This window comes from Lepisosteus platostomus, chromosome 5 (assembly GCF_059453375.1).
Source record: "Lepisosteus platostomus isolate fLepPlt1 chromosome 5, fLepPlt1.hap1, whole genome shotgun sequence".
Taxonomy (NCBI): Eukaryota; Metazoa; Chordata; class Actinopteri; order Semionotiformes; family Lepisosteidae; genus Lepisosteus; species Lepisosteus platostomus.
Genome location: NC_142615.1, coordinates 13289072 through 13361160, shown reverse-complemented (window position 1 = coordinate 13361160; position 72089 = coordinate 13289072). Strand labels below are relative to the sequence as shown.

The 72089-nt window shown below is 42.7% G+C and overlaps 2 protein-coding genes and 3 non-coding genes across 8 annotated transcripts; all 5 read right to left on the bottom strand.

The window, feature by feature from the left end:
* Window positions 1-9015: 9015 nt before the first annotated feature.
* Window positions 9016-9097, bottom strand: trnal-aag (transfer RNA leucine (anticodon AAG)). The gene has a single exon. It is a non-coding gene; the product is annotated as a tRNA-Leu (tRNA).
* A 19547-nt stretch (window positions 9098-28644) lies between these two features.
* LOC148663743 (uncharacterized) lies at window positions 28645-33400 on the bottom strand. Of its 2 annotated transcripts, none has more exons than XM_088631433.1 (7): window positions 33105-33400; window positions 32026-32093; window positions 31613-31699; window positions 31311-31373; window positions 30583-30699; window positions 29311-29679; window positions 28645-28865 (listed from the first exon to the last, which is right to left on the bottom strand). In XM_088631433.1, the coding sequence occupies exons 2-7, from the start codon at window positions 32065-32067 to the stop codon at window positions 28680-28682; spliced, it is 864 nt and encodes a 287-aa protein (XP_088487559.1). In that variant the 5' UTR covers window positions 32068-32093; window positions 33105-33400; the 3' UTR covers window positions 28645-28679. The 2 variants fall into 2 exon arrangements, with proteins under 2 accessions (XP_088487559.1, XP_088487560.1); XM_088631434.1 differs by having other exon boundaries at window positions 30607-30699; window positions 33105-33399.
* A 3989-nt stretch (window positions 33401-37389) lies between these two features.
* On the bottom strand, window positions 37390-57600 carry LOC148663742 (GTPase IMAP family member 8-like). 3 transcript variants are annotated; one of them, XM_088631410.1, is made up of 4 exons: window positions 57322-57600; window positions 50964-51074; window positions 48691-49683; window positions 37390-39986 (listed from the first exon to the last, which is right to left on the bottom strand). In XM_088631410.1, exons 2-4 carry the CDS (start codon window positions 50992-50994, stop codon window positions 38710-38712), a joined length of 2301 nt encoding a protein of 766 aa, XP_088487536.1. In that variant the 5' UTR covers window positions 50995-51074; window positions 57322-57600; the 3' UTR covers window positions 37390-38709. The 3 variants fall into 3 exon arrangements, with proteins under 3 accessions (XP_088487536.1, XP_088487538.1, XP_088487537.1); XM_088631412.1 differs by lacking the exon at window positions 57322-57600 and adding an exon at window positions 51783-57310; XM_088631411.1 differs by lacking the exon at window positions 57322-57600 and adding an exon at window positions 54808-57310.
* Window positions 57601-61963: 4363 nt separating this feature from the next.
* Window positions 61964-62036, bottom strand: trnav-uac (transfer RNA valine (anticodon UAC)). The gene has a single exon. It is a non-coding gene; the product is annotated as a tRNA-Val (tRNA).
* A 109-nt stretch (window positions 62037-62145) lies between these two features.
* trnal-uaa (transfer RNA leucine (anticodon UAA)) lies at window positions 62146-62218 on the bottom strand. The gene has a single exon. It is a non-coding gene; the product is annotated as a tRNA-Leu (tRNA).
* Between the last annotated feature and the right edge of the window lie 9871 nt (window positions 62219-72089).

Sequence of the window (72089 nt, the reverse complement as noted above, 5' to 3'; positions counted from 1 at the left end):
TATTGCGGATTTTGGTTACGTAATATTATTTTCTAGATTTCACGTTGTGAATATGATGGGATGTCTGATGGGATGTTTCTAAAAATCCATCCTCTGTAAAACGTCTTCTCTAGTTGTCCTGCATATGTATTCGCTAATGAAGCTGTGTGTTCTGAGCCTGGATCTCTACATTTCTGTATGAACCAGCTTAGAGGGCTAAAGACAGCTTGTGTTTAAATTGAGTGTAAGGCAATTTATGCTTCTAAAGTCATGGTCAGCATTTATTTTTGTACTGTGCTGTAAACTTGTTCTGTGCCAAGTCACATTATTTTATAGCGTTTTTATAGCGTTATCAAATCTGGTGGCGCTGTGTGTACTGTAGTTACCTGTAGTTTCCTGACTCCCATGTCACATGGTCTGTGATTGAAACCTGTAAAACCGGTTTAATTCATCACAGCCAGCACTCTTCAGGTGTGAGGGTCTTCTGCTCAGAATGAAACGCTAAAATGTTTGTGTATATTCTGATGGTAGTGGGGGCAGGGTGTGTGGGAACAGGTTTGGTTGAAATTGCATTGGAGATCTATGTTCTTCACACCTGAAACATTTTCTCTGAAAGTATTTTCTTCGCAGTTTAACCGATCTTGTTACAGCATGTTACAGTTTACTATTATTAACCATATTAATTTTAAGTGCTGAATGTAAAATCTTGTAAAAATATATTTTCATTGTTCAAATATACATTAAGTCTGACTATCATATAATAAGTTAAATACAAAACTAAAGAAAAAATAGGGTTAAATATAATTCAAAATATTTTGCTAACAATGTTAACTGTTTATGAATAATAAAATGTATTAACTAAGGAGTAGGATGGCAAAGCTGTTAGTATGTTTTTTGTTTTGTTTCTTTTTCATAAATACAACAGTAGTACCTGATGTCTCAGTGGCTTTCAAAATTAAATTATGCATGCAAACCTGTGAACTAGAAAGATAACTAAGATATCCATCCATTATATTCCATAATATCCATGAAATATATGGCGCTGAAATATGTGTGACGCAGTGGTGGCCTGACACGGAGAGGTGCCCTGGCAGCTGTATGATGCAGTGGTGGCCTGGCACGGTGAGGTGCGCTTGCAGCTATGACACGCAGTGGTGGCCTGGCACGGTGAGGTGCGCTGGCAGCTGTGTGATGCAGTGGTGGTCGGGTATGTAGAGGTGCACTGGCAGCTGTGTGTTGTGACGCAGTGGTGGCCTGGTACGGTGAGGTGCGCTGGCAGCTGTGTGGTGTGACGCTGTGGTGGCCTGGCACGGTGAGGTGCGCTTGCAGCTGTGTGATGCAGTGGTGGCCGGGCACGGTGAGTTGTGCTGGCAGCTGTGTGGTTTGATGCAGCTGGTGGCATGGCACGGTGAGGTGCGCTGGCATCTGTGTGATGCAGTGGTGGCCTGGCACGGTGAGGTGCGCTGGCAGCTGTGTGATGGAGTGGTGGTCGGGTATGTAGAGGTGCACTGGCAGCTGTGTGGTGTGACGCTGTGGTGGCCTGGCACGGTGAGGTGCGCTGGCAGCTCACCGTGCCAGACCACCACTGCATCATACAGCTGCCAGGGCACCTCACCGTGTCAGGCCACCACTGCGTAACACCACATAGCTGCCAGCGCACCTCACCATGCCAGGCCATCACTGAGTCAGAGATTAAATAAAACCTCACTCGCACCAAACAAATTTATATTTCTAAATATCACATGATCGAATTTAAGTCATTTTAATAACAATGAATAGTCACCTAGGCGTTACAATATAAACATTTATATTGATTTAAATAACGTTTTGATTTAAATCGCAAATGCGGGTTTAAATATATGTGTTTTTTGATTCACAATCAGACAAATGCAACATAAATTGATATCTTTGTCTTCTAAGTATCTTAATAAACTTTCAGCATAGCTTTCTCCCCGTTTAGATTTATTTTGGGATCAAACGTGGAAAGATTAGATTGTAATCGTTTTTATTTTTTAAATACATTTTAGAAAAGTGTAATCTATACTAAAAAGCTGTACACCACCTGCTATAAAGATACATATTGTAATACTTTCGGGTTCGGATAGGACAGACACAAGAACTCAGACTTGCGGAGTTAAAGCAAGTTAAAGCCTTGATTTTATATATCACCTTTAAAAGTGGCATCTCAAAGCAAAGTAAATACCCAACACTGATTGTACCCATCTGTCATGCTAATAAAGCAGCTTGAATTGAACTGAGAGGGGGGGGGTATATTTGCTTTGTGTATAAAGTACATTGTGAATGTTTTCACAGCCTTCACTTTGTCGTTTTTATGCCATTTTTTGACCACGCACGAATATTCCTATGTCCGTATCTTCGCAAGGGAATCAGTGTGAATTTTAATACTAATTAAATGACCGCGGGCACTTTCCACCCCCTCTACATTCTCAGAGTAGAACAGACTAACCTTCTAATGAAAGACAGTCCACCCCCCACGGACAGGAAAAGTGCCCACAGGCACTTAAACTTAATATAGTCAGTAACAGTAAACAGTAACATGGTCAGAAGGAGCACGTACAAACGTTTCCGAAATAACCACATGTAAGACTCTGATGCTTAAAATGTTTAGGGAGAAAGTGGAATACTGGTGTGTATTTTTTCTTTAAACTACCAATACCAGCCATATACAGTCTGTAACGTAGGGATTTCTATATGTCTTTATTTAGTGGTTACATTAGTGACAAAGGTTAAGCTTTTAGCTTCAGTAACGTGTACATATCTCCCCTTTTTATAAAACGACTTGGTTGAAAACTGTTCCAGAGCCACTGTTGTTTCATCAGTGAAAAGTACATTATGAAATGCCTCTCCCTGTTCAATCCACTGGAAAAAAGAAAAGGAGCATAAAGCTTCTGATGGTCATAAACGATATTCATTTAGGTGCAGCATCAGAGGTTTGTTTTTAACTGCACTGCATTGGAGAGAGTACCATAGTGTGTTTTTTTTTTACTCCCCGGCGGAAACTGGCTTCCAGAAGAATCAGTATGGCTCAGAGATTAAATAAAACTTCACAGACATTAACGAAGAGCATAACGCGTGTACTGTATACACTGCAAGTACAACCCCCCTCTCTGCAGGAGTGCTGGCTGTGACGAATTGAACCGGTTTCATGGGTATTTTCAAAGTAGGAGGCGAGATTTCCAGCGAAAGACACCTCCCCGCCCTCAAAAACCCAGTAAGTACAGTACTTACTAGTTAAAGGCTAGGCTCCCGACTACGGCGAAAGGAACCCTTCTTTCATTAGAAGACAATGAACATATTTTAGCCCTGAATTAATTAATAGCAAACAAGGTTTACATAAAAGACATTTTTCCAAGAAAGTTTAGCCTTTGTCACTAATGAAACCACTAAATAAAGACATAAATATAAAAATCTTAAGATTTTTAAAATACATGACTTTGCTAAAATTTATTTGAAAATAAAAACAATTACAACCGCCAGGGGAGAGAGAGAACAGGGGAGGGATGTTGGTTTTGCATAAGGGGCGGGGCTATGGAAATTAGGTCTGTTTGGGAATGTGTAGTTACATGTTCTGGCTGTTTGTGAATTATCGTTGTTGAGTATGGAGTGTTGAGGTATTGATTTTGTGTAATGCTTTATGTTGAAAATTGAGGTGGATTTTGTTTATGATAAACAGGATAAACTGGGATGGGAGTAAGGTTTGGTTTTGCATAAGGGGCGGGATTATGATAATTGGAGAACTTTGCGAGAGTAAAATGGTTTGATTATTTGATTTTGTATTGTGGTTGTTATCTATGTTTTTGGTTGGTATTATGTTTATATGGTTGTTTTTGTTGGTTGGTTGTTATTATGGTTATTAATAATACGATCTATAGTTGAAATCTGAGCCTAAATAAAAAGAAAAAGCAAGTGATTAGGTTTATGAGCAATCTAATTACTTATTCGTTTATTATTAATTTGCTGGACAGAGCGGTGAACATTATTATGCATAAGACAAAGATAACGATCCTGATCAGTTTAGAAATCTGTGTACGCTGTAAGGTTTTTACTTCTTAAACTTTTAAAATACACGTTTTGAATAGAAAGAAATCCTCTTCCTGGTACAGTATGTATAGCAAACCAGCACGTCTTTTTTTCTCCAATCAGATGGGTGTCAGATGGTGTCAGCCAATCACCATTCTGAAGCCCTACCATAATCTCTGGTATGGGGAGACCCCAGAATTCTGTCCCATAGTTTAGACAGATGATAGATACTTTTATTGATCCCGTGAGTGAAATAAAGTAAATCATTTTCATTTTAGGAAATTATTAAACGCTCGGTTAAAAGCAAAGGAGATTGTCTGTTATAGTGGACATAAAAACAAGAGTTCGCTGGCATTATATCCTGGAAGACACAGACCGGCGCCAGACCGGTAAATGCTTGATGAACTAGGGATTGGACAGTTTCCAAGTACTTGTACAATCGATGGAAATGTTCAAATAAATGTGCAAAAGAAATAAACAAAATAATCATTTATTTCTTTATCATATTGGGTAGCTAATGTCCTCTCTTTGCTAGTTAGTGGCTGTGTTTCTGCGTTGGGTAGCAACGGGTGACTGTTCTCAGGCGGAAGATGTAAACAGCTCAATGTTCGTGTTAAATATTTTTTTTAAATTCAATTAAACGGGCACAGTTAAGACATTAAATATACATATACATACTATATACAGTACAGTTTGCATACGGTAATATGTTTATGTTACGCGATTAAAAAATAAATAAATAAAAATGAAAAGTCCAGCACCAGCTGGATTCAAACACACAACCTGCCAGTTGGTAGTCACGCACCTAGACCAGTAGGCTACAAGACAGCTCACATGAACAGGCAGGCGAAACAGCCCTACACAGCCCTGCCGCAGTACACGGATATAATCATAACATTATTAAATTCTTGAGATACGCGATCCCATATTATATTCCCTTTTAATCAAATTCTAAAAATATGCTTGTTGACTCCGGTATCACGTTAGTTAAAGACTTCGAAGCTTACAATGTTTAGAGAGAAATGGAATACTGGTGTATATTTTTTTCTTTAAAGTACCAAGACCAGCTATATACTGTATGTTTATGTTCCAAAATTAATATCGTTTATGGCCTTCACACGCATTACAGTATGCTCCTATTCTTTTTATGCTCAGCTACTAAGATTTCCCTTCAGTGGTAAAATTCAATATCTACAACGGGCACAGTAAAGACGTTTACAGTAAGTCTTTCTACGACAGACCAACGGACCACGAGTGCCCCTGTCGGTCAACCAATCACGTACCGCGGTATTTTGCGTCATCGCGCGTCACGATGCACGACGCCGTAGCCAATTACCTCTGGTACGTGTCTGTACCGCGCACTTTGAATGGCTGCATCTGTACATCAGACAATGAAAGTTTGAGACCACTTTATTATTACAGGTTCTAGCAAACCTGAAAGCTAAGGCATTTCAGGTCACTTTTTTAATTAAAAAATTAAGCTTTTTTAATTGTGTATGAAATTCACTCCCATGGGCTCTGAAAGGGGAAATATACTGTTGGGATCCTTGCAAGTGAGGTGTCTCTTCTTGTGGTGAAGCACAGTCATACCTGACTTGTTCGGAATGACCCAAGACAGACTTTATCCAGAAGTGACGGCACCACTCCAAGTAGAATGAAAGAGAAACACAGCACGACATGGGGAGTCAAGAGGCTCCCACAATTCACCTTTCCTCACATTACTGATTTCTTCACTAACATTTTGACCGTTTTACAATCACAATGACCGTTTCACATTAAATAAGTTTTTAAACCATCAATATTTAAGAAAAAAAATAGTACTTTTTTTTCCAATTATTGAAAAAAAAACATTAAATGCCTTGATTGCATAAAGTTTCACAGACAGAAGCAGCACGCCAGCACAACCAACATTAAAATGGAGGGCACACTACGATTTGCATTGACTCAAAAGTGATCTCGGCAGACGTTATTCCCTGCATAACGCAAAAGGTGGCAAACCGCATTTGGTTTGAGTGGACGCAAGAAAGTTTTTCTTTTCTGCCTTGATGTCAAGCTGACAAAGTATCTTTAAACACTTTGCTTAGTTTCTCGAGAGACTGCCAAAAAGCAGCTCCCTCCCTTTTGAAGTCAGTTGGAAGGGGTCTCAACAGAAGCACCTAACAAGGTGAAATTCAAACCCAAGCCCCTGAAGGGGCTGGAGCCTTAATCCAGCATTTTTCACTGTTTAGCCACAGTTACCACTGTACTGTGTCTCTTTGTCACATTACTTGCTTAGAGAAAGCCAGGTGGCTTTCGCTCTTCTGGTCCGACTTAGTAGCATTACGACTGTGTAACGAACTGCACCTGCTTTTTTTGAGATGCTGCCATTCTCGTAGTGAGATCTCGACTTCTTTAACACCTCTGGATATAGTTCTTCTATGAAACAGGCTTCACACCTCTGCGTACAGCGCCCTTGATGTCATTTTATTTTTACAGCAGCCGCATCCGGAAAGTTGTGTCTTTTACGTTTTATTTGAACAACAAAACTACATACAATACAAACAAGAGCACATATAACGTATCAAGAAAATCGTCAGGGGCACATGCTATAATACAATTACACTTTATGAAAAACGATTACACAAGGTAAATAAAGATAAGATCCGCACAGCTTGTTCTTACATTTCGAATGAGTCCGTAAATACCCCTTTACGTCTATTTTGAACTGTTCAAACGGACTCTTCCCAGACCATTTCACTTTATACCACTTTCCTAAACGAGGATGCATCTCCTGTTTTAGAACTATTTTGGGTGGTATGGTTTATACAACACACCACAGTATTCTAATGGTGGACTGCAGATCTGTGCTATAGTTCAGTCGAATTCGAAGGATCCAGCAATCGTCCTGGATTGGACTGGGATTCTGAAATGTCTCTTGCAAAAGTATTCGGGTTTGCTTGAACCTTTGATAAAAAAAGTGATCTGATCTGAAACTACCCAGCTTACAGTCTCTGAGGTAGTTGTCACTAAAGTCGGACGTGATGTGGCACACATGTGCCGTGTGCCTTTACTTTTGTAAAAAACTGGTATCGGGAAAAGTTTCTTAATATTTCTTTTGATTAGCATGCAAGAAAATGTGATCATTACCTATGGAATTTCCCGCCAGCGTGGAGCTTGAAATCACAACCTTGAGACTCAGTGTTCAAGAGTCACAGAAGAGGTCAGCCTGGTCTTCAGTTTGCCAACGATAAGCTCCGGCAGTGCTCCTCTGTAAAGCAGATTGTTCGGATCGGTTATGTGGGACGGCACTTCGATACTAAGATCGTTTGCAGCACACGCATGGTTTCCCCCTTCACACAAAAAACATAGACGAAGGAAGCTCTCTTGTCTTGGGCTGCTGACTCCCGGATTTAAAGCGCTCTGGGTGCCAGCTAAGTCTCTAACAAGCACACTATAAAGACAGGAATGACACTTTGCTCACCTCACGCATGGAATGGCGAGGCTACTTGTTCCAATATTATCTAGTCTCACCTCATATGGTGCCGATTCCTGGTTTTCATTTAAGAAAGAGCACTGCAAACACCGTAAACAGTGCAAAACGTGTGATGAAAGAAGTTTTTTCCCCCCTTTGTCTAAAGCAGAACACAGCGGAGTAATGCCGATGGTTGTGAGATCAAGATTTCAGTGGAGCACTGTCGTCTACGTCTTTAGCTACATGAGTTGGACATCCTCTTGTACACGGAAAGCAGATTGAGATCCTCTGACATGAAAAGTGCCAGATAAAAGCCATTTCTCATCCTTTCTCTTAGTGGTGGAGCTATCGCATGTAAATGAGGCAACTTGCAAGGCGAGCAGGCTCGGTGCACACCGAACGCAGATGTCTCAGAGCAGTTGAGACGTGTCCAAGTGGCTGTCAAAGGACAGCACTTTGCCGGCGCCTTGGCTTAGTTGGCTAAAGCGCCTGTCTGGTAAACAGGAGTTCCTGGGTCCGATTCCCAGCGGTGACTTTCTTCCTGTCTTACTGTACAGAATTTATCCTCACGGGCAAATCCCATGCCTTTTAATTCAGGTGAATGCAAGTGTCCGTTTCCTTTCTGGAACAACTTGTTTTGAAATAAATCTATACAGCTTGCGAAAGATGAAACACAAATCTTGCTTATCAGTGAAGAAGAGGTACTCCCAGCAGGCCAGCTAATACCAGCAAAGTTTTTTTTTTCACCCTAACCCAGAGAATGGAGAAAAGCGAGGCGCCTGTGGCTCTGCAGTGTAATCAGTTCGCGAGTTCGGCGGTTAGCTGAAAGAGTGGTAAATGGAGCTCGCCCCAGCCCGTCCTTATTCTTTTAAAGAGGATAAAAAATTAACTTCGCCGCCATTACTACCAGCTTTAAAAGACTGCCATGGGCACGGAAAAAAACACACTACAGAGGACTTTTCTGGAACCGAAGCAGAGATTCCTTTACGAACCAACTGATAAAGCTCAGCCAGTGACTACTGTTAACAGAATGTGAAAGCACGATCAACTTTGTAACTGCAACCACAGGAAAAACAGCAAGAAGCAGGCTCCATTCCCCATTTAAATCTGTCGTGCGAGGCATGCTTTTTGCACGCATGAAGTAAATCCCACGATTGCTTTTGAACTTGGACAAAGTACTTCCAAAGGAGCGCTATGCGCAAAGATTTAACAAGCTCAACCCCCGCCGACGATTTGGTGTGAAGAAGCAGAACATTCAAGTTTCACAGACAGAAGCAGCACGCCAGCACAGCCAAAATTAAAACGCCGGGCACACTACGATTTGCATTGACACAAAAGTGATCTGGGCAGACGTCGTTCCCTGCATAACGCAAAAAGTGGCAAAGCGCTTTTGGGTTGAGAGGACGCAAAAAGGTTTTTGTTTTGTGCCTTGATGTCAAGCTGAGAAAGTATCTTTAAACACTTTGCTTAGTTTCTCGAGAGACTGCCAAAAAGCAGATCCCTTCGTCTGAAGCCAGCTGAAAGGGGGTCTCGACAGAAGCACCTGGCAGCGGTGGGATTTGAACACACGCCCCCGAAGAGACTAGAGCCTTAATCCAGCGCCTTAGACCGCTCGGCCACGCTACCCGCTGTGCACTGTCTCTTTGTCTCATTACTTGCCCGGAGGAAGCCGGGTGGGTTTTGCTCTTGTCGCCTGAATTAGTGGCGTTATGACCGTGGAACCGACTGCACCTGCTTTTTCTGAGATGCTTCCCCTCTCATGGCGAGATCTCGACTTCTTTTACACCTCTGGATAAAGATCTTCTGTGGAGCAGGTTTCAGACCTCTGCGTACAGCACCCTTGATGTCATTTTATTTTTACAGCAGCCGCATCCGGAAAGTTGTGTCTTTTACGTTTTATTTGAACAACAAAACTACATACAATACAAACAAGAGCACATATAACGTATCAAGAAAATCGTCAGGGGCACATGCTATAATACAATGACACTTTATGAAAAACGATTACACAAAGGTATTCGGGTTTGCTTGAACCTTTAAAAAAAAGTGATCTGAAACTACCCAGCTTACAATCTCTGAGGTAGTTGTCACTAAACTCGGACGTGATGTGCCACACATGTGCCATGTGCCTTTACTTTTGTAAAAAACTGGTATCGGGAAAATTAAAGTCGAAACCCAAAACAGTAACATATTTAAGAGTAAATGCCTCCTAATAGCTAGCAAGCGCTCCTAGTTAGTAAAGTTGTTTGTGTCCCAGCCTGTCACGCGGGAAACCGGGGTTTGATTACCGACGGGGAGACAGCTAGTTTTTTTATGATCAGATTCCAGTCTTTAATGCTGTGTGTGAGAGTTTACGTAACTTTCCTTTTCTCACATTTTCTGACGACTATTCCGAAGGAGCGCCCTATCAACTCCTAATACTTTTCAAAAATCTGCCTGCATGTTTGATTAGTTTTGTTTTACTTAGAAAAAGTTCAATATTGATCATAACTAAATAAAATTATGATCAGAAACAAAAACAAAATGTTGAAGATGCAACTCGATCTTGAATCAGAGCTGGGTGACATGGGCTTCTGTTCTGATATGGTTGTACGAGAAACAGGAGGAATCTCTTCTCTCCTATGGAACATGAGCTGAATCAGGAATATCAACGCATGACCTACATCGTAAAACTAAAATAAAAACTAACATTAAGTTATCAGAGACATCCATTTATATACAAACAAGAGACAGACAAAGCAATAATTCTACATTAACTTGTCCTGCACTGATCAGACTAATTGAAATGGTCTGATTCAGAGCCTGTGCAGCTCGTGGTAATACAACAACGACAGTATTGAACCCTCAGCACCATACTGACTACTGAGCACAAGTTCAGCTGCTCTCCAGCTTTGTTACGCACGTTTTTTTATTGCAAATGGAGCTGATCTCCAGACAGTACAGTGTTAGTCAGCAGCCTCTACTAGTAATACATCGCCCCTGTCCAAAATCTCTAGGTAAAAAAAACACATTTTATACATTTGTCTGTTTAAAGATATAATCTCTTTAAAAAAGACAAAGGGTTTGTGTGTCAATTGTTTCGAATTAATTTCGAACGCAAAGAAAAGTAGTTTTCTTCCAAGAAATCACACATTTGTCGCATCCTCCATACTATACTTCTCTCTTGTAGTAGTAAAGCATTTTGATTTAAACTGAACAATATATTAAATGTTTCATCTATACACTTACGATTAACATAGGCAGCCTTGAACGGATTGCGGAAATCAAATATACAGATGGATTCAGAGTGTGCTTTCCAACTTTTGTGTAACATTTTCCTTTGATAGGTCGGAGTTGTTTTTAAAATCTGGATTAAATAAAAAGGAGTGACGTCAGTGTAAAACAGCTTTCCTTCATGGGGAACAACGGTTGTGTTCCATATTTCTAATGATTTTGGTTTCAAGATAGCAATTTAGTATGAAACATAAAAGCCAGCTGGATAAATCTGTTACACGTCATTTACAATGGTCTTTCAACTAATAGCCCGTGCAGGGATCAAACCCCAACTGTTGGTATGAGTTGCGTAAGGCTCTGCAACATGCAGATTAGAAACTAACCTCCGCTTCTTCATTATATACACAGTGAGCTATATATGCGGGCTTACTGCCCCCTACGGGCTCTGTATTTGATTGCGGTACAAGACCGGCCATGGAGAAATGAAGTGAAGAGGGTGTGTTCATTAAAAGGCTCATAGCGTCCCAGGGAGGTCTCAAACCACCACCCTTTTGGTTAACAACCGAGCCACAAAGACTCATGTACAGCTTAACACTTCTCGGTCTCAGTGAAAGTGATACACTCCATCTTAAAGGAAAATCGCCAACAGTGGCCGATATCTATTGGAGTTTTTTTCATTCTATACTGCAAAGAGATGGACATATAAGGTCAGCAGGCTTGGGGAATTGGACCTTATGGTGAAGGCTGCGGGCTCAGCATCAGCAGAACCTGATCAGTATCGGTTGACTCCGATATACTTTGACAACTTAACTTCTGGATTTAGAGACATTTACCTTAGTGTCGGTATACTAAGATGTTTTGGTAACGAGGAAGGAGGGACAAAGCAAATTCGCAGAATGTGTGCTATTTTTAGTCCTCACATGCCAGAGGGTCAATATTAAAAAAAATGTAACAGTATAATCTCTTGTACTTCACAATTTAATAGTGTCTGTTACATTGTGTCTCACACCTCAGTGTCAGAATTGTGAGACAAGTTTGTAATCAGGAGGGAGGGCCATAGCAATTCAGCAGAAATTGCATTCATCTTTTCCCAATGCATTCTCACATGCCATTTTCTCACATGCCATGCTCAGAGGGTCATATTTTTAAAATGGTATCATAAAATGTCCTGAAGTTCAGGATTTTGACAGTCTGTTATATTGTGTCTCACACCTTGATGTCAGAAATATGAGACGATTTTAAAATCAGGAGGGAGGGCCCTAGAAATATAGCAAACATTGCATTTACCATTTGACAATGTATTCTCTCATGCCATGTTCAGAGGGTTGTATTTAAAAAACGGTACAGTACAATGTCCTGAAGTTCAGGATTTTTATAGTCTTTTCCATTGTCTCTCATACATCTGTGTCAGAATTTTTAGACATTTTTATAACCAGGAGGTAGGTTCGATCACCCTCTGCTCATCCTCAGTTAACCATATAGTCTCATATACCATGTTCTAAATGTCCAATTTAAAACTGCTATATTAAAATTTCTTGTAAAATGCAAGAGTTTGAGTCTTTTTATGATCAGAAGGCAAGGTCGTGGAAAATATGCAGGAAGTGCCGGTGAATTTACGTTTTGCCTTTGTCTTATTTACTCGTGGTATAACATGCCAGTTTGTTTTATTGTGAGTTGTGTTTCTGAAATGTGTTTCATACAAAAATGCAATTTGGACAGTCTCTACTTACATATTCCCCTTTACTGAGGAAATATACAGCAATACATCGGGATAAGTATTTTTAAAAATGACTGTAGAGAGCCATCTACAGGCGAAAGACGACATAACATCACAGCAGCAGCATTTAATATGGAACGAAAAACGCAAAGCAGCAGCTGGCGAATAAGAAGCCAACTTCAGCCTCGTTAATGCAATAGCATTAGGTGAGGTGGAAAAATATTTCTTGCTCTGAATCTTAACATTTTTATAGGAGGTGTTCTAGGACCTCTTACCTCAGAAAAAAAACTGCCAGTACATCACTTATTTCTACTCCATCAATAGCAGCAGAGTTATCAGTACTGAGCCCTAAATGTAGGTCCTATCATCATATAAAAAGTCGAAAGTATCGACTGCATTCAACTGATAAAATGTATCTTCTATGAGAGTTATATCTTATCCAAAATACATCGGAAACAAATTTGCACGTTTTTTGGGGGGGATCCTGAAGACTGAGACTCAAAACTTTTTTTTTCCTTCTTTCCAGGAGGAAGGATTATTCAGATGCAAACATTGTCCCAAAATCGATGTACTCTTCAATGATATTCAAATCCTCAAATTCTTCATCTGAATGTCGATATTGAAATATGATATCGTACAAATTGTGGTTTTCTTTTTAAAGCAAATTTTATGCTTTAAATTAAATTTTATTTATTATGAAAGTGCCGGAAATTTTTCAGTACTTTAGAGGGTTTTGCCATTTTAGATGTTATGCAGTTCCTGTCTGATTTATCAAATGTGTCATTTAAATCTCCAGTCATTTCTATATCAGTCTGAAGGCCTTGTAGTAAAGATTGCAATTCATCCAAAAATGCCAAGTTTCCCACTGGTGATACATACAAGGAAATGAATGTACATTTTCCCCCAAAATCAACAAATTTAAAATCAAATACCTCCCTCATCTGCAGGTGGAGAGAATAATGTCAGAATAAATACAGGTTTAAAAGTCAGGACCATTGATCGTCCTATTTTAAAATGACACTAAAATGCTCACAATATATTAAAAAGCTCTGTAAAATGCAAAAATAATAAAAAATATTAAAACAAGGTAAAAAGAAATAATACACAGTTATAAAGCTCAGGAATTATCAATGTGAAGTTACAATGGGTTGATTGTGTTTCATGTGATTTAAAAAATAAAATGTTTGCAAAAAATCCACTTACAATATGCTAAAAATGGCAAGAATACTTAACCTTTTACTACCAGTGACATATTTAGCCAATGTCTGCCTGGAATTTCCTCCCCCTTAAACATTTGTTATATCTCTGCAGCAGAACATAGCAGGAGCCTGGTTCAGGTCTTAAATTGAAGCTAGCCCCCATGGCTTTGAGTGTGAATAGTCAAATGTCTTGTATTTCTTAATGTGTCCACTCAGCAGACAAACATATGAAAAAAAAAAAAAAGCTGGCGAACATTTTTTTTTTTTGGTCTTCAGATGTCAGATTTTTCAACTATATGCATGTCAAGGGCCTGGGAATGATTTGAAAACCTTGTTCTAGGTGGCTTCTAGCTTGGATAAAATTTGGGACAAATTGATCAATTAGAAAAAATTCTACATCATGTTTTGTGAAGACTGGACCTGGAATGAAATTTCACGCCTATAATAAAAAATCATAAAAATATTGAAAATAATAAGAATAAAAACCATTGCAATTGCTATAAAAACCTTAAGACACTGCTAGAGAGCCTTTATCTGCTGTTATGCAATGAAAAAAAACCTCAGAGTTGCCTTCTGGTGTGAAAAAAAGGAGCACTGATAAGAAACTGATAAAAAACTGATTGATTATCCCTTCTGAGTCAATGATTGACAGCTAAAAATGCAGCCTGAAGCTTCTAGAGGAAGTCTCACCCCCTAAGGGCTCTGAATGCCTGAAAATACAAAGAATGACAGCGGTTTTTACCAATCAAATCGCCTTATTTCTGGCGCTCGTTCTTCAAACATTTACTATGTAATCAGTAACGTTTACTAGTCTCTAGCTCTTGAGATAAACTAGTCTGGGTTATTTTGGATATATATCATGCTCCAGAATAAGGTAAAAACATGGGATATATATATATATTTGCTGGTTTTTGCTTTTGCGGTTTTGTTGGTAAAAATGTATGATATTGACATGCTGTGCTTGCCGGGTTGCCATGTGTTTTGGGATTCTGCTAGTTCATTAATTTATTGGTTTATTGCATAATAGTGTCATGTCTGTGGAAACAAACTTTATGGTTTTGTTGTGGTGATATTGGAGAATACGTGCATGTGAGAAAATTTGTGGAGCGGTTTCAAACAAACGTTTATCTCGCGTTTATCTTAAAAATAAAAAGTGTCACCTGGGGAGACAGGAGTGGTCCTCGGTGACCGCGATCCGGACTACGTTAACAGGTGTGTAATTTAAAAAAAAATAAAACAAGTTAAAAATAAATAAAAATAAATAAATAAATAAAATAAATATAAGACTAAATGGGTTTAACATTCAGCAATGTAATTGGTCAGATGCTTACGATAAGTGATGCTGGTGTTTCGTGTGATTTAGCGAATTCAAAAAAATATTCATTTTAAAAACAGCAAGAGCTCGTATGAAAAAAAAGTTCGTAAGTATCTTTGTTACAACAGCCGCGCCAGAACTATTCAGATACTGTACATCAGAAAAGTACCTGAACTGTTCTGTCCTATATAACCGTTGAGCACGGACACACAGAGTCTCCAGCCAGTGTTGGAGATTTATGATTTCAATGTTTTTTTTCCTTTTGAGCAGAAGCTGGGTTTCTTCCTCTAGTTAAAGTTATTGGAGTTGTGGTTACTATCAAGCAGTCTGTTGTATACTGTACGTGAAATAAAGATAAGAGTGCTTTCTTGATACTTCACAAGAGTATACATAATTCATGAGCTGTATTAAAAAAAATGAACTGGAAGAAAAGCAATAGGGCTGGAGTTTATAGACTGTGATGCAAATACGAGAGTAGGAGAGGAGGGGACTAGTTCAGGAGCACAACCGGCCCTCTCCTGCCCATTCTCCCACCAGGGTCTGTTGTAACCCAGTGTGAAATTCAGCTCCTTGCAGTTCAGCTTTGGATCACTCAGCTGCTTTGCCCTGGGAATATAGGGCAAATAAAGGAGATAGCAACCAGACTAGAGGGAGAGTTTTTATTCCTAAGGGATGACTTGTTTTACAACAGCAGACAACTTAAAGAAACAAAAACCTCTGTTCTGCTGCTCCAGGTTGGTTCCACTGGGAACAAGTGTGGCCAGGAGCTCATGAACAGTAATTAGGGGTTGTTTCACAAGGGGGGCTGGAGTAAGTTAGATGTCAAGGGCAATAAAACTCATTAGTGTTACGATCCCTGCCTCCCGGCAACGGAGGAGGCAGAAGTAGGCGTAGCCCCTATCCATCAGTTCACCTATCAGTTTTCCCATTCAACACCACACCCCCGTCTCATCCTACTTAAACACCTGTCCTTCCCTACCTCATTGCTCAGTATTGGTTTTCCCTTTCGAGCTTCCTGGCTGCGCTACTTCTACTCTGTGTTCGTCTTGGCTTTCGGTTTGCGGTTTTTCCCTTTGGACTTCGGCTTTTCGGATCTCGGCTTGGATTGGTTACTTTCGCTCTGTTTGGATTACTGGCTACCCCTGGATTCTTGGATTGCTCTACGGACTACGACTTCAGATCTTGCTTCGGCTTCGGTACTCGTTCCCTTTCGGATTTCTGGCTTCCCCTGGACTCTCGGCTCGTTCCTACGATTATGGTTTGCTTTCGGATTACGACTTGGTTTTGTTCGCTCCTGCAAGTGGGTTCACTCACTGGTTCGGTCCCTATTACCGAACCCATAACAGAATACTGAGCCACTTAACAAGGACCCAGCGGAGCAAGAGGAGATTCGCTCGGCTTTGGATCAGCACGGACAAGCCTTACTCCAGCTCCAGGCTTCTGTCCAACAGATCTCTGCGCACCTGTCTGCAATGCCGCCCATCGGCAATTGAGGAAGCAACGCTGGAGCTGCCACTTCGGCTCCGCCTCCGCCAGCTCCTACACCTGCCCCTCGACCTCTTCCACTAACTCCACCTGACAGGTTTGACGGCAAACCTACGAAATGTTGGGGCTTTTTAGCACAGTGTGCGCTGGTTCTCAGGCTTCACCCGGAGACTTTTTTTTCTCCTCAGGACAAGATCGCCTTCATAGTTTCACGGCTAACCGGCCGCGCTTTGGAATGGGCTATTGCTCTGTTTGATCGCGGGGCTCCTGAAATTCAGGATTATGATTTTTTTTTAGAACAATTTAAGGGGGTTTTTTGTCGTCCCATAGTTGGCCAAGACTCTGCCTTCCGCCTCTCCTCCATCCATCAAGGCCGTCGGTCTGTACATGATTATGCTATTGATTTTCAAGTAGCAGCAGCAGAGACTCACTGGGACGATGAGGTCCTTATTTTTTTTTTCCGTCAAGGACTCAGTGAAGAAATTAAGGACCATCTGGTAAATATGCCGCAATTGGGCAATACCTTGGAGGAAGTTATTTCACAGGTACTGCAATTAGAACTCAGAATTCGTCATAGGAGTGCTGAGAGATCTCGGTCCCCTATACTAGAGGCTCCTCGGCTATCACCTTTCAGATCTGCCGACTCAGAACAACCTTTGGAAATAGCCCGCACCCGGGTAACCCCTGAAGAACGTGAGAGGCGCCAAAGAGAGGGTCGCTGCCTGTACTGTGGGAAATTTGGACACTTTAAAGCGGCCTGCCCTGCTGCATACTCATCCTTGAAGCGCCGCCCACCTTCTCAGAATCCTAAAGTGAGTGAGAATACTCAATTCCCTCACCTTTCCTCAGGATTTTTTATTTTTTCTACACTATTCTGGGGTAATGAAAGGAGACCCCTTCTTGCTTTTATAGACTCAGGGGCGGCGGGTAACTTTATAGACGCCGCCGTCGCTCGAGCTTGGAAACTACCCTTCACCCTTCGTGTCCAGTCTATTGATGGCTCCCCCGTATTTCCAGGACTTATTAGGTGGCAAATGGAAATTATAAGCCTGCAGATATGCGCCACCCATGTGGAAGACATCTGGTTTTATCTCCTTGAGACCCCAAGACATCCTCTGGTGCTAGGCTTTCCTTGGCTACAGCAGCATGACCCACACATTTCTTGGTCCCGTAAAGAGAAAGTAGCTTGGGGACCCAGATGTATTAGAAAATGCTGTCGCCTACCAGTGAAGATTGCACTCATGGCGACGTCCCCTTCAGGGGTTCCTACCATACCCCCTCAATACTCTGATCTACAGGAAGCCTTTAATGAGCAGGAGGCCTTGGCCCTCCCCCCTCATCGACCTTACGATTGTGCCATTGACCTTTTGCCTGGTACTATCCCTCCCAAAGGTCGTATTTTTCCACTCTCCAATTCTGAGTCTGAGGCCCTGAAAGTCTATATACAAGATTCTCTGAAGGCTGGGCTTATACGTCCATCCACTTCACCAGCATGTGCCAGTTTTTTTTTTGTGGAGAAGAAGGATGGTGGGCTCCGTCCCTGCATCGACTATCGTGGCCTCAATGAGATCACCATCAAGAATCTGTACCCTTTGCCTCTAATTCCAGCAGCTCTTGAGTCTGTGCATGGAGCCAAGATCTTTACAAAACTGGATTTACGAGGGGCCTATAACCTAATCCGCATTCGGGAGGTGGATGAATGGAAGATGGCATTTATGACAACCCATGGACATTACGAATATTTGGTCATGCCCTTTGGTTTGGTTAATGCTCCAGCAGTGTTTCAATCTTTTATTAATGACATCTTTCGTGATCTCCTACAAAGATTTGTCTTGGTTTATCTAGATGACATATTAATTTTTTCTGATTCCTTCCAGGATCATGTTCTCCATGTCAGAGAAGTACTCTCCCGGCTCATTAAGGAATAAGCTATATGTCAAACTAGAGAAGTGTACCTTCCATGCTTCGAGGATTCACTTTTTAGGGTACGTCATCTCGCCGGAGGGGGTGGAAATGGATTCGAGTAAAGTCTCGGCGATTACTGATTTGCCCACTCCCAAGAATCTAAAACACATTCAACGATTTCTCGGCTTTGCTAACTTTTACAGGAAGTTTATTCGAAACTTCAGCGCGGTGGTCACTCCCATAACCTCTTTGACCCGTAAAGGACCTAAACAAGGCAAATGGACCCCTCAAGCCGAAGATGCATTTCAGCGTCTGAAACACCTGTTCACTACAGCCCCCATCCTAAAACACCCTGATCCAACTTTGCCCTTTGTGGTCGAAGTGGATGCTTCTGGCCATGGTGTGGGTGCTGTTCTCTCCCAATGTCATGGAGAAAAACAGGTTCTTCATCCCTGTGCCTTCTTTTCTAAGAAGCTATCCCCTGCCCAAATGAACTACGACGTCGGTAACCGTGAGCTCTTGGCCATTTAGCTGGCATTGGAGGAATGGAGGCACTGGTTAGAGGGTGCTCATCACCCTTTTTTAATTTACACTGATCATAAAAACCTGGAGTATCTGCAGTCGGCCAAACGTCTTTGTCCTCGCCAGGCTAGGTGGTCCCTTTTTTTTTCCAGATTTAATTTCTTGATCACCTACACTCCAGGTTCCAAGAACATCAAGGCAGACGCCCTTTCACGGATCCACGACCCCCCTGAGGCCGAATTGATTCCAGAACCCATCATCCCGTCTGGTAAGTTCCTGGCAGCGGTAAGATGGGACATTGAGGTAATTGTCCCACGAGCCTTGGTAGGGCAGACGGTACCTCCTCAGTGCCCTCAGGACAAGTTATTTGTCTCTAATTCCGTCAGATCGGCAGTTTTACAATGGGGACACGACTCCCGCTTCGCCGGACACCCTGGATTCCACTGTACCTTGGATTTCATCTCCAGAGACTTCTGGTGGCCAACTATGGCCAAGGATGTCAAGGAATATGTCCAGGCCTGCTCTATCTGCTCCCAAATGAAGTCTTCCCGGATGAGGGCAGCGGGCCTTCTTCAACCCTTACCCATCCCGGACCGTCCTTGGACCCACCTCTCAGTAGATTTTATTACTGACCTTCCACCCAGCCATGGACACACGACTATTATGGTGGTGGTAGACCGTTTTTCCAAATCTACCCATTTTATTCCACTACCATCCTTACCTACTGCTCGAGAACTAGCAGAATTGTTTGTACAACATATCTTCCGACTGCATGGCATCCCTAAGGATATTGTTTCTGATAGGGGCCCTCAGTTTGTCTCCCGATTTTGGAGGGCCTTCTGTAAGTCACTGGGCACCTCAGTCTCACTTACCTCAGCTTATCACCCTCAGGCCAACGAATGAATCAGGAACTGCTAACCTATTTACGGACTTATATCTCCTCTACCCATGATAATTGGGTGTCCTTGCTCCCATGGGCAGAGTATGCACACAATTCTTTGTATACCACATCTACTGGCATGTCTCCCTTTAAGTGTGCTTTAGGTTATCAGCCTCCTCTTATCCCTGACTCCCATCCCAACACAGAGGTACCTTCGGTTCAGGACTACATCTCTAACCTGAAGACCTTCTGGAGGAAGGCCAAAGCCACCCTTCTTCGCACCTCAGCTCAGCAGAAGAAGGTGACTGATCGGCGCCGTTGTATCCCACCCAGACTTCGACGTGGTCAGTTTGTTTGGTTATCTACTCGTAACCTTCCTCTTAAGCAACCTTCTTCTACGCTGTTGTGTGCTGGGGCAGCAGCATCATGACTAGAGATGCAAATAGGCTCAATAAACTCACCAAGAAGGCTGGCTCTGTGTTGGGGCTGAGTCTTGACCCCCTGGAGATGGTGGCTGAGAGGTGAATGCTGACCAAGCTCACAGCCATCATGAACAGCACCTCTCAGCCACTTCATGGGACTGTTATTGGGCAGCGGATCACCTTTAGCAACAGACTGCTCCAGCTACAGTGTTCAAGGGAACGTTTCCGCAGGTCTTTCCTCCCGGTGGCTGTCAGGATGTATAACACTGTCCTAGGCTTAGACTGTTAGCCCTTCATATGCTCGTCTATGGATAGCATGTTGCTCCATTGTACTTTTTGGACACTCAATCTGTATATACCTATGCATATACCTATATATTTATTTTATATGTATGTTGTATTACTGTACGTATTTTAATTTTTTGTCTATTCTGATGTCTGTTTTTGCCTGTCTTGGGCTGGACTGCTGTAACACATCAGTTTCCCTTTGGGATCAATAAACTCTTTATCTATCTATCTTTATCTCCTCTCTTCCTCTCACTGTATCTCCTGTCCTGTTGTTGGTGTTTATTACATGGAGATTCTGTGTTTTCTTCTTTCAGTGTATCTTCTGACCTCTCTCCCTGGTGAGACTCTTGGCTCTGTTCTGCCTGCTGTGAAGGATCACTCCTTAAAAACTCAATAAAGCTCCAAGCATTCAAACTCCTGGTCTGCAGTAATTACTGATCTGTAGTTTATTTCAGTCTTTTAACTGGCTATCATGAGGTTCAGAAATGCAGAAGAGACGCTGAAGAAGTTTTTTAATGACTTTTGTAAATAAACTTTTATATCATCAAGATTATACTGAATTTTAGATTATAATACAGATTTGGCCCACGACTCTACATCTGTTTTGTGAGTCACTGGAGAATATGATGTGGACACGACTTAAACTCTTTAAAATGCAGAATTAGAGATTAAATTTGTCCCTGACCAATCACGTCAAATATTGTGGCCATGTACAGTATTGATGCGCTGATCACTGCTGGGGGCTTTTTGTTAAAGTGTAGTAAGAAGCTACAGTTTTTTAGGTAGTCAAACAAAATCTGTAAAATGATTGAGCTTTATCTTAATTTCCATACTATTAAACCGAGTTCAGGGGAGCGCAGTGGCATAGTGTTCAGTGTTGCTGCTGCCAGAGCCTGGCCTGGGCCTGTGTGTCCATCTGTCTTGAGCTGGACTGGCGTCCTGCCATGGGGTGCCCTGCCTGGGGCCCTTTCTTGCTGAAACAGGCTTGGCTGCACCCACAGCCCTGGACTGGATAAAGCAGACTGCAAATGGATGGATGAAATAAGTAACATGATTTTTTTTTCTTTGTTAATGTAGTTTAATATTGTACTGTAGGTAAAAAAAAATTGAAATTAAAGTTGCTTGTATATTTTTAATTTGTGATTCATAGTTTTTATTGCAGTAAAAGCGTCACATGGAACGTGAGACTGGGCTCTTGTGGTGCTGCAGCTCTGGACCACTAGGTGTTGCTGTGCCCAAACTCTGTCTTTTTACAGTCTTTACAGGACAATCTTGATTATAGTGTAAACAATAACCCTGCAGCTCTTTAAGAGTTTTAAGATGGGGTAATCTTGTTTTCTTTGCATTTAGATATGTGAAACAAGCACATTTATTTGAAAGGAATCGCATTAACACCTGGTAAAAATCTTAAATTCAGCCCAGAGCCGGACTGCAGTGAAAACTACCGACAACACTTGATTTCCAGCTGTTGCTTTGCGTGTCATGAATTATTTAGTATGCACATCGCCCCACGAATCTAATGGTCCAGATTCTCTTTAGTCTTGAACTGTGAAAACTGCGGAGATAGAAAACTATGAGGGATCACGGTTCGAAATATCCTAAATCCTCAAAAACACTGACAAAGTCAGTCCAGCGGACTTCAGAATCAACATGAGCCAGAGGACACACGTTTCAGTATATCTGTGTATCTGACTTCCTGTGATTGGCGTGTGTGGAACAGCGGGAGGCGAGACCCGCGGGGGGCGTGTCGTCCAACTTTCGGAATGATCAAAAAATAAACCTTTGTGCACGAGAGACAAAAGGTACCTTTAGAGAAGTCGTGTACTGATTGCAAAGTAGCTGATTTTGACAAACAGATAATTTTGTTTGAAGAATTAAACATCTGTCTGTTATGTAGCTTTATTTTTTATTTACGTGAGCAGAAAGTCACCTTGCTCTTGTTTTTTATTATAATGGGGTGTGAAAATTGCCTGAACACCGGGGCGCACAGTGAGATTACTGAGATGGATAATTTTAGTAAATTTAGTAATGTTGATATGTCTGGATTTTGTTTATATGTCTGGATTTTCGGTTTCAGGAGGGAAGATAAAATTGTATCCAGCCATGATTTAGCTACGTGACGCTGCCCCTGTGAAGTCGCGGTGTGGTGCCCATAGAGTGTTAGTTTTATTATATCAGTGGATTACTGTGATCTTGCACGTACGGTTTTTAAACGTCTGTAATTGCTATTCTTGCAAAATACATCCTGTATTGTTATTCGGTTTGTCTGCGTGCTGGTGGGCAAACGTTCGGCGTGAAAATTCTTCTGCGAGGACGGTACCTTTAAAGCAGAGAAAACGGCACCAGACCTTTTCGGCTCTGTTCGGCTTATAGCTTAAGCCATTCCTCTTCGCACTTTAGTCATAGAGGTTACATTTACAATCATGTTATATTTTTATGTTTTTTGAGAGACTTCAGAAGGCTTCAACTAATGCATAAAAATGTAACATCATGTGTTCTCACGTTATGAACTCACTTTATTCAAACTAAGTTTTCTAAATATGCAGCCAGGTACTGGATATTGTTTAAATAAAAGCTGCGACACTTTTCACAAATCGCGATCTCTTAAACGCGTGTGATTTAGTTATTGACATCTGAAAAATAGTGGTCTCAAAAACAGTCATTTTAATAAGCGAAGGTTATGAAAACCGGAGAAAACAAATGACTCTGAACTACAGTATAACAGGGTTTCCTGTCTCCTTTTACAGTTGGACGATAACATACCAGATTCACACTCACCTTTTTTCTATACTGTATACAGATACAGCCATTGAAAATGCACAGTACGACCCCGTACTGTGGAAATTTTCTACAGTTCACCGAGTTGTACCGCAGTAAGTGATTGGCTGGCCAAAATGACTGACAGGCAGCACTCATGATGAATTGGTTGTTAGTGAAACGATTGCTTCATTTGATCTCTTTACTGTGCATGTTTAAATCCGCTTAATATTGAATATTAATATGGACATTTTACAACTAAAGGAAAATTTTAGTAGCTGAGCATTAAAAGAAGAGGAGTATAACGCGTCTGAAGGTCATAAATAATATTAATTTAGGAACATAAACATATTATGTAAAATGTATATGTCTGGTTTTGGTAATTTAAATAAAAAATACACACCAGTATTCCACTTTCTTCATAAACATTTTAAGCATCAGTCTTTCATTCGGTTACATACTGTGGTTATTTTGGAAAAGGTTTTACGTACTTCTGACTGTATTAAGTTTATAGACAGAACTTCATAAAATGTATATAAAAGTATATACTAAGTAAAAGTATAAGTATTAACTTCATTAATATTTATTCATATTTAATTGGGCTCGATATCACAGTAAAAAACCACATACGTTTTATAATTTGATTAATAGGGAATATAATATGGAACCGTGTATCTAAATAAATTGATAACAATATTATTTTATTCATATAGCTCAAAATATTACAGTAGTAGACTTTCTTTGTAAACATCTGCATCAATTTGACTCATTCACCCGCGATTACTTGGAAACTTTTGGCCTGCCCTGTTCAGTTATAACTTGAACTGTCAAGCAGTGTGTTGGTATAATGGCTTAGGCATCTGACTTGTATGCTGTAAGTTGGAGGATTGAACCCAGCTCTTGCCATGAGTTTTCTTTAAACAGATAAACATTTCTTTGAAAAACTAAAATAGTAAATATTATTGAAAATATATTGAATTTGATGGTATTTCTAAATATCACAACACATTTAAAGTTAACTGAGTTAAGTGATTAACCTTTTCTATGAATACTTGTGCTCGTTATCGCAGTAAAAAACCTCATACTTTTTAGAATCCGCTAAATAGGAAATATAAGATGGAATTGCTTATCTAAAGAAATTAATAATGATATTAATTTACTGTACTCCACATTCTTTGTAAACATGGTTTATTTTTAATTTGACTCAATCGCGCATGATTACTTTCAAAACATTTTAAAACTGTTCGTCTCAGCTGTGTTTTCGAGGAGCCCTTGACAATCCAAGTTCAATACCTGCTTACGGCACAAGTTTTTCTTCTAACAAATACTGAAAAAAAAAAAATAGTAAGTATTATGTACACTATATTAACATGTTTTTATATATATATATTTATATATATTTATCATAACATATTCAATGTTAATTTATATTAATAATGAAATAAAAACGTGAATTATCAAACGGGAATACTGTCAACTGTTCAACCGATTTGATTCAAAACACTTTTATTCAGTTGGGCAGTTAAACAGACGCCTCAAGCCTTAAAATGAAGTTGTATATATTGTAATTAGAATCGAGAATAACAAATTAAAAATACCATTGAAACTATAATAATGTGTCTGGTCATTATTAACAGTATTAATTTAATAATAATAATTTCAAGTATCTTTTTCAGAGTCATTTTTTTCTTCGGTTTTCATAAGCTTCGCTTATTAATATACCTGTTTAAGAGACACAATGTTTCAGATGTCGATAATTTTGTGAACAAATGACAGAGCCTGCAACCTACAGTTTTAAAGATTGTGATTTGTGAAAAATTTCACAGCTTTATTTTAAACAATATCTAGTACCTGCTTGCAGTTTTAGAAATCCTAGTTTGAATAAAGCGGATCCCAGGTGCAAGTGATAACGTGAGAAGACATTATGGTATATTTTTTATGCATCACTTGAAGCATGCTGAAGTCTCTCAAAAACATAAAAATGTAACATAATATTGTGTGGCACGATGGGCAACCGATTCTTTTAATTTTAAAGAAAATCAAAAATAGGAAACAATAAAGTGTGTGTCTCAAATAGACATTGCATGGTTTTAAAACCCATAAAAACTGGTTTAGTTAAAAAAACATTTTTCTTTTGTGTGATCAGCTTAGAATCTTTGTGCAAGCTGTACATTTTTAAAACTTTTAAATTAAACATTTTAAAGACTTTAATATTGTAAACGCAACACAAATTTCTTACAGATACAGAACAATCACAATCTCCTGTTTTCCCGTGGTGTGAAATGAATTAGCAGGAGATTGAGAAAACGGTGCACCCACTGAGCTCAGTCAGAGAAAAGGAGGGCGCCGTAAGGACACCATTCTGCAGCGCAGTGTTTTTGGCTCTGAGTGCGCCTGCCTTTAAAACTTAATAATAGAGTGTAAATAATTTATTTTAACTTGAAATATTTTACTATTAAACATAGCTTTCTCACCAGTTCGTTTTATTTTTTAAATGATCTTTAAACAAAACAGGGACTTATTGTACTTTCTAATGACATTACACATGGAAAGATTATACATTTTAATCATTTTTAATTTAAAAATATTTTAGAAACATTTAATCTACACAAATATCACATATTATTTTATTTCTGATTGTTATGACAACAGATTACAATCTAATCTTTCCATGTGTGATGCCATTAGGAAGTACAATAGTCTCTTGCTTTGTTTAACGATGGTATGAAAAATAAATCTAAATGGTGAGAAAGCTATGCTTAAAGTTAATTAAGGAACTTAGAAGACAAAGATAATGATTTACATTGTTTAATTTTAAAAACTAAATAATAAATGCAGACGCGATTGGTGCCATTTGCACTGCGAAAGCTCAGGCTGTGCTGCTTCTCCCCCCGTCTTTGATGGGGCGCAGTATTTTCACAGCCTCTGACTGGGAAAAAAAGACCAGCTGATGTGTCCTACATAACAGGAAGAGAAGAGAATGTGATTTTTTTTCAGTATGAAACGTGTGTTACGTTTATGAAATTCGAGTATTTTAAACATTTAATTAAAAAGTAAAAATCTTACAGCTAACACAAAGGTTCAAAGCTGATCACGAAGATGAAAAATCACCCATTTTTTGCGCATAAAAAGTGGTTTTTAACTGAACCAGTTTTTTACAGATTTTAAAGTCATGCGATGTTAGGCAGGGACACGTTATTGTATCTTATTTTTTATTTAATTAAAAAAAATAAATCGTTTGGCCATCTGGTTGATAGGCTGTTCTCCAATTACTGGCAATTGTAAAACAAAATAACCATTCCACCCTCCCTTGATTAACTTAAAGATTTCCATTAAGAAATGCTTAAACATAAAACCATTACGTATAGTAATCAATCCAAATACACACGCAGGAGCCAATTTTGCCAGACACAACATCCCAGAGCAAATCAGGCACTTGGGCTGAGATCTCCTTTAGCCCAGCCAGCTGGTTTCCTGTTGAATGACGTGACAGACTGGGTTCAATCCCAGGTGGTGTACTATATATTACAGTTAATCTTTGGTTTTAATTCCAAGTTAAATTGTTGGCTGATTACTGGCTGATGACATTTGGATGAAGACAAAATATAGATTTTCTCAATTCAGGTGTAAACCTGAAAAAGACACATCATGTTCACAATAAGCTTTAGTGGACTATAGTAGTAGTAGTAGACTATAATAATAAAGGACTTTCTTTATGCATTCAGCTCTGATCGTGCCTAGGTGCACCTAGGTACATTACTGTCATGATCGCAAACCCCTCCTCTTAAGGGCACTCCAGCCCTTCCTTGTTTGCCTTATTCCCCACACCTGTCCCTTGTTCCAGCCCCTTTTCTGTTCCCCCTTATAAGCCAGACGCAGACGCCAATCTGGGCTCTGCATTGGTTCCTGTATCATGCGAGCCCGGGTCCTGGATGTGTCTGGCTCTGTCATGGTTTTAAGTTTCTGTTCCTGTTCCCCTTGCCGGTCCCAACCCGGTTCTGGTTTCTAATCTCCTGTCTTGGATGGATCTCCTGGCCATGGACTTTTGGCTTGTTTTTGTACTTCTCTTTGGACTCGTCCCCAGATTGTTTGCCTCGCTACACCTTCCCCGACCGCCAGCACTCCATGGACACGCCCCCCTGTTTTTATTCCCGTATCCTGCATGACTTTTTCCCTGTGTTTCCTCACTCAACCCCGGATTGTGTCGTCCGCATAGGGTCCGGAAAGAAAGCTTTCGTGACAATTACAGTGCTCATTACCACTACAACGACAATAGACGTTTTTTTTTAAAAGAAACGAATGTCAAAATGTTTCCAAAACGTCCACTTGTGATACTTTAGCTGCTTAGTTACACGATCCCATATTAATATAACTATCAAGTGATGTTGAATCACTACAACATGTATTTTTTTACAATAACAGCAAGTGGTGTTTTTACTACGTATTCTTAGAAAAGGATAAAACGTTATAACTTTTTATGAATTACAGAAAATAAGCTTAATAATGTTAGAACAAGCATGTTAAAACCAGAACCCATGTTAGTTACCAAGTTAAAGACTTTGATGCATAAAATATTTATGCATAATTAAAATATTTATGATGAAGGTGGAAGGTTGTGTACTTTTGTCTACAAGAGCAATCTTTCTTTTATAAAATATACCTACTTTTTAATGTTTAATGATTGACATTCTGTAATACACAGTTTCAAATTATTAAAAATCTAAAGAGTATGCAATTTAAATTCTTAATTGTTAAAAGACTGTCAGCAGTGACTGGGATTCGAAACCAGGCATTTTCTGGTGACAGCTCTAATGCTGTATATGAGATGTTAAGCTTTATTAGCTCCACCTGGTGATTTTACAAGGTGCTTCCAGATACTATTATCATATTTCATTTCAAATGTGGTATGATTCGCCATGCCCACCGCGTTTTACCGCCATGTACTCCACACATTTTGAATGGCTGGATCTGTAGGTGCCATTGCTCCAGGTGAGGCGTGAACACACAACATCGCCATGACTCTGCTGTGCACGCTGACTGATTGTGCCACTGGGGCTTCGCAAGTCGCAAGTCAGTCCAAAGACTTTGAACAAACAAATGGTGAAACAGGGTTTCGTCTGTGGATCCATCTCCACATGGGGGAAGGGGACAGTGAAACAGTAAGGAAAATACAAGAGAAGAAACTGAAAGAATTATAATCACTGCAAAATAGGAAGAGGTGGCTGGACATGTTAAACAGTTTGGCGGTTAATTTGTAACATTTTTGGTGACAATCAGCACACGGATTTCTCTTCATGTTCCTTAAGATGTGCAGTATATATTTTCATTGTAGATTGGTTACTTCAAAAGTCCAGTAAAGTGACAGTGGAGAGCTATCCGATATACATCTTAAAGAAGACTCCCTGTGAGTCGATTAAACATTTCATTTTCAAGTCAAATCCTTTACATGAAATAGACACCAACAATAGAAGGGGATGAGAAATGTCTTTTATCAAAATAAACCTGCTATTCACAGACCTCGGCCACAACATCTCCCAGGTACTTCTGCAGAATAAGGTCAAGCTCAGCTGCAGCCTGGCGGAAGCACTTGTCCACCTCAGATAAGTCACACCTGGCCATTGTATTTTCGAAGTAGGATTTCAGCGCCTCTTTCACCTCCTCATAGTTGTCCTGCTTCATGATTCCTGTGCCCTGGGAGAACAAGAAAGGTGAATATTCATCATCATCCCTCAACGATTCTCCAAATTGCCTGACTGCAGACACCACCATGAGGAGGAGCTGGAGTGACATAACATCATCAGTAGGCAGTGAGTCAAGAGAGGGGGAGTCATCCCACTGTTATCCTTATCCATGATCAAGAGTCTCACCCCCTGCTTTACGCTGTCCCTAGTGGTGATCTGTAGACAGTGTGTCTTCCACCTCACCCACCTCCTGAGGCAATAAACTTGAATAAACAGAGGGCTGGAGGCCCAGCCCGGCTCCTGTCTCTCTCCCCTTGGGGACAGGAGATTTTCTCAGAACCATGTTGAGGTGAAATGGGAGTGGGATGACGCAGGTGTCTTGGAGAGGTGAGTCGCCCCAGCCCCTGCATACCTCAGTGTGATTCAAGCAAGGGGGAGGGGTTTAAGGGACTTACCAATCCCGCGTATGCACCCTCTGATTCAAAGTCAGGCAGGAGCTCATTGTACAGCGCCAGGCAGTCCAGCTGGATAGATGATATCATGTTCTGAGCCCAGGTCCGCACCCGTATCTCCTCCTCCTGGAGCAGCCCCTTCAGCTCGACCTGCAGGCCCTCCCTGAGCCGCCACAGGGCCGCTGGGGTCAGGCCCGGGTGAGCGGGTGTACCAGGGGGTGGGTGAGGGGGTGTGTGAGGGGGCGAGCAATGGGGTATGTGGGCTGCCAAGGAGGAGGTCCATGCCCTGTCCTTCTGCAGATCCCTCTCCGGGCCCTTAGGGTAGTTCCACAGCTGGGTCTCGGTCTCCTGCCTGGTGATTGGCTGGCTGGCCTGAGGGGACAGGGGCACAGAGAGGGCATGAGGAGGACAGAGAGAAAACTGAGAGGGTCTTCTCTAGGAGGACCAAGCCCTGCCCCTGGTCTCCCAGCAATCACAGTCACCAACATTGCAGCTGAAACCAAACTTTCGACAGATGTCACAGACATATCAGGCTCACAGACTTGCAGCTCTCGGCTGCCCGGGGTGAGACGCAGGGGGAGTCTGCTCCCTCTTCCTCTGACAGTCTTATCAGATGACAGCGGCAGACCTGATCCAACCCCACCTTCCCTTTCACACACAGCCACACACAGGCATGACTGTGTCACCATCATCAACACCTCCACCATTATAATCTCCACTATCTTCGTCACCATCATCTTCATCACATTTCTAATAAATGATCTCCACCATCTTCATCACCATATCCTTCTTCATCATGACAATCATCATGTCCACCATCATCATCATCAACACCTTTCCATCAACATCATCATAATAACCACCTTCATTATCTACACTACCATCTGCATCACCATCATCATCCTGAGCAGAACACATTGGTTGTCTTACACTGGAAGAATCTTTGCTCAGTGCCTCAGTATCGGTTGCCCCTCTCCGGCCTTTCAGGGTCACATCCACCTCTGTCAAGACCCGTCAGCAAGTTGACTGCTTTAGTCTCACCAGCAGAAGCCAACCAAGTTTGTGTCTCAGTACAGGTTTATTCTTAGTCTAACAGTATTAATACAGTATTCTTTACATAGAGGAGGGTGGGTGTGTGGAACAAGCTGTCTAGCCATGTTGTTGAAGCCGATAGGGTGGCTTATCTTAAGAGAGAGCTGGATGAGACCCTACAGTCAGGACAGGAGGCACTACTGTATGTAGAGGGAGGTGGGTGTGTGGAACAAGCTATCCAACCATGTTGTTGAAGCCAATACTCACGTTCCTGTGGGATCTGCCCCAGGTCTCGGTGTGACACCCTTCTCTCTGCTCAGCCATTCCTCTCTCAACTTGAGTGAGTTTCTCCAGGCGGTGCTGGGGAGGAGAAAACAGAGTTACCAGCCAGTCAGACAAACACTCATCATCATCATGGGCCAAGATGACCCTACATGACAGTGGCCTGTCATCCTCGATCCAGACGCAGTGTCCAGCCCTCAGCTATCCAGCTTCATGATCCCCAACATCCCTATTGAGGGGCCAGTTCTGCTAGACCAGGGGTCTCAAGCCCAATCACAATCCCTGGAGAGCCAGGTGCATCTCCAGGTTTTCTTTCCAAACCTAGCCAATTAAACAATTAATCTAATTATTTTCATAAGAAGATGTGGAAATAATGTGTTTAATAATATATTTTGATGTCTCTCACTGTTGAAGACTCAAAATATTCAAGGCACAGTTGGATATTTAAGGTCTGGATAAAGGTACAGTATTAGAATATTTTTTGTTTAATTAAAAAATTAGATCAACTTTGTAACCAAAACCTCTGGGCAGGAAACCAGATGATTCACCAGACCCTCTAGGAATGGAGTTTGAGACATGCTCACCCTCTCTCACACACAACCTCACACACACTCACCCTCTCACCACTACTACTACTACTACTACTACTAAAAATAATAATAATAATAATAATAATAATGCAGACTTGCTTTTCTTGGGGTCTTGGGTTTGGCTCCTGTGTTGGCTGAGTCTCCTGTTACCTCCTTCCTGATCTGGGGATGTCAGACACAGTTCTGTTACAGACACGGGCTGGACTAGACTCACAAGCACACACACCCACAGACACACACTCCCACACACTAACACACACGCAGATGCACACACTGTCAGGTAGAGTCTTTCTCCTCCTCAAGAGAAGACAACAGAGCCCTGCTACTGCGATGAGCTTTAATTTCAGGAGGAGGAAGAAGAGGAAGAAACACAATATGAAGAAGACCAGCAGTGGACTCACAGCTCTCTGGGTCTGGGGCCTGACTCTCAAACTTGTCTCCAGTCTCTGGTGAGTTTGGACATCTTCTCTGTTCACCTCTGTTGACATCTGTGGACAGGACAGTTCAGTTAGACAAACAAGTTCGACCAGACTTCACTCTCATAGTCAATCAATCAATCAATCAATCAATTTTTGTCTTATATTTTGCCTTTTAATCCAGAACATCACAGCACTTTACAAAACATACCTGGAAAATAGAGTATAAATGTGTAATACTGTAGTTCCTGGAGTAAGTGCTTGGATAATCCAACTACCACTGTTGTTACTTCTGCTGCTACTACTATGACCATGACTACAAATTCTAATACTAATTCTGATATTAATACTACTACTGCTGTCATTACTAGTAATAGTGATAAAAACAGAGCACTCACAGCTCTCTGGACATTGGTCTGGAATCTAGAAAATGGTTCCATTCTCAGGCGACTCTGGACCTCAACACCTGTTGATGGGTCACTTCTGTCAGACACACGAGTGGAGCCCAAGCCCACAGATATACACCCACACAATCACACACATTATAACACACTGACAGACACCCACCCACACATATTCACACACAGACATTACACACACACACATACACTACACACACTCACAGACACACATTCACAGACACACACACAGACACAACACACACTCACAGACACGACATACATTTATACACACAATCAGACACTCACACACATACTCGCACACATTCACAGACACACACATAGACTACAAATACTTATAGACACACACCAACACACACACACACAGACAAAAACACACACACTCATAACTACAAATACAGTATAACTAACACCAACACAAATGCCACTAACATTAAAACAGTAACACTATCATTTAGAATTACACTATCATTATCACTGACACAAACTACTACTACACTACTAATACTAATAATAACAATAATGCTATCACTAAAACTAACATGACTACTAGTGTAAATACTCTAACAGTAACTCTATAATTATAACTAATATTAACATGAATACTGGCATCAAAACTATCAGAAGCGCAATCACCATTAATACTGACATGAACACTAGCATTAATATTAAAGCTACCGATTGTACTCTCACTAATATTAAATATGAATACACTCGCATTAGTATTAGTCCGTGACGTCAAACCACTCTTTGTGACGAAGGCGAGACACCTAGCTGGGCACAGTGAAGTGGCACGTGTCGCCGTGGTTACCATACTTATAATTTGTAAACAGTGGAAAAATGCATTTAAACTGTTATCTACACAAATTTATCAACTTGGAATATAATTTTCAAGCTCTAGAATACGATTTCTAAACAATCATTTGAATAATCATTCTTTAATTTGGGATTGAACATTATGAACACTAAACGCACTATGGTATTTGATCGATACAGGCTGTATTGACTCTTTTCTAGATATTTAAAGAATTTAAAGAAAAAAAAGAATCAGTACTCACCAATCGGTGAAGTTAATTGATGATTCTAAGGTTTTTTAGTTGAATTAAGTGGTTGTCGATACATAAGTTATCAATATCTCTCCTCCGTGCTCTCAGCGCTCCTCCCGCGGTCTCGCTCTCTGATCCCGGCGCTCTGGCTGGTGTCTGTGACGTCACAGCGCTCTTTCTGACAGAGCAGAGCGCGTCTCCGCTGGAGGAGACTCCTGTCCGGAGCCCGGGGGGCTTTTCTTACAGATATACTGTAACATCTCCAAAAGAAAAAACACCAGGCTGTGAAGAGAGGCGATTCATAACAGCTGGAAAAGGAGACCGACAAACAGAGGAATACAATTTATTAAACAAAAAAAATAGTTTACTTCACAGACTAATGCGTTGTAAAGCATACTCCGGTAGAGCAGAAGAGAAAGGGCACAAGTCCCTGTAATAAGCGCTTTTAAGGTTGAAGATCATCATATCCTGGTTTTATTTCCACTCAGTTTGGTGATTTAATTAACTGTATAATTGTTATCAGACTCTGTTTAACTGTATATTTATAAGACTCCGTGAGAGACGTGTGGGAGACGCTGAATCCCAGGGCTGGTGTGGAATAACACACAGACAGGTCTTCTGTGTGATCTGAGTCCCACTGCTCAGAGCTACAGACTGGTCAACTGGTCACTATCATAGACAAGACCATCGGTCTGCTGCTGCTAATAATCATATTACACTTATAAGAGTAGCAATACTGCTGTTCATTAAATCAGTAAAAATAATAAAAAGAGATAATCACATATTGCTCAATTTTCAGTAAAACACTTCTGACAGAGGGATGGAGGCTGACTTACAGTAAAGACAATGAATCAGGGCAGTAATACTGAAGGGCTGGAGGGCCTGGAAAGGGTTAATAGAAGCTTCTTGCTTCTGACCTGGAACAGAGCTCACAGCTGCCAGATCAGTGACCCCTGAGCCCTGTTCATGGAGAGGAGAACCAGGAGCTCTGCTCTGTCTCTAAGAGGCTGTGAGGAAGGAGAAAAGGGGGAGATGTGACTTGAGTCCAGGCTATTCTGTCTGATATTGTTCATGTAGCAGCACTGATTGTCTCAATGTCCTCTGGTTCTGGATTGTCAGGATAAAGAGAAGAATGGAGATGAGCTTCTGTGTGTTCAGGAGGGAGGAGTTTGGGTAAAGTACTGAAGGACCCAGAGCTCTGTGTGTGAGTCTGAGCTGTGAATCTGACTGAGAGGAGATAAAGATTTTTTTATTATTCTGCCTCTGAGAAGTCTTTTCCTTTGCCGATCAATGTTACAACCCCTTCAGATACTCTGCACAGACTGTCAGAGTGAGAGAAGAGGAGAGAGAGATGGACAGATAAGAGCACACACAGCGAGAGAGACAGGAAAGAGGAGAGAGAAGAGAAGGAGCAGGAAGACAGCGCAGGTGTTCAACCACACTGTGACCTCAGGAGACAGGAGGCTTTTCTCAGCTGCTGAGGAGCTCAGGGCTCATGGCCACTCAGGCTCAGAGGCTCTGGCAGCAGTCAGGTCTGAGAGCTTCTCCTCACACTGACACTGGAGCTCTGAGAGTCAGCCTCCATTCTGGTACTACTGCTACCACAACTGCTGCTGCCACTGATACTACTGCTACCACTAATATTTTACTGCTGCTCCTACTGCTGCTCCTACTACCTATCATAATAAGGAAGAGGATGTGGGCTGTGCCTTCACACTGTTCAGACTGGGGGTGTATCAGTCCATCAGTATCAGTTCAGCTCCACTGTGCTGTTAGAGAGTCTCAGTCATGCAGTCGGCTCCACACAAAGAGACACTGGGGTCACAACTGGAGGGGCTGGAACATCTGTTTGGATTGTAGCTGTACAGAGACAGACTCAGGGTCTGAGGGAGTCAACTGGAAGAGCTGCTGTCCAACAGGCTCAGTACATAAGGGACAATCACTGCTGGGCTTTTCTTTCTTTTTCATTTAAATTATTGATCACAGTCACAGGACGGCCAGTTCTTATTCAGTCCACCTTGTCTCCATATTCCTGTGCTGACCTGAATGACCTCACTGCCACCTTGAGCACAGGCTCTCCTCACACTGCCCTTGAAGAGGACCAGAAGACATTACTGTCTGGAGACACAACAACTCTGTGAGTCACTGCAGGACACCAGTCATTGGACACTGCCTGACACAGACAGCAAGGCACACAGGACTATATTCAGGACACCAGTCACTGGACACTGCCTGACACAGACAGCAAAGCACAAAGGACCACATTCTGGACACCAGTCACTAGACACTTCCTGATACAGACAGCAGGAATTACAGGACCGTATATGCATAATTAATTATCTTGATACTGATTTAAAAATATAATACTTGTCTACAATTTTTTCTTAGTTTAATATCTGATCTCTTCCTGCCCCTGCAGCACCTGCAGCCCTGCTGTCTGTATCTGTATCTGTGTTTCCTCCAGTGAGACACAGAGCTGCTCCTGTCTCTCCTCTCCTCCGCGCTGCTGGGAGTGTCTTCAGGGAGAGGAAACAGTGATGTGTTTCTGATATATATGGAGAAGACTGAAAGGGCCCTGTGTGATTGGCCGTCCCGCCTGTGTGAGAGGTTCCTGCTGTCAGTCTGAAAAGGCAGTGCTGTGTGACTGGCAGGGCGGGGGGCTGTGTTGTTACTGGGGGTCTGGGGTGCAGAGCAGCAGCTCAGTTGCCCTGTGGGCTCAGGGGTGAAGACAGGGGTCTCAGCTGCGCTCTGTCCTGATGACAAAGGAGAGCTGCCTGTCCATCTTCTCTCCTGCTAGGAAGTGTTCCACTATTATTTGACCTCTGAGCTTGGTCAGAAGGAGGCACTGATTCTGTTTCTGACAGGCAGTCAGGATGATAAGCTCCAGAGGTTGTGTCATAGGTGGTTGGTGTTCCATTTTTTTAGGATACATTTGATGTATTACTGTCTGTGTGCTTTTGGGTAAAGCCTCTTAAATATTTGAAGTAAAATTAAACAGAGAATCAGGGTGAAAGTCCACATTATATGAAACAGTGACAGTAGATAAGACAGATGTTGCTTTTATATATGTTAAAAGACATACTTTGTTTATTTCCATTTTGATTTTCTGAGTGTGACTATTTTCTAAAAGGCATTTTAGAGACACAAAACAAATACAAAAAGAATCAGAAGAGCTTAAAATAATAATAGAATATTGCTAATTTTAGGAAATTCTGATGTTCTACTCGCTATTCTTTCAATTACGGATACTAATACAGTTAATGCAGAAGTTTATCTATGTGTAGAGTTCTAGGTTTAAATTAAGGCATACAATGATTCAATATATTTGAATGTGTACAGTTTCAGTAAACTGTCTGTGAAATGACTTGTGTGTTGCAGCTCTGCAAGAACTCAGGTGTTAAATTCCATCTGCACTACTTAAAGATAATACAAATTTAACTTGATAGAAAGATATCAAAATATTTCACAACATGGAACTATACATTTTATATTCACAAATGTATTTCATTTAACTGTATGTGTTATATACAAAATAAAAATTCAGCATTTCTTTATTGTGTTCTAGCCCTTTGTTCTTTTTACAGTATTTTGTAGCTATTGCCGATAATACTAATTATATTTTTATAATTATATATATATAATTAGCAACTATATATATGAACTAAATGTATACCAGTAATTATAACATTATTTTTATTACTATTAGCAGCTTTCTAGACAGAATATTTCTTCTTTAAAACAGAAGAGAACAGGTTACAGAGCATTTACTGTAACACCTGGAATGGGAAATAATGTACAATTTGTTAATGTAAGTATTTTCACTCATAAAATATCTCAACATTATTTCTTATTACAGCACAAGTGCAAACACAATTGAATCACTCCTTATTTTAAAATTCAAGAAATACATTAAGTTTTATACCATTCAATTTATACCATGCTTTCACATGTAATTATCGTTTCAGTTTAGCTACTCTTTCGATTATAAAACTAGCTATGGTGTGAAAAGGCAAACGGATACCATTGTTTGCATTTAAAAGTAAAATCTCAATGTTAAGGTCACAGTTTCAGAAAACCAGATCCAGTAGTAAAGATTTTAAGGTCAAAATCCACTGATAGATTTGAAGTGGATGTCAGTAGTGTAGGCATCCTCTCACGAGGCACCAGTAAATGTAGGGTTTTGTGCTTAACTGGGACAATTATTAATTGTAGCAGTAAGTCACAAAATGATTCTTCTGATGGCTAATAGAATCAACCATGCGGGATAACTCAAACAACGCACACACACAGATACTAATACATGAGAATACATTTATTAATACATAAAATGTGCATATAAACATAACAGATCTTATAGTGAGGGTTAGCAGAATACAAAACGTATATATTCAATAATAAAAAGTTACAAAGCAAGAGGGACATACGTTCAGTATATCATTAATTTAGACCCTTTCCTAAATTAACTTTGGTTAAAAGTTCTACACTAGATACTGAAAAGCAAGTACATCACTCATAGGAATTAAATTGATGTCAACTGTGGTTGAGGTAACAATTGAATTCTCGAGCTGTAATGCAGAATGTTGAATACTCATCCAATCTGTGTGGAGTCAGATCTCCCGCTGACACAAACAGTGGTGGCAGGCTGCTGCATCCAATCAGCATCCTCTGGCCCAGTGACAGGCAGTGCTGGTGCGGCTGGCGGTGTGGGAGAAGGAGGGAGAGATTCCTGCTGATGCTCTCTGAAGACCGGCTAGTTAGTTCTGGCTTTACTAGCAGAGTTTCTGCACAGGAGTTTCTGCGTGTCCAAGCAGGTCACACTCTTTAGACAGGAAGAAGACCAGTTCGTTCCTGATGTAGCACTAGTTCTTAATGCTGATTTCAGCTGTCCACAGTTCCGACCGCAGTTCACTTGTTGATCAGGTGATCTTTCGCGGTGGGTTCATGAGGCTTGCTGCTGGGCTAACCTCGGGTGGATCCTTTGGTTACACGCTGGCAACCTCCGTTCTCGACTCTTAGAACAAAGGAAAGTCCTGCCACTCGGACACACTGGCCGTTACGTGGTTGTCTGGGCTGGGTCTGAGGATGTCCAGGAGGCGCTGAGTCGAGAATGTCCAGGAGGCGCACTGACTAAGTCCTGTGCTGCCTGTTTTACCCTGGAGGAACTACGGCTGTTCATTGGTTGAAAGTTTCATGGGCATTCAAGACCCATGTGGGGTTAACCTGCCCTACCAGTTCCTGATTGGGTGATGATGAGTAACCATGCACTCTGACCTTAGAGTTGTAAACAACTTTGAATAAGACTCTCCCTTAGAATCTCCAACATTGAGGCCCCAGAGATGACCATTTGTTAGGGTGGTTGATGTGTCTTAGCCTTGGGAGTTGTTCCTTATCAGGAAACTCTATCAGCTAGAAAAACACCTTAATTGTGAACCAAATGGAATGGCCTCTCTGTATCAGTGTCTGTCTGTATCTCTCTGTCACTCGAATAACACTGAGCTCCTCCTCTCCCTCTCCTGCTCCTGTCTCAGTGTCTTCAGCTCTCTCTCAGCTCAGACTGTGTGTGGTCTTGTGTGTCTGTGGGCTGTGTTTGCTCTTGTGTGTCTGTGAGCTGTGTGTGTTATTGTGTATCTGCAGGCTGTGTGTGCTCTTTTGTGTGAGTCTGTGCTGCTCTGGTTTCTCCTCCCAGTAAAGCTCCTATCTGAGCTCCTGCTGCAGCTCCTATCACTGTTCCTGCTGCTGCTCCTGTTAGGCCCCTCAGGGCTCCTGCTAGGGCTCCTGTTGCTGCCCCAAGTCCTGCTCCCAGTATCACTGCTCCTGTGCTGAGGTGCTGCTTCACCAGGTCTAGGTGTCTCTCTGCCTCCTCTCTGGCCTTTTCCTCATAGTGCTGCCTGAGCTCCTCCATCTCCCTTCTGTGTGTCTCCTCTCTCTGTCTCCTCTCCCTCTCCTGCTCCTCTCTCAGTTCCTCCATCTCACTCTGCAGCCACTCTCTCTCCTCTCTCTCTCTCCTCAGCTCCTCCTCCAGCTCTCTCCTCCTCCCCTCATCCCTCACCTCCCTCAGCCTCTCCTCCAGCTCTGCTATCCACTTCTCTAGCGCTCTGATCTTGTCCTCTCGTGTCTGGATCTCCTCCTCCATCCTGCGGAGGTAGTTCTGCAGCTCCTTCTGGTGCTTCTCCCTCAGTCTGTCCTCCTCCCTCTGTTTCCTCTCCTCTCTCTCCCTCAGGATCTGCAGTTGCCTCTGTATGATCTGGGACTCGGCCTCCTGGTACATCTCACTGCTGTAGTAGCTGCCCTTGTTTCCTCCTACCAGCTCCTCTATCTTCTCCAGCAGCTCTGTGACCTGAGTGCTGCCCCTGTCCTTGTTGTTGAGTGCGTGATAACTGTTCCCACACTTCTCCAGCAGCCTCTGGAGCTCCCTGCTGCCTGTGTGTACAGACTCCTCCAGCGTCCTGCTGGTCAGCTCATCAGCGTGGGTGAACAGGACCATGGTGTGTCTCAGGGCCCCCTCCCCAAATATCTCCAGGACTGTCTCCAGTGTCCTCCTCTCCTCCCCTGTGGATCGGCCCAGGGGGGTCACCAGGAGGAAGGCGTGGGGTCCCGGGGCAGACAGATTAACACAGAGCCCCACATCCCGTCTCCTGTCCCCCTGAGACAGTCCGGTGTGGAGCCAGTCTGGAGTGTCCACCACAGTCACCCGTCTCCCGGACACTTGTCCTGTCCTCTTCCGGCTCTCCTGAGTGACTGCGGAGCTGCTGGCTTCAGAGGGAAACTCCTCTGAGCCCAGGATGATATTTCCTGCTGTGCTCTTCCCGGCACCAGTCCTGCCCAGCAGCACCAGTCTCAGCTCAGAGGGGCAGGGCTGGAGTCTGGGTTCGACTGTAGGGTCTCCTTCACTCACTGCAACAGGGGGAGAGACAGGAGCATCAGGGAGGTTACACACTAACCTTTCCACAGATAAGAAGGGTTCAGTTTGCTCAAGAGTCAAAACTTAAAAGTCATTATAAAAGAAACTTATCGTTTTTGACATCAAGTAACTACAAAGTTTTACCTGATGTTCATGATTTTGTGAACTTTTGTTCTTTTGTCAGAACTTGTGTCAGAACTTTTTTTCCAAAGTGACTCAAGTTTCATCTTAAAATTTGTGTTTATATACTGTCCACAAGCAACAACAGTCATGCTGTAGTACTGTACTGTTACAGGGGAATGAAGATAATTGAAGAAGGAAAGGTAATCCTTTCAATCCAGTGAAGAACAGCACTCTAGGAGAGTGTGCAGTCCAGTGCAATCATCCTTCTGGTATTTCACTCTTTGTACAGCCCTCCTACGAAAATTATTTAAACTGCGACACTGATCATTCATCTCTAAATAAACTTTATTTTATATAGCATTTTAAGCGAATAGGTAATTAGATTGCTCATAAACCTAATCGCTTTTTCTACATAAACAGAGCGTGATTACTCTCTGAAAATGCTTTTCCTTTATATTTAGGCTCAGATTTCAACTATAGATCGTATTATTATAAACTTTCTTGGAAAAATGTATTTTATGTAAACCAAGTTTGCTATTAATTCAATTAGGGCTAAAATACGTTCATTGTCTTCCAATCGAGTCGAGTTGACATTGGAAGCTTGCCACTCCAGGACTGTTACACCAACGCATTAGCATGTTAAAGCGATTTCATTGAGGAGCCCAGCTACCAGTTAACACTGTACTTCCTACTTTGAAAATACCTGTGAAACCGGTTTAATTCGTCACAGCCAGCACTCCGGCAAAGAGGGGTTGTACTTGTAAAGTAGAAGCAGGCGAGATTTCCAGCAAAAGACACCTCCCCCCCCCCCTCAAAAACCCAGTAAGTACAGTACTAGTTAAGAAAGGCGAGGCTCCTCAATGAAATCGCTTTAACATGCTAATACGTTGGTGTAACAGTCCAGGCGTGGCAAGCTTCTAATTTCAACCCGACCACGGCGAAAGGAACCCTTCTTTCATTTGAAGACAATGAACATACTTTAGCCCTGAATGAATTAATAGCAAACATGGTTTACATAAAAGCCCTTTTAGCCTTTGTCACTAATGAAACAAAGGTCACTAGCCTTTGTCACTAATGAAACCACTACATGTTCTGGCTGTTTGTGAATTATCGTTGTTGAGTATGGAGTGTTGAGGTATTGATTTTGTGTAATGCTTTATGTTGAAAATTGAGGTGGATTTTGTTTATGATAAAGAGGATAAACTGGGATGGGAGGAGGGTTTTGTTTTGCATAAGGGGCAGGATTATGATAATTGGAGGAATTTGCGAGAGTATAATGGTTTGATATATTTGATTTTGTATTGTGGTCGTTGTCTATGTTTTTGGTTGGTATTATGTTTATATGGTTGTTTTTGTTGGTTGGTTGTTATTATGGTTATTAATAATACGATCTATAGTTGAAATCTGAGCCTAAATAAAAAGAAAAAGCAAGTGATTAGGTTTATGAGCAATCTAATTACTTATTCGTTTAAAACGCTATATAAAATAAAGTTTATTATTAATTTGCTGGACAGAGCGGTGAACATTATTATGCATAAGACAAAGATAACGATCCTGATCAGTTTAGAAATCTGTGTACGCTGTAAGGTTTTTACTTCTTAAACTTTTAAAATACACGTTTCGAATAGAAAGAAATCCTCTTCCTGGTACAATCGCATGAAGAGAGAGGCGAAACAGCCCTACACAGCCCTGTGGCAGTACATGAATATAATCATATCGTTATTAATTTCTTTAGATACGCGATTCCATATTATATTAGCAGAAAAGCTTAAAACTGCCACTTTTTCACACGCTATTTCACGTTAGTTAAATTTAATTTATTTATATATTATATATTTATATCTCTGACCAAGGGAAACATCTCATTTTTTCAAAGAAATGTTTGTTTGTTGATTGTTATCAAAAATGACTTAGAATCGATCATGTTGTGATATTTTGAAATGTAAAAGTCAATTGATTGTCCATAATATCGCTATTCTATTTTTTCAAAGAAATGTTTGTTAAAAGAAAAGTCCAGCAACAGCTGGATTTGAACACACAACCCATCAGTTGGTAGTCAGGCACATAAACCAGTAGGCTACAAGGGAAGACGCATGAAGAGGGAGGCGAAACAGCCCTACACAGCCCTGTCGCAGTACACGAATATAATCATATCGTTATTAAATTCTTTAGATACGCGATTCCATATTATATTCCCTATTAATCAAATTCTAAAAGTATGCTTGTTGACTCCGGTATCTCTTTAGTTAAAGACTTCGATGCTTAAAATGTTTAGGGAGAAATGGAATACTGGTGTGTATTTTTTACTTTAAAGTACCAAGACCAGCCATATACTGTATGTTTAAGTTCCAAAATTAATATAGTTTATGGCCTTCACACGCGTTGCAGTATGCTCCTATTCTTTTTATGCTCAGGCACTAAGATTTCCCTTCAGTGGTAAAATTCAATGTCTACAACGGGCACAGCAAAGACGTTTACTGTAAGTCTTTCTACGACAGACCAACGGACCACGAGTTCCCCTGTCGGTCAACCAATCACGTACAGCGGTACCCCGCGTCATCTTGCGTCACGATGCACGACACCGTAGCCAATTACCTCCGGTACATGTCTGTACCGCGCACTTTGAATGGCTGCATCTGTACAAAATATTCAACATCCTCAGTGACAGTTAGTCATCATTAAAGACCAGTTAGATATTGACACCTCAGTGTTCCTCAGAATTAACACTGAATCTCAAAGCAACACTAAGACTTAAAATTAGGAGTGGGAGGCTCTACTGTACAAAGAGGGGCGTGGGAGAGGGGAACAAGCTGCCCAGCCCTGTTGTTGAAGCCGATACCCCGGCTTCTCTCCAGACACAGCTGGATGAGCTCCTCCAGTCAGGACAGGAGGCTCTACTGTACACAGAGAGGGGTTGGAGGGGGGAACAAGCTGCCCAGCCATGTTGTTGAAGCCGATACCCTGGCTTCTCTCCAGACACAGCTGGGTGAGCTCCTCCAGTCAGGACAGGAGGCTCTACTGTACACAGAGGGGGGTGGGAGGGGGGAACAAGAGGCCCAACTATGTTGTTGAAGCCGATACCCTAGCTTCTCACCAGACACAGCTGGATGAGCTCCTCCAGTCAGGACAGGAGAAACAGCTGCATGAGAACCTGGAATCACTACTAATTATGGGCCAAATAAATTCCTCAGTTGTTCATCTGTACTTATTCCTCTCTGGTATTATCAACTGTACAATAAACATGGTCTCTGAGCAACAAACAGGAAAACAGACAGGTTTTACATCAATCAATTTACCTTAAATAAACACATTATTAAAATATTTAGTGAATTCCAAACAGCTTGAATTATAACATATTCCCCAGTTTCTCTCCCAGTCTGTGTGTCTCATGGAGAGCAAGCTGGGGTATGTGAAAAAGACAGATTCAGAGCACAGGGGCAGCCATTGTACAGTGCCCCTGGAGCAGTTCAGGTTAAGAGTCTTGCTCAGGGGCCCAACAGAGTAGGATTCCTCTGCCAACTGCAAGATTTGAACCAGCAACCTTTCACCCACAGGCAAAGATCCTTAGCCACAGAGCCACAACTCTGCCGATCTTTATAATATCAATCTCTGATATCTTCACTGGAGAAATTTAAAGTAAATCAGCTCCTGTCTGTTTCCTAGTTCAGACCCTGTGTTTTTGACACACAGAACAAACTCTCAACAGACAGGAAGAAACTTCTCCAGCTGCTGCTGTGCAAGGACATTGTTGTTATCAATCGGTGAATTGCTTTGAGAAGACACCTTAAAAGGTGCTATATAAAATAAAGTTTTTTATTATTATTACTTCAAATGAGATCTGCTGAAAATCAAGAGTCAATTTTATTGTTGGACATGTGCAGCTATATAAAATCTGTTGATGTATTTATCACTCGTTAGTAATTGACATTAGTAATCAATTAATTTAAAATGATCAATGATGACCTACAATGTGTTAGGTTTTGCACCAATTGAATGATTTTTCTAAAGTTCTAATTAAAAAACAAATATTTCAAGGACAGCATGATGTGACCTTGATAGTACTGACCTGTGACAAGACTGTGAAAGTGAAAATGTTTTTGAAGTTGATTAGATTATTCTTTATTGCCAATAGTTGGTGGAATTTGCTATCAGTACAGCAAAAAACACACACCTCTACTCCCACACACAGTGTCCTGGGATCTGTACTGACCAGCAGTCGGGACACTGGGGTCCACACCCCTACTCTCACACACAGTGTCCTGGGATCTGTACTGACCAGCAGTCGGGACACTGGGGTCCACACCCCAGGGATGGTGGAGTCTCTTTAAGGTTATTTAGTTTGGCTGGGAGGTGGGCTGTAGAAACAGACTATTAGTCCCCAAAACCATCTTCATCCAAATAATCATTACCTGTAAAGAGCTTTGAGTGGAGTGTCCAGAAATGCGCTATATAAGTGTAACATCACCAGGGCTCCATAATCCAGAAGCATTTCACAAAAAATAATTACTTACACTCATTCAATTTCCTATGTGTAGAACAAATCTGACCAGAAATTGACTTTTATGTTTGATATTGACTTTATTCTCATGAGCTGATAATAAAAGAGCAAAACTGGCGCCAAAACCCGCTTCCGGCTCGTCCTCCTGATACTGCTGCTGCACCGGGAATCTCCTGTGGGCTGGGAGGGATGGCGGAGGCTCTTCCCTGGTGTTTCTGCAGACGAGGGGAGTCCTGGTGTGGCGGCGCAGCTGGTAAAAACGCTCCCTGTGCCCTGGATGTTGTGGGTTAGCCAATGTTTCTGAGAGAAACGGGCTGTTTGTGTGGGAAGATGTTCTTTCCTCATGAGGGGAAAAGTCCGTCTGGGGCTCAGCTGGAAGAACCGAGCGGGAAGGAAAGTTCTGGAAGTGCGCGTCTCCTCTCCGTCTGCTTCAGTCCCAGTTACTGCGACACCGGGACAGAACAGGAGTGACGAGCGAGTCTTCTTTCCTTCTTTCCTACATGGGGTACTAGTGGGTTTTTTAGGAAACAGGACAGAGAGATAGACACCAGTGGAAAAGAGTCCTGAGACTGATGAATCTCTCAGTTCTTGTCTTGATCCGGGTTGTACCCAGTCCCAGTTTAAATGGTTTACAATGTGGGACTTCTGCCCTGACATGACCCCACATGTGTCTCCACATGAGACAGGAGTCCTGTAACGTGTTTTTAGACAGAAACCTGCCAGAACAGACACATGAGAAGCGACCTGGAGGAGAGGTCAGAGCGGGGACAGTTTCTGGACGAGTATAAAAACCGGAACTTCGCTTTTTACAGCAACACTTTCTAATTAAAGTCTCCCGTTACTTCACTCTCAAGAAAACAATTTAAAATAACAGAAATGCAGTAGTCCCATTTTATTAGAAAAGGATTTGATCTCCTGACTGTTACTCTCACTAATATAATACTGTCTGTGTTGTTATCAGTTACAGTTACTCTGACACCGGGACTCATTACAGCTCATGACATTAATTACAGTTAATTAACTCTTTATCCTGAGTGTCTTCAGTCGTGAACAGAGGTCCATCCAGTTTCTATGTGCTGTATCCAGTACGGAGTCGCGTCTCTCACACTAATGAAATGTAAAGAATGAAAACTCATTGAAATGAATTTACTAGATAAACAGCGGAATTTATTCAAACGAGACTGTATTAATACGAGTGAAGTTTATATGTAAATATTTATTAATACCTCATATTGTATTTCTGTACCCCAGCAGATATATGAACCTGGTATTTTCACCCACGGCTGTTTAAATAAGTTCATGGAGGCAGGTAGTTCGCTCTAAGTGTAACCCTGTCTGAACGCTTCACCACAGCAGGCAATAGCTACTAGTTACAAACTACAATTCCCACAACCCCCCTGGGCGACTTCCTGCGGGCGTCTGCACCGCGAGTCCCTCACAGCCTGGACGTGGTGACGTCACGCAGGTCCCTTCCTGTGCTGGCTGCAGTCAGAGACGCGTGCCGAGAATAAACTCACACTGGATCCCTTTTTTAAAAGTTTTTCTAAGAAGTTAGTAACTATATGGGAGCGTTTCCAGAGGTTCTTATAGAACAGGAGAACTGCAGCTGGTATCGCTGATCTTCCTCTCAGTCTCGTACATCCTACACTCATTACAGGTGATGTTACACTGTCCCGTTTAAAAACTGTCTCACACTCTGTAACACACACACGACTGAACAGGACAGTTCCCCACACTCCACCTACACTTCACTGAACTCACAACACTGTTACACACGAGTGTGTTTTTCTCTTTTCACTCCGTGCTTCTGAAAGCTTCTTCAATTAACCCTTTTTATTCTTTATAAATACAAGTATGATTAGTGCTGAATACAGGGAGGTACAGTATTATTTAGACTTTATAGAAAGCTGGTAGTTTACTCTAATAACTCCAGTAAAATATCCACAATTTGGTAGAAATACAAGATTATTTGAATAGAAATACATTCAGCACAAGGAGTGTATTTCTACACAAGGACGGAAGACTGGGGGTTAACAGCACTGAGCTGGTCTGTGTCACCTGATAGTGCCCAGTGTAGAGTCTCACTGCCCCGACTCTGGAGTCCAGCCTCTCTGATGAGTCTCTGTTAGGCTTTACAAACTGCTGGGGTTAACTGCACTGAGCTGGTCTGTATCACCTGATAGTGCCCAGTGTAAAGTCTCACTGCCCCTGACTCTGGAGTCCAGCCTCTCTGATGAGTCTCTTAAGAATATTGGTCCATTAAACTGATGAGGTATAAAAACAGGAGAAAGATCCTTATACACAAATACTTTTTAATAAACAGTGAAACTCAATAATCTCAATAATGCCTTCCAATTACTGTATATATATAAAATCTCAACATTTCAATGCAGCACATAAAGTAATACTATTGTACTGTCCCTTCTGTTGGTAATGTTCGTCTTAAAATGTTCGTTGATAAAGCTGGGATTCACTTGACTAAAGTTAATAGAAAAACCTTCATCTGTAAATGTTTTCAAGGCACTTGGCAACACAACAATCACGTCATTACACAATAATACTGGCAAAAGGAGCCTTCTTCAAGAGAAGTATTGAGCTAAGATACCGTCTCTGCCATGTTGGAGTCTCCACAGGAACAGGAAGTAGGATGAGGGAAGAGGGAGGGGCTTCAGATGGGAGGCTGCTGTGATTGGATACAAGCTGGGAGGGAGCAAAGCTGCTGTTATTGTTCTCTTTAAACATAATTTATTTAATTTAGGTTAAATACATCAGTAACATAAATTAAGATGATTAGAGATTAGAGAATGTTTTAAGCAACACCTTCTCTCAATCATCTTCTGTGGCCTTTCTCTCATTGTGCTGCTTCTGCTTCTCATTCAAACTCCTGTATCTCTTTTATGTCTCTTCTGCTTCAGGGGACTGAAATAACAAACTACTGTACTGTATCTGTCTACAATTGAGTCTCTCTACTGTCTCTCTCAGCTCCTCAGACCTCCTGCAGCTCCTGTGCTCCTGTCCTGCTGGAGTGAACTGTGTTGTTGACACACTGACCTGCTGGAGCGTTTCTGCCTCCTCTCTGGCCTTTTCCTCATAGCGCTGCCTGAGCTCCTCCATCTCCCTCCTGTGTGTCTCCTCTCTCTCTCCTCTCCCTCTCCTGCTCCTCTCTCAGTTCCTCTATGTCTCTCTGCAGCCTCTCCCTCTCCCCTCTCTCTCTCCTCAGCTCCTCCTCCAGCTCTCTCCTCCTCCCCTCATCCCTCTCCTCCCTCAGCCTCTCCTCCAGCTCTGCTATCTACTCCTCCAGCGCTCTGATCTTCTCCTCTCGTGTCTGGATCTCTTCCTCCATCCTGCGGAGGTAGTTCTGCAGCTCCTTCTAGTGCTCTCTTCGTCCCTCTGTTTCCTCTCCTCTCTCTTCCTCACGATCTGCAGTTGTCTCTGTCTGATCTGGGACTCGACCTCCTGGTTCGACTGCAGGGTCTCCTTCACTCACTGCAACAGGAGGAGAGACAGGAGCATCAGGGAGGTTAAACATGAGAGGAGATTAATATTAATTGATGGCCCTCTGTTCATTCAGACTTCTGCTCCTGTTCTGAGCTCTTCTGTCAGTGATACACTGAGGAGTTTCAGTTCTATTGGCATTTTAGACTCATTTTAGAGCTCAGATGTATCATTCACTCAACAGATAATAATTTGTTCAATTACAGTAAAGTGGACTAAGTCACCTCTTGTTAGAGTTTCTAATGATCTGCTGATGGGCTCTTTCATCCATTCCTGTCCTGCTGGACTTCAGAGCTGCCTTTGACACTGTTGGTCAGATAGTCTTGAGGAACAGATCAGAGAGGTTGTTGGTGTGACTGAATTTCGCTGTGATGGATTAAATCTGATCTCAATGATAGAAAACAGTTCAAGTACAGCACAGAAGACCAGTTTAAGTTGGTAGATATCAGTGTGTTAGTAATACAGTACAGAGTGGAGCACAGTATGATTTTAATTCCTTATAGGACACCAGATGGTTGAATCCCTGGGTTTGATGACAAGTAAGATAAGTGACTCAGTAATAGAACATCAATCACACTCACTGGCAGGAGGAATCCACTCCACACTGTTCCTCCTCTTGACAGGCAGTCTGGGCTCCTCTGTCTCTTTCTCCCGCTCCTCTTCCTTCATTGTTTTTCTCATCTTCTCCTTCAGCTCCTCTTCTCTCCTGCTCCACTCCTCCTCCAACCTCTGTCTGAGCTCCTCTTCTCTCTCTCTCTCCCTTCTTTCATACTTCTGTCTCAGCTCCTCTGTCTCTCTCTGTCTCTCCTCCTCCCTCTGTCTCAGCTCCTCTGTCTCTCTCTGTCTCTCCTCTTCCCTCTGTCTCAGCTCCTCTATCTCTCTCTGTCTCTCCTCCAACCTCTGTCTCAGCTCCTCTGTCTCTCTCTGTCTCTCCTCCTTGCTCTGTTTCAAATAATCAAGTCTGATCCTCTTTTCAATCTCCTGATATGTCTCAGTAGTAAAGTGCCACCCATAGTTTCCTTCCACCATGTCCTCTATCTTCTCCAGCAGTTCTGTGACCTGAGAGTGGTCGCCCCTGTTCTTGTTGTTAAGAACATGATACCTGTTCCCACATTTCTCCACCAGCCACTGGAGCTCCTTCCCTCCTCTCTCAATGTGCTGCTCAATGGTTGTGTTTCTTAGTGTGTCCCCGCAGGTAAACAGCACTATTGTGTGTTTCCAGGCTCTGTCAGTGAGGAGCTGCAGGTGTTCCTCCAATGTGTTCCTTTCTTCCTCTGTGAATGAGGAGTCTACAGGTATGGCCAGGACGAGAGCGTGGGGTCCTGGGAGGCACAGAGAGACACTGCACACAACCTCCTTTTTGATAACTTCCTGTCTGACCTGCTGTGGATCCCACCCTGGAGTGTCGACCACAGTGACCTGCCTCTTAGCTATTTCACCTTGACTTCTCACACAATGGTTCCTAGTCTGAAACTCCTCTCTGCCCAGGATGGTGTTTCCTGCTGAGCTCTTCCCAGACCGTCGTCCCCCCAGCAGCACGATCCTGATCTCTGAGAGATGCTGTGGTGCCTCCCCTGTCAGAGACAAAGATCATTGATATTTCACAAATTCTTTTCATAGATCTCTTGTATACATTCAATTTCTGATAAGTTTAAATTAGTATTATTATTTGTATTACAGGTATTGTTTTACTTTTATCAGTTCTCTCTACAGAACATATTTCTTTTGTCATTAGATACTGGCATTTTATTAATTTCACTGTTGTTTCATGGGGTTTCATAAAATTTTGTAGAAAAACTAAATTGTTGAATATGAAAAGACCTCTTTGTCATAAAGAACAGTCCTGCTAGCACTAAGAGTCCACCTGTGATTCCTGTATTTATAGAACCTTTACACCTGCCAGTCTGAAGGGAGTGTCCCACACTGATAGGCTGAAGAAACTGAGTCTCTTTAGTCTGAAGGGAGTGTCCCACACTTACAGGCTGCAGGAACTGATTCTCTTTAGTCTGAAGGGAGGGTCCCACAATGACAGGCTGGAGGTACTGAGCCACATACATACAAAATATTCAAAATCCTCAGTGACGATTAGTGAACATTTAGATATTGATATTTCAGACATCCTCAGAACTAACATTGAAACACAAAGGACCACTAAGACTTAAAATCAAAAAGAGGTTTTGTGTTGTTGAAGCAGATACCCTGGCTTTTCTCCAGACACAGCTGGATGAGCTCCCCAAGTCAAGACATGAAGCTCTACTGTACACAGAGAGGGGTGGGTGTGGGGAACAAGCTGCCCAGCCATGTTGTTGAAGCCGATAACCTGGCTTCTCTCCAGACACAGCTGGGTGAGCTCCTCCAGTCAGGACAGGAAAAACAGCTGCATGAGAACCTGGAATCACTACTAATTATGGACTAAATAAATTCCTCTGTTGTTCATCTGTACTTATTCCTCTCTGGTATTATCAACTGTACAATAAACACAGCCTCTGAGCAACAAACAGGAAACGATCATATAGCATGTCTGAGCATCATTAATACTAATGGTGTGAATCCAATACCATCAGCAAACAGACAGGTTTTACATCAATCATTTTTGCCTTAAATAAACACTTTATTTAAATATTTAGTAAATTCCAAACAGCTTGGGTTTTACAGTACCGATCTCTGATCCCTGACAAGAGAAAGTGAAAGTAAATCAGCTCCTGTCTCTCTCCTAGTTCAGACCCTGTGTGTTTAACAGACAGAACAAACTCTCAGCAGACAGGAAGAAACTTCTCCAGCTGCTACTGTGCACAGAAGAGACCCTCAGGGACTCTCTTACAGGCACTCTCAGTTAGAACAAAAGAAAACTCACCAGGGCTGAGCGCTGAGCTCTCAGAAGCCATCTCTCTCTCTCTCTCCTTCTCTTCCTGCTGATGTGGGGTGGGGGTTTCCTGTCCTTGCTGTGACACAGATCTGGTGTCACCTAGTGGATTTATAAAGTTAATTATCAACTGAACCGGTTCATCATTAAGACCAAAATAAATCACCAGAATATCCAGGTCAACTCTTACCAGCAGTCAGGACACTGGGGTCCACACCCCTACTCTCACACACAGTGTCCCGGGATCTGTACTGACCAGCAGTCAGGACACTGGGGTCCACACCCCTACTCTCACACACAGTGTCCTGGATCTGTATTGACCAGCAGTCGGGACACTGGGGTCCACACCCCTACTCTCACACACAGTGTCCTGGATCTGTACTGACCAGCAGTCGGGACACTGGGGTCCACATCCCTACTCTCACACACAGGGGTGATATTTCTTATAGTGAGAGTGCTGCTGGAAGAGGTGTTAGTGGGGCCAGCAGGGGACATTCACCCTGCGGTCTGTGTGGGTTCTAATGCCCCAGTTTAGTGACGGACACTAGACTGTAAAAAGGTGCCATAAAGAATTATTATTATCATCTTGTACTTCCTTTATTCTGAGGACAGACATGTCAATAAAGGGGAACTTTAACGCTATTCTTAAATTCCAGGGTTAGAAAGATTCAGCATTGATGGGTGCATTTCAAACACAATTAAAGTAAAATGGACACAGAAACATAAAAAACCCCAGTGTTCATCACAACGCAGTGAAATTTTCAGGTCTGCACAGCGCCATGTTCTGTGATTTAGAATGAGGCAACAAACCTTCCAGTGAGGTGAAGCAGCCGTGTGACACTGTAAACAAGCTGGCTTGTAAAAATATCTCTTTTGATCCGATGGAAATAGTCCTCTCCTCTTCCTGATGGTTTTACTGACAAACTCTACTTACTCTGCATGCAGAGTTGAAACATTTCTGCAGGGAAATGTCTGCTGAAAAACCTGTAATTATTCACTTGTACATCAGTAATTATAGAGACTAGTGAGCAGGAAGGGCCGCATCACATCAGCATTCGAGATAACTGGAATGGGAGTTTGTGACAACATGGTGAATGACAGTACTTCCACAAAGTCCAAGTTATTGTGCTTCATTTCAAAATATGTAGATTTTTTCTACATGATCCATGAATTTATTTTGTTACTGAGATTTAATATCCGGCGATCTATGCCTCAGAGAAGCAGTCAGGAGATGTGATGTAATGGCGCCCACTCTTGACCACAGGGTGCCACAACAAGTGATGGTCAGAAAGCAGAAGGTTTTTTATTGCAAGAAGAAACAAAACAAGCAGAAAATAACATACAATACAAACAAGGACACATATAACATCACCAGGGCTCCATAAAACAGGAGCATTTCACAAAAAAAGATTACGTTCACTTTTTCATTCAAGTTCCTACACGTAGAAAACATCTGGAGAAACAGCCTTATGCCTGTTAAAAATTCTGTGTCAGCAGGCTGCACAGGAACAAGTAAAGGTTTGAAAGGACAAGACTAGAGACACAATGTTTCAGTTGTGAATCTTCAGTACAGTAGAAATACAGGTTCAGAATAGAGAAGTTCAGTTCAGTTTCTTGTCATCTGCACAAGTGCAATGAGATGCTTATTTGCATGTGTGCTCCTATACAAGACATCAAGGAATCACCAAAAGCACAGAACAGCAGCAACAACAAGTTAAATAACATACAACTAGAGAATAAAACACATCAGTATGAGCCAGTGGTGTGGGTGGAGTTCAGTGATCTGACAGCTTGAGGGAAGAAGCTGTCTGAGTCTAGACGTTCGTGCCTTTATGCTCCTATAACTTTCACCAGAGAAAAGGGAGGAGAACAGTGAGGAACCAGGATGACTGGTATCTTTAACGATACTCCCAGCCTTCCTGAGACAGCGACTTGTAAAGATGTCTGAAACAGAGGGGAGCTGTACTCCAGTGATGGACTGGGCTGACCTGATCACCCCCTGTAACGAGCTGCTGCCAAACCACACTGTAATCCCACACCTGAGCCACTCTCAACAGCACACCTGTAACATGTGGTAAGGACAGCTGAAGACAGTCCAAATTTCGTCAGCTGTCTGAGGAAGTAAAGGCACTGTTGTACCTTCTCAGTAGCTCCAGTTACATGCTGGGACCACGCTGGCATTGAAGGTACCCGGGAACTTGAACCTGCTAACCATCTCTACAGCACCCCCATTGATGTGAAGAGGGGTGTGGTCCCCACCCTGCTTTCTGAAATCAATGACCAGCTCTTTTGTTTCGCTGACATTGATGGAGGTTATTGTCAGTGCACCACTCCCCCAGGTTCCTGACTCATCCCTGTAGGCTGTCTCCTTATTAGCAGTGATTTGGCCAGTGAATGTAGTGTCATCAGCATATTTGAAGATAGAATAGGACCTGTGTCTGGCCACACAATCGTGGGTAAACAAGGAGAACAGCAGGGCGTTAAGCACACACCCCTGAGGGACACCTATATTGATAGTCAGTTTGGAAGAAAGCTGTCCATCTACCCTCACAGTCTGTGGTCTGCTGGTCAGGAAACCCATAATCCAGTTGCACAGAGAGGTGGCGATGCCCAGGTCATTAAGCTTCCTGACCAGTCTGGAAGGAGCTACTGTTTTAAAGGCAGAGCTGTAATCAATGAATAGATTTCCGACATATGTGTCTTTGTCAGCCAAGTGAACCAGGGCAGTGTGAAGATACAGGAAAATAGCGTCGTCAGTGGACCTGTTGCACCGTATGCAAACTGCAGGGGGTCTAAGCACTCAGGTACAAGTGTGTTAATGTGCCTCATGAGCAGCCTTTCAAATCACTTCATTATGGTGGATGTGAGTGCTACTGGCCTGTAATCATTAAAACAGGAGTATTTTTCTTTGGCACTGGAATAATGGTAGTTTTCTTAAAACACATGGGAATGGTAGATTGTAAAAGTGAAAGATTCAAAATATTCATAAACACCGTGGCCAGCTGGTCCGCACAGGACTGCCAGCATACAGCTTCTGCTTGTGAGCTGGCAGGAGAAGCTCTGACAGATGATCTGACTGTCTGAAGAGTGGGTGGGGGATGGAGCGGTAGGCATCTTTGATAGAGGTGTATCAGTGATCGAGAGTATCTGCACCCCTTGCTGGGCAGGAGACATGCTGGTAAGATTTCAGAAGAACCTTCCACAGGTTGACCTGATAAAAGTCTCCCACAACAACAGATACAGCATCAGGGTAACTGTTTCACAGCTGTTAATGTTGGCATATAATACACTGAGTCTGTCCTGTATCACGTCTATCTGTACTGTATATAAGAGCTGAGAGACCCGAGCAGTGTGTCTGTCCTGCAGGACAGTCCCAGCTCTATGTTACTGTGTGTATTGAGCTCGATATGAAACTGCCCAAGACCATCTCCTGCTCACTGTACACAGGACACCAGGTGAACATCTGTAAGCAACACTTATAATTTTTGTCACACACCACTCCTGTTTCACTTTCATTCTCAGAGTAGGGGAAACACATTGTGCAGCACATCTCTCTGTGGTTTCTGTGGGCTATTTCTGCTGTACTGTGACCTGCAGACCTGTGTTCCTGCACGTCTCCACACCTCTCACAGCGTTGTCGTTTCTGAGAAAGGTTGTCATTTCTCAGAACCATGAGTGTTTTTACTCTTCATAAGAACCTCTGTAGCTGCCATTTTGTTTGTCATTTTGTGCTGGTGGCTTTCTCAGTTATAAGCACACACAACCGAACAGGAGACACAGTGAGAGAGAATAGATCACAGAGAATCCCTCAGTAAAAAATGAAATCCCAGCTCACCAGAATAATCACGGACACGTCGTCGACAGACAATTTCCCCGCAAAGACAGAGGAGCGTGAAGCAGCGACATTAAGCAACTCTAACTTGGCGGCACCTTTCAAAATAAAAGTCAAACAAAACTGCCGCAGGAAATGAAATCCTGGATCAGGTAAAGTCTCATGTATAGCACAACAACACTTTGTACATCCTCAGAACTGGGTGGAATGTGATAAAGAGACCCACAGCTAACATGAAATTGCCGTTCTTTACTCATTTTTGGTGTTTTTATATCGCTTCCTCTTTGCACATTGACACAGCGTTGTGCTGTGCTAGATAGGAAAAAGTCTAATTCCTGACCAAACAAAAATATGTGCCTCTCCAAAAGTGGCTCAGATCTATTCTACAGACCCTCAGCTAATAGAAAATCACCATGGTTTTGCCAGATCAATGTCTTAGCCGATGTTGCTGGGGTTTATAAACTACTTTCTGTTCCCAGACTGGGACTGTGCAGTGATGGACAGGGAGTGGTCTCACTCCTGTCCCGACCAAACTCAAATCTGTACAACATCTGTACTGTACAGTATCTAAATATCCACTGTACTACATATGTACTGTATCTGTACTACATCTGTACTGTACTGTATCTATATCTCCACTGTACTACATCTGTACTGTACCTGTATCTATATCTGTCTCTCTAATATAATATTTCTGTACAGAACTATATCTATATCTGTATTGTAATATCTGTCTCCTGTATGACATGTATCTGTACTGTATATCAGAGCTGGGAGACCAGTGTGTCTGTCCTGCAGGACAGTCCCAGCTCTGTGTTACTGTGTGTACTGAGCTCAATACAGCCTGAATCTGGACTGACTGTCTCCTCTATCACATGTATCTGTACTGTATATAAGAGCTGGAAGACCACAGCAGTGTGTGTGTCCTGAAGGACAGTCCCAGCGCTGTGTTACTGTGTGTATTGAGCTCTATTCAGCCTGAATCTGCACTGACTGTCTCCTGCATCACATGTATCTGTACTGTATATAACAGCTGGGAGACCCCAGCAGTGTGTCTGTCCTGCAGGACAGTCCCAGCGCTGTGTTACTGTGTGTATTGAGCTCAATACTGACTGAATCTGCACTGACTGTCTCCTGTATCACATGTATCTGTACTGTATATAAGAGCTGGGAGACCCCAGCAGTGTGTCTGTCCTACAGGACAGTCCCAGCGCTGTGTTACTGTGTGTATTGAGCTCAATACAGACTGAATCTGCACTGACTGTCTCCTGTATCACGTCTATCTGTACTGTATATAAGAGCTGGGAGACCCCAGCAGTGTGTCCGTCCTGCAGGACAGTCCTAGCTCTGTGTCACTGTGTGTACTGAGTTCAATATGAAACTGCCCAAGACCATCTCCTGCTCACTGTACACAGGACACCAGTTAAACATCTGTAAGCAACACGTAACATTTTAAGAAAAGAAAGTTGTCACACACCACTCCTCACAGCGTTGTCATTTCTGAGAAAGGTTGTCGTTTCTTAGAACCATGAGTGTGTTTACTCTTCATAAGAACCTCTGTAGCTGCCATTTTGTTTGTCATTTTGTGCTCTTTTTCTAACAGCTGGTGGCTTTCTCAGTTATAAGCACACACAACCGAACAGGAGACACAGTGAGAGAGACAAGATCACAGAGAGTCCCTCAGTAATATACATAAACAGGACAGGAGACACAGTGAGAGAGAGGAGATCACAGAGAATATCCCTCCGTCATAAACACACACAACAGGACAGGAGACAGAATGAGAGAGAGGAGATCACAGAGGACCCCTCAGTAAAAAAACACACAAGAGGACAGGAGACACATTGAGAGAGATGAGATCATAGAGAATCCCTCAGTAATAAACACACCCAGCTGGACAGGAGAGACAGTGAGAGAGAGAGGAGATCACAGAGAATCCCTCAACAATATACATAAACAACAGGACAAGAGACACAGTGAGAGAGAGCGGAGATCACAGAGAATCCCTCAGTAATAAAAACACACAAGAGGACAGGAGACACAGTAAGGACAGTGAGAAAGGAGATCACAGAGATCAGAGTGAATCACTCAGAAATTAGCACTCTAACTAACAGGACAGGAGACACAGAGAATCCCTCAGTAATACAGTGCCTACAGAAAGTTTACACCCCCCTTGGACTTTTTCACATTTCACGAAGTTACAGCATGGAACCATTATAGATTTAACTGAGAATATTTGGCACCCATCAACACAAAGTCCTCTATAATATCAAAGTGAAAATAATCCAGACTTTTTACTAAATTAATTAAAAACAAAAACAGAATATAACTGAATGCATAAGTATTCACCCCTGTGCATTGACACGCGGTGTGATCATGGTGTAACACAGCTCGCACTATGAACACGAAGATCATCGCAGCTGTCAAAGCATTTCACGAAAAGAATTCGGGAAAACTCGAGCGGTTGTTTAAAGTAAAAACTCTCACGAAAAGATCACTTCTGAAATCCCTGCTCACCAGAATAATCACGGACACGTCGTCGGCAGACAATTTCCCCGCAAAGACAGAGAAGCGTGAAGCAGCGACATTAAGCGACTCTAACTTGGCGGCACCTTTCAAAATAAAAGCACCCCAAACCTGCCTCAGGAAATAAAATCCTGGAAGTCACATTTATAGCACAACAACACTTGGTACATCCTCAGAACTGGGTGGGATGTGATAAAGAGACCCACAGCTAATAGAAATTTGCCTTTCTTTACTCATTTTTTGTTCTCTTGTAATCTTTGTGGTGTTTTTATATCGCTTCCTCTGTGCAAATTGACACAGCGCTGTGCAGTGCTGGATGGGAAAAAGTCTAATTCCTGACCAAACAGAACTTTGTTCCTCTCCAGAAGTGGCTCAGATCTATTCTACAGACCCTCAGCTAATAGAAAATCACCATGGTTTTGAAAGATATGTATCTTTGCTGATGTTGCTGTTTATAAGTTTATAAGGGTTTATAAGACCACTTCCTGTTCCCGGACTGAGAGTGGGAACAGATATAGTACAGTAGTATCTATCTAGTATAGTATATATCTATATGTCTACTGTAATATATATGTACTGTATCTCTACTGTAGCTGTATCTGTATCTATAGATATATTCCTTAGATCTATATTGTATTTATTGTATATACAGTACAATATACAAAAAGTACAGTATAGATATAATACTGTTCATATATTGTACAGGAGAGATACAGGAACAGTATATTACAATAAAGATATAGATATAGTTCTGTACAGAAATATTATATTAGAGAGACAGATATAGATACAGGTACAGTACAGATGTAGTACAGTGGAGATATAGATACAGTACAGTACAGATGTAGTACAGATACAGTACATATGTAGTACAGTGGATATTTAGATACTGTACAGTACAGATGTTATACAGATTTGAGTTTGGTCGGGACAGGAGTGAGACCACTCCCTGTCCATCACTGCACAGTCCCAGTCTGGGAACAGAAAGTAGTTTATAAACCCCAGCAACATCGGCTAAGACATTGATCTGGCAAAACCATGGTGATTTTCTATTAGCTGAGGGTCTGTAGAATAGATCTGAGCCACTTTTGGAGAGGCACATATTTTTGTTTGGTCAGGAATTAGACGTTTTCCTATCTAGCACAGCACAACGCTGTGTCAATGTGCAAAGAGGAAGCGATATAAAAACACCAAAAATGAGTAAAGAACGGCAATTTCATGTTAGCTGTGGGTCTCTTTATCACATTCCACCCAGTTCTGAGGATGTACAAAGTGTTGTTGTGCTATACATGAGACTTTACCTAATCCAGGATTTCATTTCCTGCGACAGTTTTGTTTGACTTTTATTTTGAAAGGTGCCGCCAAGTTAGAGTCGCTTAATGTCGCTGCTTCACGCTCCTCTGTCTTTGCGGGGAAATTGTCTGTCGACGACGTGTCCGTGATTATTCTGGTGAGCTGGGATTTACAGTTATATACAGTACAGATAGACGTGATACAGGAGACAGTCAGTGCAGTTTCAGTCTGTATTGAGCTCAATACACACAGTAAGACAGAGCTGGGGTCTACTGGGGTCTCCCAGCTCTTATACAGTATACAGTACAGATACATGTGATGCTGGACAGACTCAGTTTATTATATCAGGTGGGTAGCTGCGTCAGCATGCGTATGCTGCAAAGGAACAAGTTATAGGTTTATTCCATGCTGAAAAAAAGAAGAAAGAGAACACAACATTTCGGCCGTGGAGCCTTCTTCAGGTGTGAGAGAGACAGGGCAGTAGGCAAAGGTACTGTAAAGTAGCTGGAGAACAAAGGTTGGGAGGGAGGAGCAGTGAGAGGCGGGAGCAGGGGACAGAAAGAGAGGCCAATCAAGAGGTGTGAAGTCAGAATGGGTGCAGAGAGGTGTGAAATGAAACTTCCAATGAATGGAGAAAATTTAAAAGAACAGTAGTCGTTAAGGGAATGTGTGATCCTAGCTGCAGAATAATTTTAGTTTCGGTGGTCTTTCTGATGGATGAGTTCGGAAAACCGTCTTTGAGAACACAGACGGAGAGATTAGAGTGGTCGTGGCCGTCAGAGGTGAAATGAGAAACAAGGGGCTTGGAGAGATCTTTAATCTTCACAGCCCTGACGTGTTCTCTGAAACGGTCTCCAAGTCTCCTTCCTGTTTCTCCAATGTAGATGGCTGGGCATTTACTGCAAGAGATACAGTAAATAAGGTTGCTGGAGGTACAAGATGGTGTCTGGGTGATCCGGAATTGTCCTGAGGGGCCTTGAATGATTGTGGTGGTGGCTGTGTACTTGCAGGTGATACAGCGAGCTCTGTTGCAAGGGGAAGTGCCTGGTGTGGATGGTTGTTGACGGCGGTCAAGGGAGCTGTGAATAAGGAGGTGACGCAGATTAGGTGGTCGGCGATATGAGATGATAGGGCGATCAGAAAAGAGGGCCCCAATGGAGGGATCATCCTGTAGGATGGAAAAGTTCTGGTTAATGGTCCTGGGGATAGGAAGTGTGTTAGGGTGGTAAGGAAGCACCAAAGGAATGCGGTTGTTACGGCGGGAGTTCCTGATCGGGTTGATGTTCCGGGGGGTGTTTTTGGCTCGGGCAAGGGCCCTGTCAATCACACTGCTGGGGTATCCTCTGTTGATGAAAAATGAGTACATTTCGAGGGCTTGGTTCTCGAAGTCGATGTCGTCGCTGCATAATCGTCGTAACCTAAGGAACTGTGAAAAAGGAATAGAGTTTTTAGTGTGGTTGGGGTGAAATGAGCTGTACAGGAGGTAGCTGTGTGAATCCGTGGGTTTGTAATAAACTGAAGTGGACAGTCGGGGGTAGTTGATAGACAAGTGGATGTCTAGAAACGGAAGAGTGGTGGAAGATATGTTAACCGTATATTTGAGGGACGGGTGGAAGTTGGTGAAATGGTGCAGGAAGAATTCAAGCTGTTCGTTGGAGCATGTGGCGGCACCAACGCAGTCATCAATATATCGTTTGTAGAGGTCAGGGACATAGCCAGTGTAGGAAGTGAAGAAGCGTTCTTCTACCCAGCCGACAAAAATGTTGGCATAGCTGGGTCCCATTCTGGTGCCCATGGCAACTCCACTGACCTGTTGGTAAAAAAGATTATTGAAAGAGAATGCGTTCAGTGTGAGGACCAATTCTGCATACCTGTGGATGTTCCATGATGAGCCGGTTTCGCCTCTGGGGGAGCTCGTTACTACTGATAAGAAGGGAAATGGTGGATACCACTTCCTTTTGGTAGTCAGTGGTAGGGTCCTGTTGGAGAGGGAGGTAGGCAGAAGTGTCAGTTACTTGTCTAGAGGCTTCAAAGATATATAGATCCTTACGCCACACCACAACAGCACCTCCTTTGTCCGCTGGTTTGATGACGATATCATCCCTGTTGCGGAGAGACTGGAGTGCCTGATTTTCTCCTTGGGTGAGTTTAGACCTATGTTTACTGGGTATAGAGAGTGCCTTGGGAGCTTGATTAGTGCATTGGTTGATGAAATAATCAACTGGTGGAAAACAGCCAGAGGAGGGAGTCCAACAGCTCTGTTTGGGATTAATGTTGTTAATGACATCAATAACCGGGTTGTTACTAGCTGCCTGTGAAGAGGAATTGTCGGCAAAATGTGCTCTGAGACGGATCCTGCGGTAAAAGCAGTTAAGGTCGACATTGGTCTGGGGGATGTCCAGCTTCCTGGGAACTGGTACAAAACTGAGCCCTTTGCTGAGGAGGGATCGCTCATCCTGTGAAAGGGAAAGGTCAGAAGGTATGGTGACAACAAGGTTAGGGTTGGTGAGGGTGTCCGGGGTGTTGATGGTTTTCTTCTGTAGAAGATGACTGAGTTTTTTGTCCTTCTCTGTAGTGAGAAACTGGTAGATTTTAGAGTTGAGAGATCTAATGAGGTTAGTTATGAAGGGAAGATGATGTGGAGCTGTCAGCCGTAGAAATTCCTTAGCCTTTTTGATGTTATCGGAAAGGATAATCTGTTTTTTGAGGGAGAAAATGGTAGTGATCGTATAGTGCTCAGTACTTTGCGTTGTGGCCGCAACAACCCCGGTTCGAATCCGGGTCACGGCAGAATAGGGGCGTCTGCTTTTACTACTTGCACAAATGAAGGCAAAAAAAAGCCAATCGATGTGAACGAACGGCGCTTTACAGAAGAGTACTGCCAGACTGGATTGTTGATGAACGACAGAGGCCACTCCGACCTCTTCTCGGTTTTCTTCACATTCGCCCATGCAGGGGAAGCCAGTTACACCAAAGCAAACGCAGGAAAGTGCATTTCAAGCAGAGACCAGGAGGGACTTGTTTACACCGAGAGTGGTCGGAGAATGGAACAATGCGCCCAGCCCTGTTGCTGGAGCCGATTCTTGATGAGATCTTGGGCTCACTAAGAGGCCCCCGCTGGATGCTAATCTTTCTGTTGTTCTTGCAGGTCCTGCGCTGCTTTTGAGCCGACAGAGCTCGTGCTGGTCTGTCGGCACAGCCCAATTACAAATGATCGGCTCCGCGTACAGAAGGAACGTGCGTTTGGTACAAGAGTGCACGGAGGCACCGGAAATACATTGGGAACAAATGACCGGTCGCTCAAGACCTCTGTGAAGTACAGGAGCGTGCAAAACGAGGCTGTTTCCGCCCGGTCTCGAACCCGGGACCTTTCGCGTGTAAGGCGAACGTGATAGCCGCTACACAACGGAAACCTGCAGGGACCGCTGCTGGTGTCTCGCTTGCGTTTCTGGCTGAGAAAGGGACGCGTCACTTTAGGCAGGGGGTGCTGGAGAGAGGAACAAAGGGCGCGATGAAACAAAATGCCAAATCCTGGGATCGAACCAGGGATCTCTAGATCTTAAGCCTAACGCTCTCCCAACTGAGCTATTTCGGCGGTGCACAGAGTGCACAGCCACCTGCTCCAGCCTTCCTGTGTTGCGGCATGAGCGCACCAAGAGTAGCGGGAGAGTGTTGCAGGAACGTCACTCAGAAGGAAAGCCACCCAGCTGCGCCCTCTGAGCTCTGTCCAGCGCATCTTCCTCGCATGGACTCCTGCCTGCGACGGGCAGGAAACAATTAGCAAGAACAGAACGACACCCCATGGGTGTCTCATGGCCACACCTTAGGTTTGACACGTGCAGGTGTGAGGGGTTGCCGGGCTACTTTGGAGCAGAGCTTGGGCGGAGGGGGGGCGGGAAAGCAGACAAAGAGGTGACACCTCAAGGTCTGCACGATCACAGCTCTCCGCCGCCCCAGGCTTCCGCTCGATAAGCTACTGGACACACCCGCCCCTCTTCACACAGACCGTGGAAAAGCCCCCGAGGGGGAGGGCTCTCTCTTCCTCCCAGGAGCTCTTGGACACGACGCACAGACAGGGCGCGGGGAGCCGCCGCCTGCAAACACGGCTCCAGGCAGGACTCCGCTCAGCAGGAGCCGCAAAGCAGAGGAGATGGGGGCAGCTTAGCTCCTGTGCAGAGACCTGAGCTGTTGTTGCTGTGGATGCTGTCTTTTCTGTTCTCGGGGTAGGAGCGAATGTTGAAATGCCCTTAGAAATGAAGCAGAGCACTTCAACGGCACGGGTGTGTGTGTGCGAGCCCTGGTGATTCTGGGAGACAGATCGAACCTGGGCTAAAAGAGAGGGGGCTTAGCCCTCTTCCATTTGCTAGTTCAAAGTTGTACAACCCATTTGTATCTGCTAAACGGCGCAGTCGTCGTGCACAAAGAACGCTTTGAAAAGCGTCCAAAGCAAGTTATTCCGAGTTGGTTGTTTGTGTTTTCCGTTCAGACGCGAAATGCTGAAATGATCTCTCGGCTCCTCGGTTGTCATTTCCGCTCCGTAAAGGAATCACAGCACGCGTCGGATTCCAGCACGATGGGTCGGGACACGATGCCGGGGGTCAGAGAGAGCGATGTCTTCCTCGTTAGTATAGGACCTGTCACCTGTCCCCACCTGTCACACGACCGGGAGACCGGGGTACATTAGGACGCGCATTGAAGTGAAAGCAGGAAGCGCAGCGACATGCACTGTACAGATCCCGCCACACTAAGATGTGAGTGGGTCTGTTCGATCACAGCGCTAGGCGAATCCCCAATCCCCTTTTGTGCGTGGCGACAAAAGAAGTCTGTTTCCGCCCAGTTTCAAACCAGGGACCTTTCACATGTGAGGCGAACGTGATAACCACTACACTACGGAAACGGTGGTAAGATGTGCCCAGCGGCCCAGCGCTGAGCTTCGCCAATGCGATTCAGCTGCTTCCAGTGCCTTTATTGGAGTGCGCTGATGGACCGTGCTCTCTCTCCAGAGACCAGCACGCCTGTCATGGACGGAGCAGGAAAGGCGGCGCCACATTCTACAGCCCTCTCCACGCAATCGACGAAATCGGGCTACTGAAGTGGAGAAAATCGCCTCTCCAGAAAGTGCAAATATCATCTTGGGGAGTATAAATCCTATTGCCGAAGGTCAGCCCTGTCTACCAGAGTAACCCTCCCACTGCGATGATCAGCTCGTCTCACAAGCGAGAAGTTTCGGCTGGAAACAAGCGCCCCCTCTTCTCAAACATTTTGCATGTTCGAGTAGTTTTAATGCGGCTCCTTCGTACACGGTGCTGATCTTTTGGAAAGCAGGAGGCAAAACTGACACGTTCTTATACCAGGAGTCGAACCCGGGCTGCCTGGGTGAAAATCAGGAATCCTAACCGCTAGACTATATGGCAGCGAACAACCATGCTGTTCCCGGCATCATGCAAGCAAACTACATAAATATGAGAAAACGCACAAGAGAGTTGTCACTCAGAGTGTCGAAGGGTCGATGTATACTGGGGCTCAGTTGAAATGCAACGTCAGGACTTTTCCGAATTATGTCACACGAAGAGAGCACAGCCTTTTCCGCCCGGCCACGTGTGTATCGGTAACTCGCCGTGATCGAATAGTGGTCAGTACTTTGCTTTGTGGCTGCAACAACCCCGGTTCGAATCCGGGTCACGGCAGAATAGGGGCGTCTGCTTTTACTACTTGCACGAATGAAGGCAAAAAAAAGCCAATCGATGTGAACAAACGGCGCTTTACAGAGGAGTACTTCCTGACTGGATCGTTGAAGAACGACGGAGGACACTCCGACCTCTTCTCGGTTTTCTTCAATGACTTACTAAGGATCTTCTTCACATTTGCCCATGCAGGGGAAGCCAGTTACACCAAAGCAAATGCAGGAAAGTGCATTTCAAGCAGAGACCAGGAGGGACTTGTTTACACCGAGAGTGGGCGGAGAATGGAACAATGTGCCCAGCCCTGTTGCTGGAGCCGATTCTTGATGAGGTCTTGGGCTCACTAAGAGGCCCCCACTGGATGCTATTCTTTCTGTTGTTCTTGCAGGTCCTGCGCTGCTTTTGAGCCGACAGAGCTCATCCTGGTCTGTCGGCACAGCCCAATTGCAAATGATCGGCTCCGCGTACAGAAGGAACGTGCGTTTGGTACAAGAGTGCATGAAGGCACCGGAAATACATTGGGAACAAATGACCGGTCGCTCAAGACCTCTGTGAAGTACAGGAGCGTGCAAGAAGCGGCTGTTTCTGCCCGGTCTCGAACTGGGGACCATTCACGTGTGAGGCGAACGTGATAACCACTACACTACGGAAACGGTTGTAAACCGTGCCCAGCGGCCCAGTGCTGAGCTTCGCCAATGCGATTCAGCTGCTTCCAGTGCCTTTATTGGAGTGCGCTGATGGACTGTGCTCTCTCTCCAGAGACCAGCACGCCTGTACCGGGGTTAAGTTAGCTTGAAGTTCGAAAACGATTTTGGCATGCCTGTAGCGCTTTCGCGAAATCTCTTAGAGTTACTAAAACACATGCTTTGTGTATAAAATACATTGTGAATGCTTTCCCAGCCTTCACTTTGTCATTTTTTTGACATTTTTTTGACCATGCTCACATTTTCTCTTGTCCATATCTTTGCAATGGAAGCACAGAACGCCTTCAAACCAAATGCATTTTAAAGACCACAACTTGTGGATATTTCCACAGCCTCTACACCAAACTATCAGTGAGCTAATCATCTTTTTTTAAACCTCCGGTTTTTCATCGATGCGTAATTACACACTAACTGGAACCCGGGGACTGCTGTGTGCACACGTTCACAACGCGAGAAATACTGTTCAATACGGCTTCGTGCGAAAAACCCATATATGACCATAGGAAGCAGAACAGCGCAGTCTCCCATTACCCAGACTGTAAGCACGGGAATAAAGCTTTGTTTGATTTCTGAAACCCTTCCTTTACGTTCTATTTTCATTCAGGTGTGGTTCAACTATATTGACAATACTACTGACAGCAGGAAGTTTAAAATATTCTTTTCTCAGCAGCTTATTAAAAACAGCTCCCATGATGTTCAAACCGACTTTTTACACAGAACACTGACACAGCTTTGTGTTCTGAATCTCTTTTTCTCGTGCTTTTATTTAATGTGGCACAATGCACTGGTATAGGGATATTCTGTTCACAAACCAATAGCATTTAAACCACAGCACCCACAATGCTGCAAGTAAGTGTTTTGCACACTAAGCACGTCCTCTGACTTTTCCCAGCTTTGTTTTGGGTTGTGGAACCTTTATTTTTTATGATTTTTTGAAGATAACACTACAGGTAATACACTGGGAAAGGTGGGTCGTCTTCATGGCTCAATAGCATTTCAAATACAACAGCCACACTGCTGAAACCAAGTGTTTTCCACACCAGACAGGCCCTCTAACCTCATACAACCTTGCTGTGGCTGTGGCCCCTTTCTTTATTTTGTAATGATTTTCTGAAGATAACAGTACAGGTAATACACTGGGACAGGTGGGTCGTCTTCATGGCTCAATAGCATTTCAAATACAACAGCCACACTGCTGAAACTAAGTGTTTTACACACCACACAGGCCCCCTAAACTTATGCAACCTTGCTGTGGCTGTGGCCCCTTTCTTTATTTTTTTATGATGTTTTCAATATGGCACCATTAGACAGGCGGTACATGGGGATAGGGGGGTGCTATTCACGAGTCAATAGCTCTTCAAGCACAACAGCCACAGTGCTGCAACCAGGTGTTTTACACCAGACATTTCACCTAACCTTATACAACCTCGCTTTGAGTTGTAGAACATTTCTTTATTTTTTAATGATTTTTTGACTGTAATCAAGTGTTGTGCTCACTAGGCAGGCCTCCTGACCTTTCACAGTCATGCTTTGTTGTGTGCAACTTTAATTATCTTTTTAGGATTTTTTGAACATGGCAACTTCCACCGAGACGGCTGGGGGGTGTGGGGGTGCTCTTCAATAGCTTTTTCATCTATACACACAAACAGATGTAACCAAGACACTCAGAACCTGTCACGCAGGGGCTGACTGCTGAGGATAGTGATCCAATGCGGTGCCCTTGGTAGGGTTGGCGCGAGACGCAGGCGTAGTCGGAGTAAACAGGCAGGGGTCCGAGTCCGGGAAGGCGTATGTCGAAGAAAACTCAGTCTTCACTCAGGTTGGGAGATTGTCAACAGAGATCTTTAATACAATCAGCTGAAGGGGAGCATATCACAGAGAAAGGGTTTCCCCTAGCACTCAAGACATGCTCACTGGACTGAAGTTATACTTTCCTTTTTTATACATTAAAAGTAGGCAATACTTTAACATATCAAAGGAACATACAGGGAAAGGGGCAGTGTCAGAAGTCAAACAAACAGGACAGGGGGGTGCCATTTGGCATCCTACAATCTGTTTCAATTTTCTCTGGTTGAATGGGTGTGAGGAATCACAGGCTTTAGTTTGCACCTAAGACAGTGGTCTTAGGTGCGAACAGAAAACCTTTCCCACGCATAGTCACTGTCCTGACCTTTTGACTCGGTCTTCCACATGTAGCACAGGCGTAGGCACAGAATCGACAGGCGAAAGTGTAGTCGAGGGACTGGCAGGGGTCGGAGTCCGGGAAGGCGTAGAAGTTGCGTCGGTAGACAGAGGTGTAAACGAAGAGACAGGCTGGGGTCAGGATCCGAGAAAGCGTAAAACAGGCGAAGGTACAAAATCGAGTGGCTAAAGCGGTTGTCGGAAAAGCGGGGTCGAGGTCCAGGGGAGAAGTCGTAGTAAGGCAAAGGTGTAGTTAGTACGTAAGCTCCGGGAGAGATCTCAATCGTGAGCAATGACCGGGGGGCAGATGAGGGTTTAAGCAGAGGACTGATTGACACGTGCACGTTTGGTACGGGGAGAGCTCGTAGGAATGCGGGAGCGCTTGCCTGCGTGAGGGAGATTCGTGGCAAAACCAACAGAATCAACCTGAACTCACAGAAAAACAAGAATGCCCCCGAGACACCTGCACCCCCCCCGGACCACTCTGGTATCGACACCCCCAAACCCATCCATACCAGCTAACAAGACTCAGAATCGGTGCAACCCTCCAACCTGGACCAAGAGCAGGATGGGACAAGAACCTGCACCACACTACGCACCCCTCATCCAGACCAGCAGGACAGCCAGACCACAGACAGCACCATCATGTAACCCCCCTGTTCATTCAAACAGAAAAGCCGAACTGACCCCCACCAGCATGGCGACGCTGCAGCTCTGGTCACACCAGCAGGCCCAATGGGCTCAGAGCTGGGGGACATACAGATGCAGCCATTCAAAATGCGTGGGCGATACCGCATTATTTTCCGGTACGCTGTACGCAGTCTACCGCAAGTTACCGGTAAATACCGCGAGTTACCGGTAAATACCGCTAGTTACCGTAAATTCTCCTTTAATATGACAAGCAAAATAATAGTATCCGGAATTACGGCAAGGTGGAGCTAATAAAGCTCAACCTCGCATGTTTGAGCTGTGGCCATCAAAGTCTTTAACGAAGATATTACTAATAGTATTAATAATGAATGACCTTGGACAAGCTGTAAGTGTAAACTCAAAGTGTTGCCCTGGTCAACATTCTTTTTTTCATTGACCGTCTTTGTAAAAGTAACACCACAGCATTTCGCAATCACGCATTTGTTTCCAATCATGCAAAGTACAGTAATTTTTGAGAATCGATTCACCATGCCTTTCACATGCTCATAAAAGAGATTGATTTAGGAACATAAACATATTACTGTATGAAAACTGTACTGTATACAGTATGTATATGTATATTTAATGTCTTAACTGTGCCCGTTTAAGTATTGAATATTCATATCTAATTTTACCACTGAAGGGAAATCTTAGTAGCTGAGCATAAAAAGAATAGGAGCATACTGCAACGCGTGTGAAGGCCATAAACGATATTAATTTTGGAACATAAACATACAGTATATGGCTGGTCTCGGTACTTTAAAGAAAACATACACGAAACATGGTTTCATTATGACCAGAATCGGTCTTGAGATATTTTTAACTTGATTTACAGTATTTGAGAGGTATGTCTTAACACCGATACTACAGTGCTTAAGTACTGCTCACGTATATGTTGCTAGGTTTATATTATGCATTTCATACGGTCAAATTACTTTTGAGCAACTAATAAGAAGCGCGAAACGGTATGCGTTTTAGTTTCGTTTTGTGCTGGGACCCGTGGATTGATTAGAGATATCAAGTACATACAAGTCATCTTTTAAATGTTGTAGTTCGTCTTGTAAAAATGTTACGAGTACATCATCTATCAACAATTACACAGGTTATGTTTCCATATTGCGGATTTTGGTTACGTAATATTATTTTCTAAATTTCACGTTGTGAATATATGATTTGGGCAAACAGAGCCGCAAAGAAGTACATTATGGGTTGTTGTTGTTTTTTTTGCAGTTTTATCTAGAACAAGCGATGCTTAAACCTTTGTCCGATTCTTGTGAAACTATCCACACGACAGTTACAGTACCTAGGAGTTGACTTCAGTGATGTCACTGATGGGATGTTTCTAAAAATCGCTTCTAAAGTCATGGTCAGCATTTATTATTGTACTGTGCTGTAAACTTGTTCTGTGCCTAGTCACATTATTTAAGAGCGTTTTTATAGCGTTATCAAATCCGGTGGCGCTGTGTGTTAGTTTCCTGACTCCCATGTCACATGGTCTGTGATTGAAACCTGTGAAACCGGTTTAATTCGTCACAGCCAGCACTCCGGTTGTAAAGTAGAAGCAGGCGAGATTTCCAGCGAAAGACACCTCCCCCTTCTTCAGGTGTGAGGGTCTTCTGCTCAGAATGAAACGCTAAAATGTAATGTAGGCTCTGAATGGGTTCAATTATGATTTGGGCTTGATTAAGGTCGCTGCCTTTCATCTAAACCCTACTTGAATCCTTCTAAACTAAAAATCAGTGTTAGTGAGTTCTAAATAAAGAGGTATTCAGGTAACAGTGAAACGGGCGGACAGTCTGGGGAGATCGCCCGTTTTCCATGTAAATAGTTCCCTGGTTCCGCACCCCTTGGTGTTTCTCTCGCTCTCTCTCGGGTCACCTGATCATTAGCTCGAAAGATTTGAGTGCTTTGTGTATATTCTAATGGTAGTGGGGGCAGGGTGTGTGGGAACAGGTTTGGTTGAAATTGCATTGGAGATCTATGTTCTTCACACCTGAAACATTTTCTCTGAAAGCATTTTCTTCGCAGTTTAACAGATCTTGTTACAGCATGTTACAGTTTACTATTATTAACCATATTAATTTTAAGTGCTTAATGTAAAATCTTGTAAAAATATATTTTCATTGTTCAAATATACATTAAGTCTGACTATCATATAATAAGTTAAATACAAAACTAAATATTTAATATCAAAATATTTTGCTAACAATGTTAACTGTTTATGAATAATAAAATGTATTAACTAAGGAGTAGGATGGCACAGTTGTTAGTATGTTTTTTGTTTTATTCTTTTTCATAAATACAACAGTAGTACCTGATGTCTCAGTGGCTTTCAAAATTAAATTATGCATGCAAACCTGTGAACTAGAAAGATAACTTATTTATAATGGTGGCAAAGTGGTTAGCATTTGTATTTTGCAGCACTGGGGTCCTAGGTTCAATTCCTGCCATCCTGTGTGTGTGGGGTTTACATGTTCTCTCTGGGTTACATGGTTTTTCTCCATATGTGTGATATGACTCCCTCTCGCACTCCAAAACATACTGGTAAGTTAATTGTTTTATGGGAAAACTGGCCCTGGTGTGTGTGTGTTTGTGTCTGTCTGTCCAGTGATGGACTGGCGCTATGTCCAGGGTGTATTCTGCCTTGTGTCCGTTGCTTACTGGGATAGGCTCCAAATCCTCTGTACTGGATAAAGAGATTAGAAATGGATGGAAGTAAAGGCACTGTGTGGATGGAACTATACACAGTGTTAGAAACACACTATGAAATGGCAGCATCTCACTGAGAATAAAATATCTTATAGTGCTGGCTTAAGGAAACAGCCTTTCCACCTCTCTTGCACATCAGTTTCCATACCTAGTTATTTAAACAAATTGGCTCTAATTATAAACATCTTAATATGCTGGCTCTGTGGATCCGCATCAGCTATGTTTGCCCATTCCTTCAATTCATGTGCATCCAACACACAGTTCAATGCAAGCAACTACAAATAATCTAAAATACAATCCTTATTTCAGTATCTATGTAAACATATAGTCTGTTAACTTCATCATCTTCATCAAAAGTATGCCTAACCCCATTAGGAAGTGTTCTTGTTATACAGATGCAGCCATTCAAAATGCGCTGTAAAAACCCGCAGTACGGTAACCTACCCACAAGCCACCGCGGGGCACCGGAGGGTACCGCAGGGCAAGTGATTGGCTGGCCAAAATGACCGACAGGGGCACTCGTGGTGCATTGGTTGGTAGTGCAAAGATTTAATCATTTAATGTCTTTACTGTGCACATTTTAATCCGCTTAGTTTTGAATATTTATATGGATTTTACCACTAAAGGGAAATTTTAGTAGCTGAGCATAAAAAGAAGAGGAGCATAACGCATCTGAAGGTCATAAACGATATTAATTTAGGAACATAAACATTACTGTATGTATGTAAACTGTACTGTGTATGGCTGGTCTTGGTAGTTTAAAGAAAAAATACACACCAGTCTTCCATTTCTCCCTAAACATTTTAAGCATGAAAGTTTTATGAAACGGTACCCAAATATGCGATTGCTGTATAGAATTAATTTTAATTTAAAAAAATTATTTAACACGAACATTAAGCTGTTTACATCTTCCGCCTGAGAACAGTCACCCGTTGCTACCCAACGCAGAATGGTGATTGGCTGACACCATCTGACACCCCTCTGGAGAAAAAAGACGTGCTGGTTTGCTATACATACTGTACCAGGAAGAGGATTTCTTTCTATTCAAAACGTGTATTTTAAAAGTTTAAGAAGTAAAAACCTTACAGCGTACACAGATTTCTAAACTGATCAGGATCGTTATCTTTGTCTTATGCATAATAATGTTCACTGCTCTGTCCAGCAAATTAATAATAAACTTTATTTTATATAGCTTTTTAAACGAATAAGTAATTAGATTGCTCATAAACCTAATCACTTGCTTTTTCTTTTTATTTAGGCTCAGATTTCAACTATAGATCGTATTATTAATAACCATAATAACAACCAACCAACAAAAACAACCATATAAACATAATACCAACCAAAAACATAGATAACAACCACAATACAAAATCAAATAATCAAACCATTTTACTCTCGCAAAGTCTTCCAATTATCATAATCCCGCCCCTTATGCAAAACCAAACCTTCCTCCCATCCCAGTTTATCCTGTTTATCATAAACAAAATCCACCTCAATT

Coding starts and splice junctions, on each gene's coding strand:
- LOC148663743 (XM_088631433.1), bottom strand. CDS start 32,067: ATGGAACCATTTTCTAGATTCCAGACCAATGTCCAGAGAGCT. Junction 31,374..31,612: donor GGCCCCAGACCCAGAGAGCT/GTGAGTCCACTG, acceptor TGACATCCCCAG/ATCAGGAAGGAGGTAACAGG. Junction 29,680..30,582: donor GTATTGGCTTCAACAACATG/GTTGGATAGCTT, acceptor CTGTCCCCTCAG/GCCAGCCAGCCAATCACCAG.
- LOC148663742 (XM_088631410.1), bottom strand. CDS start 50,994: ATGGCTTCTGAGAGCTCAGCGCTCAGCCCTG. Junction 49,684..50,963: donor GAGCTCAGCGCTCAGCCCTG/GTGAGTTTTCTT, acceptor TGTCTCTGACAG/GGGAGGCACCACAGCATCTC. Junction 39,987..48,690: donor GGAGTGGATTCCTCCTGCCA/GTGAGTGTGATT, acceptor CCCCTGTTGCAG/TGAGTGAAGGAGACCCTACA.